At 39.1% G+C, this 72,089-nt stretch overlaps 1 protein-coding gene across 1 annotated transcript; it reads right to left on the reverse strand.

The window, feature by feature from the left end:
* Positions 1-5,514: 5,514 nt before the first annotated feature.
* Positions 5,515-59,713, reverse strand: LOC139740976 (tachykinin-like peptides receptor 99D). The gene is made up of 6 exons (XM_071651561.1): positions 58,875-59,713; positions 51,837-51,844; positions 46,691-46,704; positions 35,301-35,451; positions 29,153-29,352; positions 5,515-5,743 (listed from the first exon to the last, which is right to left on the reverse strand). The coding sequence occupies exons 1-6, from the start codon at positions 59,476-59,478 to the stop codon at positions 5,515-5,517; spliced, it is 1,206 nt and encodes a 401-aa protein (XP_071507662.1). The 5' UTR covers positions 59,479-59,713.
* Positions 59,714-72,089: the final 12,376 nt, after the last annotated feature.

A 72,089-nucleotide genomic window follows, 5' to 3' on the forward strand; every position in this document is an offset into this window, starting at 1 on the left:
CCCCTTTTAGAAACCTACCCACGGAGAAGGCTTATGGTGTGTGTCTGTTAAAACGGTACCCCTCGCTGCGGCTGCTCTCTCCTGCTGTTTTATAGTCCGAGGCAAGGGATTCTGTTCTCCGGACGACGAAGGTCTGTTAAAACAGGGCTTTACTTAGACTGTTTATTTGTTGCCGTCACTAAGGAGTCTTTGCGCTTAAGATGAGTTCAACGGACTTAACGCTATACTTTCTGTTTCTGAAACCCTAAAAGATATTCCTCATTGTCGTCACGTCGGTCAGAGTTCCGTTAGTTTCAGGTCGTCAACTTAATATCATCTATTATAGATCATCGGTTGAATTGTCCACGCATTTAGTAAGGCAACGACTGAATGGAGCAATTTGACCAGGAGACGTTTGACGCTCATCGATTGTCATTTCTAGAATCATCAATGGATTAGCAAATCAGAGGCCAGTTTCATAAAGATTGATCGTAAGATTGATCTTGCAATTGATGGGATTCAAAAAGGTTACGCCCGATCTGCTATCAAATCTGTGCTTTAAATCGAGTGTAACTATCTTCTTGAAATAAACTTACGATCAGTATTAATTTTACGCTCGAATCGCTAAGTTACGTTCAATAAATCGAGCGTAAGATCAATCGTAACTCTATATGAAACAGGCCCCACTTATAGGTACTTATGGTTTTGTCTCGTCTGATACTAATAAGCTAGTGAAACCTCTTTGTCTGTTTTTGTATGATTAGATGATTGACAAAGTAATTTTTGAACAGAAGGAATGTTGCACATTCATTTTCATGTAGATTTTCTCAGAATTGAATTTAAATTCCAATTTCACTGCATTTCACAACGATAGTTTCATGATTTCTATTATGGCTGAGTGACTCTTTCAAAAGTTGTCGTTCATAACCTTCACAGCCAACTGTGTCGTTGTCCTTCTTAAAAAAGAAGAAGAAATAAGGTCCTAAAATTTATTAGTTTCATATCAAGTCCAATATCCCCCAAATCTCAACGTCTTTACATTGGTAAGCTCTAACTGATTAAGGACAGATTACCATACTTATTACGTAAAATGGATGGAAACAATTTTTTTGTGCTTCTGTCTGCTACAATAATAAAGATTAAACGACATGTGGTCTATCGTAGAAACTATTTTTTTATGGATTTTGTTATTACTTTGCCAAGACCAAACTACTGCCTGGGACGCAAAGGCGTCAGGAGAAGACAATATGCGAAATGTTGAACGATTTTCAGAACGACTCCCTTTTCACAATTTCCCGTGTGCCGAGTCACTGGTCCTTACTCATCTTCATACAGGAGAAAAAATGGGGTCTGCGGAAGTCGGTTTGCCTTGTTGTCCTGATTAGCTGGAGGGTCTTCGAGTTCGGGTGACGCGCGAAGGCCGAGAGAATTGATATGCCACCCTAAACCTTTGATCATCTGGCCATTGTCATACAATGCAAAAGTCAGGTGGGGAGTTTAACCCATCGCCTACGGTAACAGGACAGGGTTTCGTGCAGTCTGGAGGTATGTCAGAATCTTGTAGGGAAGGGGTTAACATCTTTTAACCTACTCATCCGCCTGTTTCTCCGTCTCCCGGCCCCGTCGTTAATCTCTCCGACGATCATTCTGTGAAAGCCTTTTCATTTCTTCTAATTAGCCTTCGCGCCATTAGAACTATTGTCCATACGAGCGGCTTAATTGGCCCTAGATGGGCGCGACAAGGGCAAGACGCCACCATCGTCGCATGCGCGATGTCGAGCAGACGGAATTCTTGTCAGGATAACCTGTCTCCTTCTTCTCTACCACAGGTTAGTGACTTTTCAACAGAGAAATACTGTACAAATCGATCTCCGCATCCTCCAACCTCTTCAAGCGCATAGACATGTTGTGTTGCATCACTATGACGTAACAATCACGACGATACGAGCGAGGTCTTCGCACTCGTCACGAAAGCATCGAAAACAAAAAAAATCTGTCTCAGTGCTCAAGTATTCCTCATGTGTTGTGAAGAAAACTTGTTATCCAGTCGCCTTTCCCAGAAAATTCCCTATGCAGTCGAGGTGAGGTCAAGTAAGTCCGTGATTGGTCGTTGGAGGGTCATTATGACTACACCGGAAATGGATAAGTAAGACAATTGTTTAATCCACATGAAGTCAGTCTGCGAGTTTCGTTTCCTCAGGTAAAGCAGATTCATTAGTCTGATGGATAAAAAAAAAAAATTACCACTACAATGTGTCATTTCTATCTAAAAGTTTGCCGTCTGATTAGCCGGGGAGACATCGGTATTCAAACCCTGTAATTTCTGAACGCAGCATTGTTTTGTTCCATGACTCATTAATGAATCAAAATCATGAGATTATGGATTCAAAAAATCCTTAGTCGTCTATATTCAGTAAACGCTAAACCGGAGATGAAAGTTTTGTTGCTGTTTTTTTTTTTAAATTTGTCTTTCCTTTCTTCAACATTGCATCACGTTCATGTCGCACTCGCCTTTTGGTGAAGAGTCTAAACTCGACTAAAACGACGTTGTTTTGTGTTTCCTGTAGGTACTAATCCATACTTTTTTTTCTATAGGAATGTGTGGAGAAAGTTCAAATAGCTGACAAGAGCCCTCTTACGTGTACTCCCCAATAAGTGAAGCTCATAACAATTATCGGTCACTGAAGCTCCAATACAGAGACATCGGCGAACATCGTCACCATGGCAACCGCCGCCTTTCGGTTGCAAGCGACGCGACGGTCGTGAATACAGGTATATAGATGAGTCGATGACAAAAGGACCAACATTCCCGCCGTATATATATATATATATATTTTAATCTCTCTTTAGTCACGGAAAAGAGCGGCAGGTTTGGCATTTGACGGTTTCCACGCCATATCCAAGGACGAACCAGTTAGTTACAATAAGAGGTAGAGCGTAGGAGTAGTTGTCAATTTGTTATTGACGGCTCGATTTTAACGCATGGTGGCGTGTCTCGACGAGGTCATACCTGGTATTCCGAATGTTTTTATCTTTGTATTATCCGGCGATGAGAACGGACGCAGCTAGATAGCACAGGTAGTAGCCATTGATATCAGCGCCTCACTCTACAGCTTACAGATGATGGCAGCTGCACACAGGCATCACTCGATCCAAGTGGATTTGTATCGTGTAAACTATGATCGATATCAATCGAGTCGATAAATCATGATTCCGACAAGTGAAACACGCCATGCACCATGCACACCTCTTTCATAAGCGTTTAATTTGAATTCAATACGACGCCAGACGTGGTGAAACAAGCTAACAATGAAGTGATTTATCACACACCGGCATGGTTGCATTTATGCGATTCCCTTTTGCATCTCATGCACCTGCCTTCCTTTATAAAAATTGTTATCATAGCCTTCTAATTCTAATATTCAATCATCATAGCTAACTCATGCTTTTGATGCATATTCTTATAATCAATTTTGCGAAGATGTGATAGAAAAAAAGTCGCATCGATTCTACCTTTTGTCTTTGGTGTCGATCTTTGTCTTGTCTATCATATATATATATATATATATATATATATATATATATATATATATATATATATATATATATATATATATATATTGATAGAAAGAGAGATTGGTTGAGTAATATACCGTACATCAGTAATAAATAAATTGAAGAGGTGAGCAAAGAACCAGAGTACACACATACGCATGGGTGCAGATGACAACGTGACATGTCATAAATTAACATCGTATCAGGTATACACGTGAAACAGTATGAATATTACAGGTGGGCCAAAAAAGAGCATGCCTCTTTTCCGATGATTAACACAGAGTAAGCTAGAAAATAATGATTTTACTGAAAGACAAACCACGGTAACTAACATTACTTCTTCTTTTTTTTTGTCAAAACGGCAACAACAAACAGTACCAACAATTTCATCAGGAAATAACTTACACCACACGATTCGCCCCTCACAGACCGTCGGCAAAGTGAGGTTACCGTATGAATTTTACAAGCATGTTATAAAATGTCGACATAACCCATACATGGAACGTCAGCTTCTAAAAACAGCATTACCAATATTCCATCATTTTCTTTGCGACAGGAACTAGAGGATGGTAATATGCTGACAAGAAGAGAAGACTCAGAAAGTCTAGTCTTACTCCTCTACCTCCATGACGAGAATTCATAAACTCTAATTTCAGCAGTACGAAAAGCTGCATTTTTTTCCTTGCCTTTACCAGTCCTCTTGTTTTCCTTTCTGTCCTTCTTTGTCTTTATCTAGTTGGCATAAAAATCTTGCATTTTTACTTTTCAAAAGCTTGAAAAGTTGCCCGTGTAAGACAAATAACAGAGGAGTTCATGTTAGAAAAAATTGTTTTTTGTTTTTATTTATAACATCTCTTTCAAGTTTCGTTACTAATAAAACATTACAAAAATGGTCGGTCACTCAGAGGATTGAATTGTGACAATCATTTAGGAACAAGTCAATGTTTTATGATGAACAGATTTTAAGTCGTATCTTATTTGAAGTTCCACCCGTAAGTACAATACGTTCTAACGCAACAAGCCGTAGTATACTCGTTTCAATGTGTGTGTGTGGGAGGGGGGGAGGGAGGGGTGAAGAGCAGCGGTTACCTAAAGGTATCTGTAAAGTGAGCCGTTAAGAAGGGTTTAAAGTTTGTGAAAATGGAATAATGAAAAGTGTAGACGTCGATGTCCATTACGATATCCAACGTTAGTTTTGATGTCAAGTCTTTAAATCAGGCACATTTGCTATGGCATGGTGTACACAAAATGTGCCAATTCTTTGATCAACGTGGACAGGTTATTCACGTGTTAATTGCGGACTATAGAACTGATCAATGTATCTTTGGACTGATCGTAGTTTGAAATGTTGAAGATGTTCAAGAGATGAAGTACAAACCATGCACTAAAAAGATCGTTCTATGTTCAACAATAATACACTCTTCCGCCAGTGCTTGAGGATCTGAAGGTAAAATTGGGTGTGAATCTATTTATTCTTCCCAACTCCTACTCCGACTACCTCGGTTGGCACTGGTATTATTTATCTCACCAACGCATTCCGTCATAAGCTTGGATTCAAGAGGATGTTAAGAAAGAACCTGACAAAGAGAGACTTTCAAATACCTCTGCCCAAAGATAGGCATTACCGCCTATCTATTGTGTATCGGCCTAAACGAGAACGTGTTCATCTTGCCACCAAAGCGTAATTTGTCCTTCGATCCTGCAACGAAAACAGCATCAGACTTTTCTTTTTCTATCATTAGTTCCCACGAGAGCACTTCCAGGGTCCATTCAATTTTCCGAACAGACGGAAATGTGGGGAAAAAAAGAGATGAAGAACCATCTTTAGACTGCTTTGATGATACAAAGCATGCATCGAACGCTTCTGAGGGAGCCCTTTCACCAATACACATACTGTTCTTATCTTTCCTTTCCTCATTCCTCGCTCTCTCTCTCTCTCTCATTCTCCTTTCTAAACTTCTTTGACATGTCCTTTGAACTTTACATCGTGTCTTCTGCCGAGTCGCTGGCGGAGGTGATCCCGACGGAAGGCATGCGGTAGGAAACGGAGCGATGGTCCTTGCCGTTGACGACGCGCTGGCTGCACATGTAGTTGGTCGTGTTGGTGGCGTTGGAGCTGGCCGGGACGTTGGACCCGTGCTGCTGCGCGTAGCCGTTGATGCGGATCGGGAGGAGGCAGAGGAATACGCGCTTGAACCCGTAGCGAAATCTGACGTGCATGAAATGCAGGAGAGTGAGGAGGAGGAAGGGGGAGGAGGAGGAGAAGGAGGAGGAGGAAGAGGAGGAGGAGGAGGAGGGGGAAGAGAAGGAGGAGGAGGAGGAGGAGGAGGAGGAAGAGGAGGAGGAGGAGGAAGAGGAGGAGGAGGAGGAGGAGGGAGAGGAGGAGGAGGAAGAGGAGGAGGAAGAGGAGGAGGAGGAGAAAGGAGGAGGAGGAAGGGGAGAAAAAAGACAGAGCAAGAGAAAGAGAAGGAAAAGGGAAGATAAAAGCAGACGAAGGAGAAAAAGATGAAGAAAAAGAAGGGATGGAGAGGAAAAGAGGATGGCAGAAAAAGTGAAAGAAGAATAGAGCAGAGAAGAAAATGAAGAAGGAGAAGAAATGAACAAGGACGAAGAGAGCGAGAGCAGGAGGTATAAGATAGAAATTTAAGGTAAATGGGGAAGAATTAATTAGAGACGGACATGGTAGGGTGGGGAAGAAAGATGAGAGAGAATTCAGTTTAATGACTGGAATCGTGAAATTCATCATCATTGTAATAGACCCAAATTACTCCAGGAGACGTCGGCTTTGGCATGACCTTCAAGTTCTATGTGAATAGAATCGCCAACTCGATGTCGAAAGTTGCGTTTCAACACAACTGCATGTACTGCTCATTCTTTCCTAACAGATATGATGTAACAAGTGCTCAGAGGATGCTGCATGCGATGAGAAATATGACAAAATATCACTGAACATTGTGCAGAATAACCCACAAACACAACGAGAAAAGTGGTAAAGGAAGAGGAGCGACCGGAATATAAATGTGGTACGTAAGGCATTGGATAGCAGAGATCATCTAGTTTTATACAAGATTGCGTAGTCAATCATTTACAGATCTTATATACATATCCTATAAATGTATACGCAAGCGTGAAAATTTTTGTATATATATATATATATATATATATATATATATATACATATATATGTATGTATGTATATATATAATTTATGTATATGATCCTCTCCAAATTCCCCCCTCAGTTTCTCTTTTCTTTTTTTTCTCTCTCCGTCCAATCATATGCTTCAGCCTATTCTTCGGCATACAGAACGTGAATAATACATTTTTCTTTTTGTAAAAATGTTATATTGTTTGTGAATATAAATGCATAACTTTTATCAACTGGACGTCCCAGTCAAGTTTTGAACAGCTTATGACCATCCACTCACGAATGTTCATGATAAAATTATATAAATGATAATTCAATGGACAGACCATTAAGTATGTAGATCATGGCTGCACTTATGTGAATAAATCAAATATAGTTTATATATATATATATTATTTACATAAGCATATATAAACATATATTACACAAACATAACTTCAGGAGAGGGGAAGAGAGGAGGGGGAAAGAGATGTAAGTTAATAGATACGTAATCTAAGCAGACGAAATGTGAGAATGCAGAGTCGTTCATCAGGCGTGCTGGATCATACGTAATTGAATTTAATGACAGACTGTAACAGAATATGGCAACTCGATACCGCCCAGCGCCACGTTCGCCTTCGAGACACCGGCGAGAAAGTTGTCATAACTCCGATTCCGTTCTCCCTGCACGTCGCGCGAACCTTGTATCGCTGGCGGCGCAAAACATTCATCTCACCCCGGCCCCGCCCCGACAAGTCACTGTCAGTGAAGAGGAACAACAGATTATGAATATCAAATTTTGCATCACGAGAGACAGGGCGGTTTGCGAGTCTGTCAAAAGCGATATCATGTTGTGTAAGAAAGTGTGAATGGAAGAGCCACTGAAGAGAGAGGGTACAGAGAGAGATAGAAAGAGAGGAAGGGCAGAGGGGGAAGGAGTGAGGGACTGATATTCTAACTATAATAGTAATACAGCGCAATCCCGTTATAACGGACATGGTTATAACGAAATTCCGGTTACGAAGAAGTAAAATTTCGGGCCGCAACATTATCTACTCTATGGCCCGAATTCACGAAGGTGGTACAAATCAAACCATGGCTTAAATCATGGACAAAAACCATGGAGTGCCAAGAATCGCACGGAATATTTCGTCACGAAATTGGTCATTTCGTCGACAAAATGACTGTTTCGTCAACGAAATTATCATTTCGTGGACGAAATGTTCATTTAGTTACAAAATGTTGTCATTTCATTACCAAATAATCATTTTATCGACGAAATGACTGATTTCGTAACGAAATATTCCATGCGACACCTGGCGCTCCATGGTTTTTGTCCATGGTTTAAACCATGGTTTCATTTGTACCACCTTCGTGATTTCGGGTCTATGTGTTTTTGTTGTTCATTTGTTCGGTTATAACGAACTTTCGATATAACGAAAGAGAACTGCCGGTCCCGAGGACTTCGTTATAACGGGAGTCCACTGTAGTGTATAGTGAAGAAAGCTAAATGGAAGCCTTGTGGGAGAAGATATTGCTCATGGCGATACTACCACATAGTTGGTCTTCACTTACTTTATCTTATCTGATATTACGTTTAAAAATTAACCCAAAAGCCCGACTGACTAAGGCGTGGATCTTCATAGTCTCACAGAATACCAACTTGCGAACCAAAGAGCATGTATTCATCACAAAATCATGATCACTTTTTGACGAGCTTCCGCTTAGCTCTGTCTAACTAGCCACCGTGGCAAACTGGAGGAATCCGAGTTGCCATGGTAGCAGCATGACAACATCTGAAGAACTGAAGATATTTCAGTTGTTGCTATGGAGACGGCAACTATTGTGATTTGTGACATATTACGTACGATATTATGCTCGTTCGATGACATGGACATCGATACTTGTGAAGGCTCTGATCATAATGCTTTTTGCTCTTTTGAGTCGACATCGGCAACAACAACAACAACAAAAAAGCTAGCTGGGTTGATGCCTTTTGATAAGGGATTCAAGCAAACTCCTATTGTAAATAGAGCCACTTATCATCAAAGTATTTCAGGTTTGACTGAAAAGGTAGAATTTCCCATCACCCCTTCTCCCCCCCCCCCCCTTCCCCCCATCTCCTCTCTCTTTCACCATCTTTCATCAACTCCTCCTCCTATTTGGGATGTGCATGCATCATCCTTTCATGAAAAACGGGTTGAAATGACACATCCAAGATGAAATTCATACCATCTATATTTTATGAAGCTCAATTCAGAAGAGGTGATGAGCTAAATTTGGCAAAGGCGAGCTAGTATCCTTTTCATATTTCAGCCGATTGACAGCGTGTGCATTTGAAGTGTTCTTTATGTAACAGTAACAAGTACACACGCATCATCATAAAATAACGCCAGGCCAAAGCTCGCTTGCAGACATACTGTAAACTACAACCACCCGCCTTTGATATGATGACTGAGACAGATACGAAATTTCGATTTTGCTATATATAATATATATATATATACTAGTATAATATATATATATAAATATATATATATAAATATATAAATAAATAAATATATATATATATATATATATTATATATATATATACATATACATACATAAAGAGAGAGAGAGGGGAGGGAGAGAGACGTGTGGAATGTCAAACATGTGGATGTGAAACGTTTCTAAGGATTTATGATAATACACTGTATAAAAGAGCTATGCAGTATCAAGCTCTGTTGAAATTCGGCAAGAGTACCTGGAACAATGCTATTTTTATTCTTTTGTAAGGTCTTGGGGTTCAAAGCAACGCGTTGCTTTGAACAAGACCTTACAAAAGAGAAAAAATAGCATTGCTCCGGTTACTCTTGCCGATTCTAGAAAAGTGAAAACGGGATTATCAAATAGCAGTATCAGTGATGTGTGATTGCTATTGAATCAAGTACTGAGTTAGTCAAGAAACCGTTGCAACGGTTTCTTGACTGGTTATAGTTTGATATAAATCGAGGTGTGAGGTAGGGTGACCCACTGCCACCATATTTGTTTTTATTGGCAATTGAAATTTTGGCGGCGAAGGTTTTGAGAAAGGATGATGCAATTAAAGGAATTCAGTTTGATAATTTTGAAGTTCGGCAAGTTGTATATGCTGATTTGTCAGTATTGTTAAAAATAACTCATCAATTCGTAGAATACAGGATTTTTGAACCATTTTGTTTTGGAAACTAAATAGTTTCACTGTGAATATTGAGAAAACAGAGAAAATGAGGATAGGGAAGAAACAAAGGGGTTTGGGAGGTTACCCATGGAAAATTCAATTACTGAAATGAATATTTAAGGAGTGTATTTTTCATTGGATATTAAGATCAGAGAAGAATGAGATTATAAAGAGATATTTAATAGAATAAAAGACTTCTAGGAGATAAAGAGATTTAGCTGCAATGGCAAAAGTGCATTTGCTAAAAACATAGACACGTACTTTGTCTAAATTGAATTATATACCTTCGTCTTTAGTGGTTTTAGAGTGGGTAGTTTCAGAGATTAATAAGATTTGTTTTAAATTCATATGGAATGAGGAAGATCAAATTAAAAGGGTTATTTGTTATCAGGATTGTGGTGATAGTGGTCTCAGGATTACAGATTTTGGATTATTTGTAAAGACTTAAAGAATTATATGCGTAAAACTACTTTCATATGGTGGAAAGAAATAAGTTAGGGTTACATTTGATGAAATGGGGGAAAAAGTTGTTTTTGGAACAAGGGCCTGAGCGTTTTTCTTTTGATGTGTATATGGTTAAAACCGTTGTTAGTTTCCTGATGTGTAGTAATGTTTTTTATCATTTTTTGTATTATATACGGTATATGAGTAACTTGAATTAAGGTGTTCCATTACGACAGAAGGCAGTATCGGATGAGTGTTGTGTACGCGCACGTGTGTGTGTTTGTCTGTTTGTTTGTGCGTATAGGTATGTGTTGGTGTTTTGTGTTTGGGGAAGGGCGGGAGTGGGATTTGATTGTCTTATCGTTTCGTTTGATCATTACTACATTTTACTACTCACGAGGGGACTGCATTCTGCAAACTAGGCTTTTTAGCAGTCCCCTCCATTTCCGACTTTTTTTCTTTGCTACGATTCAATTACAGTTTGTCCATGCACTTCTTCATCTATAAAGTATGTTTTGTCTCATTGTAAACAAGTGACGTGCATTTAAATCTCATTTAAATATGCATAAGTCACATTGTGCTTTACTTTGTTTATATGCAAATGTCATACTGTATACTTTCGTCGGAAATGAAATAAAATGAAATTAAAATAAAATGAATGAATGATTAGTTATTCAGGTAATGATAGATATTGATTTGTTTCGATTGGGAAGGGGGTTGATAGGACTTTTATAAAAGATTTCATTATTCAGTTGTGTAATGTACTTTTTTGGCACAATACTTAAAGGTGGAATATGAGCTATATTTTACACATTCAAGAGAAAATATCGTTTCAGATGTCAACATGATTATTCGAATGGAATATGATGTATATATTCAAGCAGAATATAATGCACATTAGTGAAAGCATTGTTTTGTTGGTTGGACTTAATCGAGTTATCACCATTGTTGATGTTAAAGTTTAGTTGGTGGGATTTTAATTGGTTCATCGTTGATTGTTGGTGTTGAAGTGACAAATTATGCCAGTAAATACTTCGATATGTTGATTCTGTCTTCATCTGTACCTGTATGTCTTACTTTCAGTCCAGAACGGTTTGTTGTATTTATGTATGATTTGAGAATGAAGTCAATAAAGATCAAGGAAACATTTAAAAAAGTGAATCTGTATTGTGTGTGCGTGTGTGCTTGTGTGCGTGGTGTGTGTGTGTGTGTGTGTGTGTGTGTGTGTGTGTGTGTGTGTGTGTGTGTTTTGAAGAGCCTCTCTCAATGTATACATGAATTTCCGTTTCCTGGAACTGAGAAGCACTTGAACGCTTTCCGCAACTCTCGTATTATGCTTTGCGACAAAGTAGCCCCGTCTTGAGTAACGGTGTATGCATGTGTGATTGATGCAATAAAAGGGAGCTTCCAGCGAAAAGCGGACTAGTATTTCCCCCTGAAAGCGACTGTGAGGGTAGCGTGACTAAAATTCATTATCACGCCGCTTAAAGAGGGGTGTCCGTTACCAACCTTCTTCATGAATATTGTTGAACAAAGTTTGGTGATTCGTTTTTCTTTTCGTATTTCGTGTGTGTGTCTGTGTAATTGTTTAATGACGTTACACTGATTGAGTACAATGTTTTCATATACCCCTTGGCATTACAAAAAAAATGGTAGGAGACCGTGAAAAAATCTATCAAGAACAGACACAGGACCTTTATATATATGTATAGATATATAATAGGCTCGATACTATACTTGAAATCTTTTAAATAGGCTTCAGTGGCAGTAGAAAGTTGGGTGGTATAGGCTTGACGGTGCACCGCGTATTCTTTCTTGGGTATGCATGTGACCCTGAAAAGGGCCTACCCACTCTCAACGTTTCGGAAAGAATGTTCTTGTCGTTTTCAAGAAAAATTCTCTTAAAAACGACATTCATGATTTTTTTTTTTCAAAGTAACTAAATTACGCTATTTCATTTTATTCACATGTATGCGGGAAAAAGCCCAAAACCAGATAAAGTCAACAACTACATAAAAGAAAGCACTACTTTTCTCAGAAACTTCGCCGACATCAATTTTTTTTAAATATGGAAATATGCTCCAGGTGGACGTAAATCACTTAGAGCATTTGATTACATGCAGCCGGCATGGACTCACGCAAGCTTCTATGACATTTTTTTTTTCTTTACCGGATTATAATTTTATTGTGTTGAATTCACTTATTTTTTCCCTGCCAGGGAAGACTTTGCAAAGGGTCGTATCAATGTTAGTAATGATAAGTAGTAATTTGCATACACAGACACACACAGGCACACACACAGACACACACACACACACAGACACACACACACACACACACACACACACACACACACACACACACACTCACAGACACAGACACAGACACACACACATATATGATTATAGTTATATATGTATATCTTATATAATACTTGTATACAAAACACATTCAAAGTATATGTAAATACATATAGTATATATATGTATATGTTTCTACATACGTTATTGTATAAAGACATTATGAAATCACAAGGAGGTGACATATAAACATTACAGAGGGACTCGTAAAGAGAGCGATAGAAAGTCACCCATTTCTCTACCTTTCATTGGTATACGCAGCCGTGAGATAATGTGCGTATTAAAGCAATTCTCCTTGGTCTTACTTAAAGCGGATGGCTAGTAACTGATCAGTGGGAATCAGTGGGAATGCTGGGGGATGATTGTTCCAATCCTTGTGGGATTCATTTAAGAGTACATTATGTATCTATTGTTGTGTGAAAATTATTTGCTTCAGATTGGTCCCATATTCGAGTAATTTGCAGTTTAATGTTTCCAGGTTAGCATGCTTGTACAGTGGCGGGGCGATTAAACTGCCCATTACTTGAATATGAGATCATTCTGAAGCGAATAATTTTCACACAACAATAGATACATAATGTACTCTTAAATGAATCCCACAAGGATTGGAACAATCATCCCCCAGCATTCCCACTGATTCCCACTGATCAGTTACTAGTCATCCCCTTTAAGACCTAACGCCTATTGGCGCCACTTTTAGCATGGATTCGTATAGAGATACAGGTATAGGTAGTAGCATTTGATGATATGCAGAAAGTCATAATGTGATATTTGTCGTAGCAGCTGAATCATAACCGACGGTATTACTAACCCACAACACTGTATGTCTCGTCAAAGTATCAAAGAGAAAGGGGTATAATTATACACAGCTTGAGAAGCGCTCCTTTCGTCATGGGAGGTCAATATTAGCAGATCATATAATCGGTTGAATATGTTTTCAAGACCTTAGCCGCAATCATGAAGCACGGTCTGCATGCGTGGAAAAAAAAAAGGAAGACGCTGCCGGGAAAGGAATATAAGGAACAGCCCTGTAAGACGATACGGACGTCGCCGGCTACGATGCTTGCATTCGTTGCGATGAGATAACAAGAGGAAATCAATCTGTTGACTTAACTGCGCCGATAAAGGGGATGGGCAAACCGCGCAAATTTTCTCTCGCCGTGCAAAGTGACCGGCGCGTCGTTCGTCGACGGAGTCTGCGCTGTCTTCTGTTGAAGGAACATCCGCTGCTGCCCTATGGTCACGTGTTTTTACCATGTTGGCCACGAGGGATGGACAGTAGGAAACAGTGGCGGGAAATCGCGTGCGTTGAAGGCGGGTCTATTTCATTAGTAGGCTACTCCGAGTTTGAACAAGATTGAAAATGCGATCAATGAGGTATTCCACGTGTATATTATATATATATATAATGTTATCATTATTTTTAAATCATATGCATATATCTACAAACTTAACTTGGATACTATTTCATATGATAATGATATATATGTATATATACATACATATATATATATATATATATATATATATATATATATATATACATATATATATATATACATATATATCTACAAACTTTACGCGGATACCATTACAAGGCTCGACGCCACATGCGATTACTTGCAGGGTACGACAGACAAAGAGGGGATATACGTATCTTATAAAGCATAGTCGACACTTCTGTAATAGGTTGTGTGTGCAGGGGCGGATCCAGGAATTCTGTAAAGGGGGGGGGCGTGACTAATATTTCTGGTGCCACTTCCGGGTTTCATTTCATTGTTTTTCTTTTTATTTCTTTTGTTTTTTACGAAAAATAAAGGGGGGCGTGCGCCAGTTGCGCCCCCCTCTGGATCCGCCACTGATGTGTGTGTGTGTGTGTGTGAGCGTGTGTTTTTGGGTGGTGTGTGTGTGCGTGTGTGTATGTGATTACATTTTACTGAGTTACAGAAGTTGTTGACAAGCAGGAGGAGTGACCTCGGTCAGAGCAAATATTCAAAGCAAAGCAAAGCATTACTGCTCGCGTATAAAGTGGCAACACCAGTTTTAATCAGTACAACGCAACGACTAGGTACTTCCACCAGATACCAAACCAGGTACTTCATATAGAGGCATGAGTAAACAACCCGACTGAGAAAGATTCAGACCTTCCTATCTGGATTATTCAATTTCTACCTGTGTGCAGGTAATTGTCCATATTGAACGACATTGGAGAAATAAAGTTTTTTTCTTTCTTCACCATAAAAAAAGAAGAGACTGTATAGTACTCCGACCATAGACATATACTGTTTCTATGGTGTTATTAGTAATGGTCCTTGCTACATATCCATGCCATTATGTATCCATTCTCTAAATGAACGCTTTTCAACTTTTTTGTGTGTTTTTTTTTAACCGAGGTCCAGTTACATAGAAAAAAAAGGCTCTACATCATAATACATCAAAGTATAAGATCACTATGAATACCATTGAGTTTCGTGGTTATAAACTCTCTTTGTCGAGATAAATATTTAGTTCAGATAATATTCCCACCCGTAATTCACATTAGTCAGTCAACGATGTAATTACACTGCACGATTCTGTGCGTCACGTAAAAGTCTAATACGTGGGTGATACCTGGCAATTTTTTTCCCTGCGCTGATATTTGCTTCGATTCTTGATTAGCAATCTCTACGCGGAGGCTAATCAATGTGTTCAGCTGGTGCGTAATTAGGCGCAATCGCCATGACAAAACGCAAAGGAAAGGGGAAAAAAATAAATCAGTCTTGCTCAATGTCATGACCTAGAAATGACATTTTTACGTCGAACAAAAACAGTTTCCGTTTCCTGCCGTAATATTTTTTCGTCGCCGAGGGAATCGAGCGCCGAAGCACGAAAATCGACATGACGATGGAGTTTTTCAGCAGCTCTCGGTCAATGTCAACATGTATAGAGCGCCTTTCCTCCAGCGGGAGCCACGGGTGGGTAAATGTTACCATGGATTTTCGCTGACATTACAAGTGGGTGCGCGGTCGCCATGACCAGCCTTTTAACGAAGACTTCTATTTCACTGTCTGCGTGATGACTTTGTGTGTTTCTACCAAAAATATCTCATTTCTCCACTGTTTTGTTTTGTTTTTACGACATCGTGTGCGTGGCCAATTTCATCACTAGCATACAGTAGCTTAAGTTGAATCTATAAAGTAGTGTGCATACATACGCATTCTCGTTGACCTAATCAAAACAGTCTCTACTTCTTGTTTTTGAAAAAAGGCTCTCAAATTATCACGTATCATGTTTCTAAAAGGGGGGAAAGATGTTTACTGCTTTCCTATCTCCCGAGGGTGCATCGATGCGTTTAATTCTGAAAACAGAATACAATTATTCTAAGAATTAGCTTGTTTCACTCTTCATTTTGGTTACAACAATATCCCCAATCGATGAACTTCAAACGGTACGTTGTTATTCTGGTGCTTGTATCAGAAGAAAAAAAATGTGGCAGAAATCACCCAACGGTCAGACATTTTAAATGCACTCCGTCGCGAAAGTAAAATGATGTGCATCTTTTGTTATTTACAGAAACCATGAAAAAAAAAAAGAAGAAGTCAAATATTACAGGTTGACATTATTTGATGTGAAATTGGCATTGCCCAAATTGATGTCAGTAAAGTACTTCCACTCAAGAAAAAAAAAGAAAGAACAAAGCTCTTGTGAAATGATGCAGAATTCTCAATTTATTTCTTTTTATTCTTATCCTATCAAATCTTCACATATTAATCGACCAACATTTTACCTCAAGTAGTCCTTGTTGTATAGACGACATTAACCTGAGTTTATTACCACGTCGACAGGCAATGTTTAATAAATTTGTGTTTCTGTGTGTGTGTGTGTGTGTGTGTGCGCGCGCGTGTGTGTGTGTGTGCGTGTGTGTGTGTGTGTGTGTGTGTGTTTGTACAGAAGTTTACACAAAGTTTCTTCCTTTGGTCTCTGCTGATTGCAGTTTATGTTGTCACTATCTTAGACCTATACACCCTCCAAGGTAATTTCGTGGTACTATGGCGCCTATTGCACACAGACTGGTCATGTATATACCTTCTTGATAAGAGTGTCTTTGTCTTCCTGCCCTACTATTTGTAATCTGTTATATCTAATGTTGAATGCAGAGGGCAAAGAAAAAAAAACCCACACACACTCAAAAACCCACATAAACTAGACACAAGCAAACAAACACATGAGATGAATACAAAACAGAACCCGAAGAAAACAAAACAAATCCAGGCAAATCTAACGACGGGGGAATCATCCATATTTCATGACATGAAAACAGCCTTTCTACTGATCTGATAACGGTCCTTGCCTTTCTCTACGCTCTGTTTTGCCCCACAGATATTTGCTCCGCTGGGTTTGGAGGACACGTCTGTATTGCTCGCAATAATAGGATAATGAAAGCCCGGCTTTTTGGCGGAATCAACCCGTATCCCGGCGTATTCCGACTCGTTATTGGGGAGACCAGAAAAGTAGGTCAGTTCGGGATCAAATATTCTGTTTACACCTTCGTCTTTGAGAGATTAAAGAGAAACATTCTTTCAATGTAGAGAGAGAAAAAAAGAGAGAGGCTGGCATTGGGAACTCCTGCCTTGCACGGGTGAAATATTTCAGTGAAAAAGACGTGGGCAATTTTCTTTATCAGCTTCGGTTGCACGAGTGTAGAATCCCTGCATGGATCTCGGAGGAGCACAGTGTTTTTATTGTTACGTCTTTTATGCGATGCACAGCGTCAGATATCACTGATCCTCCATTTTGCTTTCTCTCTGAAATCACTGGTGCGGATAATACAGATCATTTTAGTCCAACTGTACCAGGACACAATTGGGAAAATATGTAAGAAAAAAAAATTGATCGTCTGTTGAAAGCTTTTTGCCAAAAACTCGTAATCTTATGCTGGAAGTCTGTATGAACAATAATGATGACAGTAATAATGATAATAATGTTAATGAAGATGATGATGACGATAATAATAATAATGATGATAATGATAATGATGATGTAACAAGATTGCCTTCTTTATCCAGGGTAACCTCTTCAGCGTTGTCACTCCTCTAACAGAGGGCCCTACCATTATTAAAACCCAGCGTCGCCTGGTACCCATTTATATACATGGGTCGAGAGGAACGTTTTGGGTAAAACGTCTCGTTCAAGGACGGAGACACCTTACGGAATTCGAACTCATGTCCTCCGCCTGAAGTAAATAATTTTGTCCACTATGCCACAATGTCCCCACTTGCATAGTTATTACAGACTAAGTTCACTGAGAAATTTTAATCAAGCAGACAACCTCATTTGCACGTTGAAATTGCTATTTTTGAAATGACTTACTCCTTTCTTTCGTACATATAAAAAATATCGACAACACAATTTTGTTTTCTTGACACCCTTTACATAGAAGGAGTATTGATATCAAACAACTGGACGAAATGCGAGATCCTGAGGAGGAGACTACAACACCATGGCTTTGCAGAGAAGGCTAAACACACACACAAACACACACAGACACACACACATAATATCTGTGCAGCAGCAAAATGATGTCACGCTAGTTGATAAAATGAACACCCTAAAATACTATGAGAAATCGAAGGAATATCTATTGAAAAAAATGAACATATATACATATATGTATATATATATATATATATATATATATACATTCATATCCAGCCTGGGTAAAATATAATAAGATGTGGCTGATCCGTCTAAAAATACACCTCATTTAGAAGCTGGTCACTTCTTTCCAATTTATGAAGACTATATTCGTATTTATTTTTCAGCGTAAACTCAGAAAGCACCTGCAAATTCTAGTAGTGAAATCTTAGTTATCCTTTAAGAAGATCTTAGTTATCCTTTAAGAACCTCTGAGCGAAGTTAAAGCTGAATCCCCTCGCAAATCTCAAAACTGCAGCGAAACAAGTTGGTTGATTCAGATATGAAGCACAGAAAGTGTGTTTTCTTGTATTTTCAGATTTTGTTTGTTTGTTTGTTTGTTTTTTATGACACTCTGCATGGGGAATTATTTATTGGTTTGAGACCAACAATGTGGGGGCGTCTGATTTCCGCTACTAGTACGTTAGATTTTTGCGTACAGCTGTTGATAGGAAACAAACAGGTGGCAAGTTTCCTCCTGATGATGTAGCTCTCGTTGGGTTTACAATAACTGCAGTATCAATTATTCTATCTCTCTCTCTCTCTTTTAACTGAACATTTGAACATCGAATTCGCTAGATAGCATCCTTTTATAAATGAAAAAAAAATGAAATTTTAAACGTTGTAAAATCTACAATTTCCCCCTTATGTAAGCGTGAAGAAGTAAAAAACCAATCATATGTTTTACATCGTCTTTGATTTTGATGCTATATTCACTCCCTAAGAATAGGTTTATCGCACAGATTTTTAATATCTGTAGTCCAGCACTACCTGTCTTTAAACTGATACCATAATAAAGTGTTCAAAATAATGTTGGAAAAAATGATATAAACAAACATACACGCACAAACATACACACACATTTTTCAGGTTTTGTTAGATTCCATTTCAAGTTTGCGTATGAGTATTTTTTTTTGAGGGACAGAAATTGTAATGATTAATTAGTTTGTAGCATGAAAAGCCTACCAGCAAACTAAATGATAATAAATCTTACTTGTAATAATTACTGGTAAATTGATTACAAATTTCAACCTATGTCTGGTGTATATTATGAAAGTTACCATGACAACAGCTAAAAAATGTCCTGAGCGAAACGATCGTGACAATCTTGATATTAACAATTCCAAATGATTAGTGTGTCTAGTGTCGTCTTCTCCTTGCACCTGTCCTTTTTATATTGTCCTCTCTATTTTTTTTTCAGTTTCCATCTCTTGCCTCACTTGCTACGACGCATCGTCCAGACACGATGACCAGTATCGATAGAGGGATACGACATTGAACATCCATATTGCACACTGTGCTAGCATATTATCATTATCATCATTGTTTACATATCATTTGAATTAGATGAAGAGACACGTAAAATTATAAATCATTTAGAAAAATCATGAAATTTGAAAACAAGCAAAAGCACTTTGCCCCCTTCAGCGTAGATTAATGATCGCACCATATTTCAGGACCGTCTTGGCTAGAAGACATGTCTTTTTATAAAAGTAACTAGTTACTGTTCCGTAGCATATTGTGCCCAGGCAACACCCCCCCCCCCCCTCCCCTCTGAGCTAATCATGACCTCGAATACAATCGAGGTCGATTGGAGGTATGGAATACGGTAGAGAGAAACTCATATGAAACCTCCGTTTACCGAGACCAATTTTCTAGAGCATGCCCACGTTTGTAGGAAAAGAATATAGTGGTGCAAAAATGAAACGGGGAGGGGGGGGGGGGGGGGGGCAAACAAACGAGGGATCAACATGATCGTACTTTACGTGGTGGTAACTTAAAAGTAGGACATAGTCCTGTCATTTACCTTTCTTCCGCGAAAGAAAACATTCTCTCGTGTGCAGCTCGCCAACCTTTTACTCGAGAAAGACCCCCCCCCCCCCCCCCTTTACCGGCTGCACAGTTCTGCATGACGGCGCACAGTGCCCGGTTCCGACATTGATTCTTCGAAATCAATTACCCTAGGCCAGCGGGCCCGTATACCACGCGAAGTGAAGTCATAAGAGGGAGGGGCCATCTTCACATCATCGAAAAAAAAAAATGGTATCTCCGCCCCCCCCCCCCCCTCTCTCTCTTCCTCCATTACTATTTCTGACACCGTTTTCCTCTCATGCCCTTCCTTTTGAACTCTTTCTCTTTCATTTGGCTCTTTCTCTATCTAATATTATTTTTCTACCACTGCCACGTGACTGCCTTGTTATACCCCCTCTCTTGTATCACATAATAAAGAGAATCCTGTTCTGCCTGTAGCCATCTATTTCCCTCTGCGAGGATGAATATACAAATATGTATGTATGTAGTTATTTATTTATTATATATATATATATATATATATATATATATATATATATATACACGTATATATATGTACAAATATATATATATATATATATATATATATATGTATATATATATTATATGTATATATATATTGTATACATATATATATATATATATACATATACATGTATATATACATATGTATATATATATTATATATTATATGTATATATATGTATATATATGTATGTTTGTAGTTATTTATTATATATATATATATATGCATACAAAATGTCTGTGTATGTAAGTTAAAGATAGAAATGTACGTATGTGTGAACACACACTAGCACATGCACACATACACACACACACACACCATTCTTCCATCTCTGATATTGAGATAGTTCCTTCATCTATTCTTCTGTCCATGTGGTGCAGACATTGCCCTGTAGAAAATAATGATTTCAGCCACTCGAGATAACGTGTGTAACGTCACAAAGGCACAGCTTCCTGCGTGGAGTCCATGTCCATTGAACAAGGACGTTGACATCAGTTTTCGAATTCCACCTGCAGAGAGCTATGAAAAAGGCGTATCTTCCGTGAGTTACATCCTATCTGCCATATTGTAGGCATTCCACAAGATCCGTAAAGATAAGGAATGAGTGAAGACAGGCAGTCATTGATCACTGTCCGTTAACCTTTTCACGTTGACTATAAGATATGATTAAAAAACATAAATGTCCTTTATGTAATTTTCTCATTGTTCATTGTCCGTCTGGAACGTTTTACAATGCAATGCCCTTTAAATAGATCTTTAGAAATCTGCTGATGAGAGATGAAGGACCGCTAATGAATTAACGCGATTGTCCATTTGTGCTCTCCGCGGTGATTTGTGGGAGATAGATATTTCCACCCACCCCGTAACTTGTCGTTTAAGGCCCTGTCACACCTTTCCGGGTAAGCTACGCAGGCTTGTTGCGAGTAGGGATTTTCTATAGCACGCCTGCGGGCGAACAAGGATGTTGGCGAGTTCCGTACTTGTGTCTTTGACTGCTAGACGCCTGCTATTTACTTGCTACTTGCGTGTATTCCGTGTGATCTGCGTGAGAGCTTTGCAACCGATCCATTTTCAGCTACGAGCGACATATGGGGACTGGGGACTGCGACTGCTACTAGTGTTCTGTGTGTGTCTCTGCGGGCAAACCCCGCGACTCACCCGAAACGAGTTTTGAGCGTGCTCAAAGCCTTGTCACACCGTGTCTTGGAAAGCCCTGCGAGTTGACTTGCGAGAAAAAAAAAAATGCTACCCGGACCTCTCAGCAGTTGGTCCGCACCTAAAAGCACCTAGCGCGTATCTCGCCCGTAGTTGCCCGGAGGTGCGCATGCAAGTCTGATTTACCCGCAGCCAAGTTTTGAGCGTGACCAAAACTTTTTCCGGATGAGTCGCGGGGATTGTCCGCAGAGGTCCACGCAAAACGCCAGTAGGAGGCCCTTAGCGGCAGCACCTCGCAGGCAACTCCACGCAGGTACTTCGCAGTTCCCGTATGCGGCCAAGATAATGACATTCTCTGGGACTTCTGCCATTCCTTCAGAGGAATTTCTTCACCGAGTTGTCAGCCCTCACTCCCCACCCATGCGCCTGACACACAGGTCACATGGAAGTAGAACGTAAGTAGCACGGTCCAGAAGGTAAGACGCAAGCGAAACTTGTCCAAATCCTTGTCCGTTTGCAAATATTGTCCTGCGTGCTGGAAAATCCCCACACCAAACAAGCCCGCCTAGCTTTCTCGGAAAGGTGTGAACTAAACTTGGTTGCGGGTGAATAGGACTTGCGTGAGCAACGCCGGGTAACTACGGGTGAGATACGTGCTAGGTACCACCATATGCGGGTCATTTGCGGGAACCTCCGGGTAGTAAAAATTGTTCTTCGCAAGTCGCGCGCAATGCTTGCCCGGAAAGGTGTGACACGGCCTCTAAGAAGTGTTAGTCATCTCATCATGGGGGCGTTTCAAGAGTTGATGATAGCTGGTTTCAACACAAACAACTATAATTATCAAAATCGTTTCATTGTAAAAGAAAGAGGCAGATTTTTACATGGTGCCTGCAATTGCTAAATAATTGATTTTTTTTTCTTCTAATCGACGTCGCGTGTTCTTGCTCGTCGCAAAAGCAACACCCCCACTCACAATATACTTAAAACAAGGAGGTAATACGATACCTCCTTGCTTAAGATAATCTCTCCATCTCTTTATCAAGTGATTCCATACGTAAGTGAATAACAGAGGTATTAATTTGCTGAAACCAAGGAAGTTTCCCATGTGATACCTTCTTGCTTAACTAACAAATTACATCGTGCTGAATGCCTTGCAGGGACAGCCGGGGGGGGGGGTATTAGAAAAACAAACTTTCTTTCGCCGAATAGGAACTAGAATGATGTCTGCTGTGACCAAATGCCGCGCTTAGGCTATTTAGGACATATAAGTAAAAACAAGTGATATGGTTACGCGCCGTATAATGCTTAACCTTCGATTCGCCACTGCCTCGGGTTCACTGTCGCGAGATTTCGTGCCATGTGGGAATTCAACTGACAGCCGAATCTTTCAAAGCGGTGGAAATTTAGCCATGTCATTTTTTCTCTACTCGCGTGTGTTTAGAAACACAAAACACACACACAAAATGAGCACAAACAAAACCGTGATTTATTCATCTCTCAAAATGCCTTTTACGAAGACAACAAATTGATTGGAGTGAAGGTTATTGCAGTCCACTCAACAACTTTGGCGTCATGCACAGGAAGGCGGACTGAAAAAAGGGGAAAGAACAAGAAAAAAAAAGACGTTTTATTAAATGTATGGAAGGAGAGCTACTGGAAACGTGAAAGGAACATCTCCATCTCTTTTTTTGTTCATTTGTTCATTAAAATATCTTTCATTCTTTTCATCTAATGAGTTGCTTGTTTTTGTTGTTTGTCGTTTTGCTTTCACTTGTGTGTGTGTGTGTTGCTTTAGCCTTAGGGGGGCTTTTCGTTTTTACGAAACTCTATCAGACTTTTGCGTGTTTGATGGAAGTGTGGATTTTATTCTCTCCGCTTTACTGGCCCTGTTTTTCTGAGGCAAAAGTCCTACATATATAATATGGAGAATAAACAAATGAAACTATCACTTTGTCCGATCTGCGCTTATGCTTTCAATACTTGTAAAAAACAGCGTTTCGTTTCGGGCGGGAAATTTTGAAACGTCGTTGGCGGGCATATCAATATCGATCTTTTACTGGCATTGTAGTTTTGCGTCAAACTGCATATGATTTAAAAAGAATACAACGAACAGTGTAATCTTAAATTTAATTATATTTCTAAGTTGCCTCATGGGTGAAAAAGTACATCCTTATATACATCATCAGAAATTTGCTGAAAATAACGCCAGATGCGAATATCAATTGAAATAATTTCATAAAAGACATGTTACTTGTTATATTTTGTTATCATATTCGTTTTAGCAGTTGCTTATGATTATGCATAAAAAAACAATAGTGATAGCTACTGTCACCAGCTAGAGGTACCCAGAGCAAATACAGAAAATCTAATTATCACTTACGTCATGCAGATGTATCTTAGTTTACTCGGTGTTGTTTGAGGGGCAGAGGTGATGTTCCGTCATTGTACTTCAAAGAGGACATCGAGGGATTGGAAATGTACGTTACCATGGCAACTAAATTGACGCATGTAACGCAGTAATGAAGGTACAACACTTACGGTTACTAATACACTATCATACAGAGGAATTCAGTACGGCTTTGACGCTGTTAAAGTGCGTTTGATTGTACCATTACCATGCATATGTGTCGTTGTTGTTTTATTGTTTCTTCAAAATAATGTTCATTAATATTTTGCTGTTTTTTTTTAATGGATAAACATGTAAGGGTTGGTGTGCATATTTTCATCATTCTTTACTCTTTCGTACCCAAGAGAAGGACACTAATTAACCACCGGCTGCGTTTCGCAGTGGATCACATATTACTATATTAAAACACAATGCAACACAATTTGAATATACATGCTACATTAAAGACATGACAGACAGACAGACTTGTATATATATATATATATATATATATATATATATATATATATATATATATATATAAATATATATACAAGGAGAATGGAAGAGAGAATGCAGTAGCGGAAAGGGATTTGCATAACTCACTACATGTTGTGCCTGTCCTTGTACAGATGTTTTATGGTTGTTTTGCAAATTGTTCTTTTTTATAATATTATGATTTAGAATGAGCACTTCATATCCGAAGCGTGTGTATTAACACATGGTTGATTTAATTTCACTCTAGGGTAAAAATGCTACAGAAAGGAGTTTGATTGGGCCTTTAATACAAAAGAAAAAAAACCGTAAAAAGAAAGTCCTGGGAGATGCGAATGCATATAAAAAGAAATGGTCGGCTCACGTTTGAAAGCAGTCTTCTTGAAACATCCAAGAAAGGAGTGGGGGGGGGGGGGGTGGGTGTCAAATTGATCAGAAGATATGTCCACCGGATTACTGCAGCTAATGTTTTTATTCAACAAAAATCTTTTATTTTTATACTCAACACCGTGAATCCAGCTGGTTGTTGTAGAATTGATGTAGATTACAGACTCACCACGAGACTCACCACGAGAGGGTTCTCTTACGTTTGTGATGTCTCCGAGTTGTTGATTTATCAAATTTTATGAAAATATATCTAGGATTCAACGTTGCCAGTCCATATATTGCAACGACTTTTCCGTTCATTTTCATCTAGACCGGGTTCTAGGTGGAACGCATCTATGGCCACTAATGCTGCATGTGCACCTTTTATATAATAAAAATAATATATTACATATCCTCCGCCTCTATGCGCTTGTCAGAACTTATCAATATTATTATGAGCTCTGTTATTTCATGTCAACATCTAACAACCCTACGGGATGACAACTTTGTATTTTATGATATAAGTGCCAAAAAAAGAATATGCATTTCCATCACCCGCAGGTTGTAGAAACCGGATACACTTCCTGCGTCGGCGGCTACCTGCCAACGTACCTGCTTGGCATCTGCTCTTACAAAGTTAGTAAAAAAAAACAACAACAGCAAACAAACATGCATAACATGGGAGACATCCATCTATGTGACGCGAAGAGCAATAGAGGCCGAGTGACAACCGCCCCAGCTTGCGACCCTTGGGCGTATCAACGTCCGGCCAGCGTGTAGCAGCACCCCGAGGCTATTGCTGAGAGTGACGATGCGATTTCATCAGTGGTTGTGAGGATGCGAGGATTGATATTGCTTATGCTCACACAACAAACAGGTAAACATACACCCGATGCACACAAACACACACACACACACACACACACACACTCACACACACACACACACACACATACACATACAAACTACACATAATTATATATGATTTATAAAACATAATAAATACATGCATTTTGCGTGCGTCATGACTCCATTAAAACACGCACATACGCACAAACTTACATAATTATGTATTTACATGTATGTGCGTGTGCCATGAATCAATTAAAAAGCATAATGAAATAGTGAATGGATGAAATAAAGTAAAGAAAATATGACAAAAATGAAAAGATTCAATTTATCAACGACTTGATTAGCACTTGAAATGAATCTACTCAGAACTTGGACTATACATTAGGACCCACTTAGATCATGGTACGGTAGGCACTTTGATTTTGATGACGTAAAAGACTTGATACTCGATACAGCTGGGGACTATCATGAAGATAGCAAACGTCTTCTCTTGATATTAATGTCTTCGTTGTGCTGTCATGGTATCTAGTTTCGGTTATTTGCAGCAAACAAGGCAGCTATATTCCTTAAGATGAGTGTTGTACTAAAAAAATTGGCCAACTCTGGTCGTTTGGATGAGCGTGTCGGATCGCCGTATACATGGCGGAGCACAAACCCAGAAGAATGGTCTCACAGCACGAACGCATGTGCAGATAACGATGGTCTTTCAGCAGCATATATACTGATATTCAACATCAAAGTCTATAAAAAAATATACTTGGCATGTTCAGTTTCGTCATCTACCAACAACAACCTCTAAGATTGAGATTATTGTGAGTGAGATCAAGGCTTTGCTGAATTTGTCCAAATTACTCTGTCATCTTCCTTCCCCTGTTAGGTAATAAATCGAATTCTTCGGACAGTTGACACTTGCTCTTCTTTTTTTTCCCCCACAATTTTCTGCCACGTTTTGCACCTATGGCAGTCCTGCTCTCACATCCAATTCGCATACCAAAGTGAAAAAGATGTAGAAGATGTCTCCAATCGAACGCAATTAGATTGCCCCCGACATGAAAAGGTTGAGCATTTGTCCGGGCATGAAATATGACGAGTGTAAAAGGGGAGGAGAAGGTGTTCACTTTGATAGCTGACAGTCCGGACGAGTAGTGTCAGTAATAGCTTTTGGTATTCTGCTTTTTGCTCAAATTGATTTGCCTCGAGCTTGAATTACTTGCTCGCGGCGAACATGCATGAATTGTTCGCGCCAATTTTTTCTTCTGCAGTACATGTAACTTTGCATTTTGTTTTTGAAATGCAACAAGTACGTTGCATGGCCAAGTGCCATGTTGGTGCATTGATTCAGTTTGGAAATGTTATTCTGGCCGTTGTGAACCGGTAAAGTAGCCATTGATATTCAAACGCTTCACGCATCCTGTCAATCATAATCGAACTTGCCGCTACATTATGGAACATACGTCGTAAACACAATAAAAGCATTTTGCTCATGCAGACTCACTCCATCCCCTCATTCTCTCCAACACACAGACTCAAAGACATACACACACACATACACACATACACGCACACGCACTACACACACACACACACATGAATGGACACAATAGGTAAAGTGAGTATATCAAGTGCCCTTGAGGTGTATATCATGTGCACGGGCTTATAGTATTTCAACAGTTGCGTCGGTTGCAGTACAGGTGTGCATGAAAACAACTTGGCATGTCTTAACATTAAGATTGTCTTTTTAAACAACACCGACAACAAAGAACACAAGAAGCTGGCTGTTCATGCAATATTCCTGTAAGCCAATGCTGTTGTAGAATTAAACTAGAAATGTCGCTATGGCGACTGGTATGCCTCCGCCATAATGCATGATTCTCCTAATAGGTCTAGATAGTCCATGTGGACAATGTGTGATTACATTTTCACAAAACTGGCAAAATATTGAAATGACAAGTTTGTCAGAAATGTGTTAAATGTTCACCTTCCTTGAACTTGGTTTAATTGGATGAATAGGAGAGCATGTATTTGGGGATTTAAGGACTTTAACTTGACTTTGACCCATTCATACATTTATGCATTGAGTAATTTTCATGGTACCGGTATGGAGAAAAAGTGCAATTTCTGTACTGAATAGTAAATTGTTACCATGTTCATCTGGCCTTAGACCCTAAAATTCATAAGATAATCACTTTCAGGTAGAACATGCATAGATATGCAGTAGGTTTCACGATAAATTGAGCCACTTCCGAGATATGGAGGAAAAAGTTAGTTCAGCACTTTCACTTGATCTTTGACCTTTTGACCTTTGAGGCAATAAAAAAAGAAAAAGAAAAAAAAACTCTCCAGAGAATTTCTATTAGGTTACACATGGATACACCAAGTGTAAAAAAAAAATACTAATCCTGCTGGCATTGCATGAACATGAGGGAAATAGTAAAATTTTGAAGTGTTGCACTTGACCTTTGACCCCTGACCTTTGACCCCATGAACCCTACATTCTCTAGATAATCACTGCCAGTCAGTACATGTATATATACTATGTTCCATGAAGATACCTTGAACAATTTTCCAATTTACAGAGAAAAAAAAGAAGTTTTAATACTTTTACTCGACCTTTTGACCTTTGACCTTTGACCTCATGACCCAAACTTTCACCAGAGAATCTAAATTGGGTAATACATGTATACACTAAGTTTCAAGAAAATATCTGCTGGCATTGCATAGATATGGTGGAAATAGTGAAATTTTATGTATTTGACCTTGACCTTTTGACCTTTGACCTTGAGCACATGCACCCAAAAGTTGATAGGCACAACTTCACCCCCTAATACACATACATGCCAAGTTTCATCAGGATACCTCAACAGCTTTTGATAGTTACCTTGTCCACAAAATTCATTACGGACGGACGGAAAGACGGACGGACGGACGGAAGGACGGACGGACGGACGGACGGACGGACGGACGGACGGACGGACGGAAGGAAGGACGGACGGACGGACGGACAACCCGAAAACATAATGCCTCCGGCACCACTTCGTGGCGGAGGCATAAAAAAAATGAAACAGAGAAAAACTGATAACAAGGAGAGAATGCGACAGAGAAAATGGAGATAGAGAGATAGATAGATGAATAAATAGAGGGAGAAACAGAGCGGGAAAAGGAGAGGGAGAAGGAGTGAGAGGAAAGCGACAGCTCCTAATGGAAAGGGTGGACCTCACTCACCTGTCGTTGAGCCAGCAGTAGATGAAAGGGTTGTACATCGAGCTGCTCATCGCCACCAGCCACAGTGCGATGTAGATGTGGCGTGCCCCCTTGACCTTCGCCACTGACTGCACGTTGAGATAGGGTAGAAAGTGGTAGGAGTGAAGCGGCAGCCAGCAGATGGCGAACACGGCCACAACGATCACGATCATCTTTACGATCTGTCGATATGACAATCGGTATGAGAAAAAAAAAAACCGACAAAGTTTGAGTGACGATTGATGGGTGAAAAGTGAAAACATTCATGATATTTATGATCGTGTGTCTAAGCTTTTCCTGAGATGAGTTGAATTGAGATGAGTTTAGTTGAGATGAGATGATTTTGAGTTGAGTTGGGTCTGAATTGAGTAAAGTTGAGTAAGGCTGAGTAAAGCTGATCTGAGTGGAACTGAGTGGAGTAGAGGCTGGCATGTTCTATGTCAACATTTCGATATCAAGATGTGTTATAAAAGACAATTCGTAGGTGAAACATTCATGACATTCCTGATCGTGTGTCTAAGCTTTTCGTCGACTTGAGTTTAGGTGAGATGAGTTTAATTGAGATGAGATAATTTTGAGCTGAGTTGAGTTGAGATGGGTCTGAATTGAGTAATGCTGAGTAAAGCTGTGTAAAGCTGAGTTGAGTGGAACTGAAAGAAGTATAGGTTGGCATGTTTTATGTCAACATTTCGATATCAAGATATACCGTAAAATACATTTTGTACGTGAAACATTCATGATATTCCTGATCATGTGTCTAAGCTTTTCGTTGAGTTGAGTTTAGGTGAGATGAGTTTAATTGAGATGAGATGATTTTGAGTTGAGTTGGGTCTGAATTGAGTAAAGCTGAGTAAGGCTGAGTAAAACTGAGTTGAGTGGAACTTAGTGGAGTATAGTTTGGCATGTTTTATGTCAACATTTTGATATCAAAATAATTTTATACCGTAAAAGACAATTTGTGCGTGAAGCATTCATGATATTCCTGATTGCGTTTCTAAGCTTTTCGTTGAGCTAAGTTTAGTAGAGATGAGATGATTCTGAGTTGAGTTGAGTTGAGGTAAGATGGGACTGAATTGAGTAAAGCTGAGTAAAGCTGAGTTGAGTGGAACTGAGTAGAGTATAGTTTGGTATGTTTTATGTCAACATTTCGATATCAAGATAATTTTATGCTGTAAAAGACATTTTGTACGTGAAGCATTCATGATATTCCTGTTCGTGTGTCTAAGCTTTTCGTTGAGTTGAGTTTAGGTGAGCTGAGCTTAGTTGAGATGAGATGATTCTGAGTTTTGTTGAGTTGAGATGGGTCTGAATTGAGTAAAGCTGGGTAAAGCTGAATAAAGCTGAGTTGAGTGGAACTGAGTGGAGTAGAGGTTGGCCTGTTTTATGTCAACAGTTCAATATCAAGATATATGGTAAAAGACATTTTGTATGTGAAACATTCATGATATTCCTGATCGTGTGTCTAAGCTTTTCGTTGAGTTAAGTTTAGGTGAGATGAGTTTAGCTGGGATGAGATGATTCTGAGTTGAGATGAGCCTGAAATGAGTAAAGCTGAGCAAAGCTGAGCTGAGTGGAACTGAGTGGAACTGAGTGGAGTATAGGTTGGCATGTTTTATGTTAACATTTCGATACCAATATATACCTTAAAATACATTTTGTAAAATGAAACATTCATGATTCTGTATTCACGATCGTGATTCCATTAAAGCTTTTGAGTTGAGTTTAGGTGAGGTGAGGTGAGATGAGTTTAGTTGAGATGAGATGATTTTAAGTTGAGCTAGGTTGAGATGGGTCTGTGGTAACCACTATGGGATGATCGAACGTATAACTGACGATATATTTGGCGTTACGACGTATATCCGAATTTTGTATAAGTAGGCAGGTCTTATTCGCAAATAACCGGATTACCAATTTAATCAAATTTTTGCGTCGAGTTGTACAGTTTTTAGTGCAACTGATTGACTAATTGCCCTACATCTAGGTAAATAAGCAATTAATCAGTTTTTTAGTAGTAGCCATGATAATAAATCATGGGCATAATAAGACGCCTGTCTTAAACTGAACATTACGTCGATGTAGGGCAATTTGATAATCAGTTGCAATAAAAAATAACTCGACGCAAGAATTCATTAATTTGAATTCTCTCTTCTGCTGACGTATATTTCCGCATTTAAAGAGCAAAATACAGACGATATTTACAATGCTATCTCTAAAACTCACAATTAAGACATGTTTTCTGATGACTGAATTGCGCATCAGGTTGTCAGATTGACACCCACCAACACCCCTACCCCCTAGCGGGAAGACACACCGTCCATCAACTCACCTTGTCCAAACAACCCTCTGATTACATAATTTACACGCTTTCTTTCTCATCAAGTGCCGGGCGTGCGTCATTAGAGTGGATCCTATTCAATCTTTAATCAGAACGTGGGCAGACCATTAAGTGCTAAAAGCGACCAGCGCGACAAGTCTATATCTAATGTTCATATGCTGAAGGTCATTCACTTGGAACGTATATTGCATATACGACCGAAGCTCCTGCGTTAGATACTAAAGTCTAGCTGTGAAACAAAGTCAGAGTGAGACGACACAGTTCATTGCATTTATGAGGTTTTGTTTTTAGTTTGCTTCCAATGATTCGCAGATTCAGCTTTGTAAAATGGAGAGCGAAGCCCGACTGCAGAGCAGACGGTGTGATGAGATGCCGAACTACCGCGAGTTCACGAGAATCAATCCTTACACGTAAGTCGATAGTATGAACCACTTATCGAAGGGACTAAAAACAACACTACTTTTCCAATTCAGCAGATCTCGTGTTATACTCCGTTCTTGAGTAGGCCCTATATTTGTGATGAACGTAGTCAAACAAGAAATTATGATCTTTGGCAATGTATACTTACAGGGACTGTACAGTACTGGTTGAGATGGGGATTCATTTTTTGAACATTCCTAAGTGAGATAATGAAAAGCCTCTTATGAAATATGAAAGAGCATGTAATTCTAAGAAGGATTCAACGTTTATTTGATGAAAATTGGTTTTCAAATGGCTGAGATATTCAAAAAAGTGCTAATAATAAAAGGCGACATGCCACAACTTTATTAGGATCTCTTTGTTTCGCCTTGTTTTTGGATATCTCAGCCATTTCAAAACCGATTTTCATCAAATACACTTTTGATACTCCTTAGAATTGCATGCTCTTTGACATCTTATAGAGTGGTTTCTGAATATCTCACAAAACGTTAAAAGCTAAATCCTCACCGCGACCAGAACTGTACACACACTTTAAGTTATTCTCGGGTGAAAATTTGCACAGACATGAATATTGACACGTGCACATGCAAATACCAATATTGTAAACAGCAGTACGTTGAAAAGTGATGTGAATGACAAGAATTTATCAAACAGAAATTATTAACCTGACATAAGACCACCATTACTCAAAAACTGTGACTGTCATGACAACTGATGAACGCTCTGCACCCTACAAACAATCCTCCCCCATCCCAGAACTCCGCTTCTGAGATTCTTTAAGGTAATATCTCTTGCATGTGAAATGACCGAAATTGCCGGTGTCCATATCGACCGCCGCTTCAAAGTACCCCCTTCAATCCGGGGTACTCCACTCCCGACAAAGACCCTGGTGGCACTCAAACCCTGCTCTCTACTCCCAGACCTTAAAAGCTCCTCAATCATTGAATTTCCCCCTTTTTTTTCTCCCTGTTTCTCTCATTCTCGGTGTCCAGACGGTATCGGGAAAAATTCCTTTGCATTTCAGGGCGCTTCGATATGGAGTTCTAAGTTTCCAAGTGTTCATGCAACGAAACCTGGCCCTCTTAACGTTTCCCTTCACTCCCCCCTTCTCTCTCTCCCTCCTTGTTTATCTCCCGTTTACTTTCATTTGTGGTTTTTTCTGTCACTCCCCCTCTTTCTTCCTCTTTAGGCGATACGGATGCTCTCTCTCTCTCTCCCTTTCTTTCTCTCTTTTCATCTCATTCTCTCTCTCTCTCTCTCTCTCTCTCTCTCTCCCTGTCTCTCTCTCTGTCTCTCCCTTTTCTGGTGTCTTGGTGGCATGACAAAAAATTATTTCCTCTGAACTCTGATACAGGTAATTGGTGTGTCCCATAAAAAAGAAGAAAGCAATGAAACGGACTGGTTGCCGGTTGACGGCCGTCATAACATAGTGTCGGTTGGGCATAAGCATGATAAGTATATGTTTAGATTTTACTTATATTACTATGTTCGAATATATTCGAACATATATTGTATTCTACCTCAAACGCATTTCATTTTTTTTTCTGGCTATATACATCAGGAGATATGACGCACATGTAACATACGTGGAGATTTCGTCTTCCAGACAGCCGTTCATGATATACTGGTAGATTGCCTCCGACGCACAGAATTCACACGTAGGCCTATACATTTTTTTTTTTTTTTTTTTGCTATACACAAGTCATGCTTGTAGAAAAAAAAGTATATCAAGGAGAAATTGGTTTGTACAAGGTTTTGATTCTTTCGGGATAACAATCCTTATCTTATCTTTACTATAAAAATCTATATACTCAATAAGTGGGTGTGTTTGTACGTGTGTGCATTTGTGTGTGTGTGTGTGTGTGCGTGTGTGTGTGTGTGTGTGTGTGTGTGTGTGTGTGTGTGCGTGTATTTGTCATGAGCCGACTTTGACGAAACACATGCATAGCTCGGTAATTGTTGGACCACGTATCCAGGGTGCGGCGAACGAAGGTCGCTCCAAACTAACCAAGATGTAGCGACAACAAGTCGTTTGACGTAGGTCCGGTACATAATGAATATGATTATCTGTGGAAAGTATTCAGTGTAATGAGCGCAATTAGATTTGAATGCTAAAGACATTTAGTCGACACAACGTTTCCCCTGCGCGATAATGAAAGCGGCTCGTTATGTTCCCAATGTCTGTTTGTATGAGACATGATTCAGCTCATCTTCAACGTATAGAGGACAGATACAGCCAAACAGACATATAGCCGGAAAGGGACATTGTCATGTATCTTCCTCATTACGTGTGAATTACAGTTATACTCTGCGTTCTTCATTAATATGAATTATTAATGACACTACTTTTCCTAAAGTATTTTTTTTTTGTGGGCTGCCTATTGCACTTTATCTTTAGGCAGGAAGTGTTGTTCTATCGAGCTTTCAGCTTTTTGAAAAAGTGCGACAGTGATCGAGTCTGTGATGAGCGAAACCTCTGGGATTAATGCAAATTCATTAACGTACCCGATGGACTTGTGCCCTTGTACCACCCGGATTAGCCGAACAAGAGACACTGCTTTCCTCTAGTGTTACACCAACAAGACACATATCCATCCGTATTATGCACACACACACACTCGCGCATTCGTTGTAAAACGTCGTAACTGCGTCATTTTCCGTAGCGGCATCAGAGGGACAAGTTGAGATGGCTTTTTTCTTGTAATCGGCGTGTTTTCCGAATATCAACACACACACACACACACACACACACACACACACACACACACACACACACACACACACACACACACACACACACACACACACACACACAGAGACGAACACACTCACACAGACACATTAAGTTTATTTTCTTTACCGTCATTAAACCCCATCAAACCCGCAATTAGACACAGACTACTCAATTACATTTATTGAACACGTCGAGACGAAAATCAATGATTTGGGGTCGTGACACTTCACGAGTTACAGGCAGTGATGGTCGCCTGAACTAGTAATGGATGATGATGTAGGTATACTAAAATCCCATGATATCCTTGGTGTTTACATGGAGATTGGACAGACAAGTAATGATCCCCCTAAACTACCAAATAACAATCAAACTTGAATGAATTTAACCGTACGATAGCACAGTTGCGTTTAATGAAATGAAAATGAAACTAAAATGAAATAAAATTTGAATTAGATTGAATTCTCCTTTTTTACACACTTAACTTCGACTTGGCTGGTACATTCTACATCAAAATAGCAGCAGCAGCAACAGCAACAACAACAACAGCAACAATAACAATGACAATGATAACAACAACAACAACAACAACAAATCATTCTTTCTCCCTTTAACGAAACCATGAGATACAGCGTCCGTTATACCTTTCTCTTTGCGGTGATCTGCCGGGCACGGTTGGGTATGTTCTCACCCAGCAGTCCGTTCCCCCACAACTTGGTGCTGATGATGGTGTAGCAGACGGCCATTATGGCCAAGGGCACGCAGTAGGTCACCACAAAGTTGGCGGCCGTGTAACTGTTAGTGAACATACACATACATAGACAGGGGAAGAAAAGAAGAAAGCCAACATTAATAAAACATATCATATTGGGGGAAACAAAGGAAAAAATACATTCAATCCTCGTAGTTCTCATTAAAAGTTGTGTCTTTTGCAGATTTGACAGACTTTCCTCTTCGGGTGTAGACTTTTAACACCTTTGTTTAGCTTAGGCCTTAAATCGTGGTTTTGATAGATCAGCTTTCTAATCTATGACTCTTTTTTTCGTTTCACGATTTGAGATGCATCCCTGTGGAATGGCATGTCGATTAAAATGATTTCTCCTGAGATTTATTCAGTCCATGTTGGTATTGTCGGTCTCTTTATGAATCCGATTTCGTATGGAATTCAGCAAAGCATTCTTGGGATGACAAAGGCAGAGATGGATGAGTGGCCGTTTGATGCTGGGGGGCGGCTAAGGATCTCGGGACGTTACCGGGAAGTTAAACTGCGCCCGTTTAATTTCGAGATGGGCATCGATAAAACACAAGATGTACGAGACCGCGCGCGCCAAGGATGACGATGTGTACGGAGAACATCATCTTGTATATCACACGGGATGATAGGTTGAGGACTGGGATGGGGGAGAAAAAAAAAAAGGTTTGGGGAAATCCAATCAGTCTTCCTTCGACATCAGTTGGTCGGTGGGGTCACTGGCTGATCGAGTGATATAGCGACCTGTATGGAGACGTCTCGTCACTCACTCGGGGGATTGTGTTTAAGGCCAACAAGAGAACGCGCTCTCTTACTATCGGGTGAAGCGATACGTACAGGAGGAACTCGGTTCTATTATCCTCCCGTCCTCTCTGTTTCGTTGCGGTACAGACATGCTCATATATTCAAGTACGCACGCACGCACATATACCACACACACAACATACTAACATATATTCCTATCTCTCTCTCTCTCCCTCTTTTATTCTCTCACCCTCTATTGTATACATGTACGATGTATCACAATAAATGAACCCCGTGACTGGAAGAAATATGTCTCCAACATCCATTCCCAGATATCAACAATTGCAGTCGTTTTAACAAACGTGAAATGTATGTTACCTTCCAGCATATTTATAAGACAAGAAGTTTACGTCATTTCATTTACATGTATTGCATTTATTGCAATGGCATTTCCGAGAAACGCATACAGAGTACGTGAACAGAGTATACAATGCTCAAGAAAAGGGCTTTTCTATAGGCGCAATCAGTGTGACAGCCAATTTATTTACCCGAGTTCATCGCTCTTTGTCCAATTGTTATTAAGTGTTCTTCCGATCTTTCATCTTTAGAAACTTAATGTTTTGTATTTATGTTTGAATTCCATGAAACCATGTTGTCTGAGGTATTAAACGTTTATGTTCCAAACAAATTCCTCATTTCAGTCCTATATCAGTCGTTGTAATTTACAAAGAAAAAAAAGAAAAACAACTGATTCAACTTTGAGATTGCAATCTGTTCGTGTCACTGGTGTCAATGAACGGAATTCTATCGACACGTGATCTCTAATCTACCATCACCATCTCAAGATTGGAAGCTCTAGACAAACAGACTTTGTTTAAATAAAAAAAAAAATGGTGTCCATGACTGGCTAGACTTTCGTTCTTCTTTTTGTCTTTGTTTACCTCCTGTCTCGTTCTTCGTGCGTTTGTTGTTTGTGTGTGAGCGTTCTTTCAACTAGCATATGTATATGCATACTCAATTTTGATTGGAGGTTTTTGTACGTATTTTGGTGAAATACACTGACATGTTTATAATTGTCGAAGATGCATGTTTCCTATTCTTCAAGTATGAAGGCTTAATCAACAAGCACTTGAAGCTTCTTGATGGTCTGACTATTGAAATTATTTGTTCCTCTGTCAGAGATTTATGCTGTTTATACTGTTCTACATAAATGAATGAAACAAATGAATTGAAATGAAAGACACACACACACACACACACACACACACACATACATACACACGTGTGTACGTATATGTGTACATATATATATATATATATATATATATATATATATATATACATATATATATATATATATATTTATGTATACTAATGTAATTGCGACAGCAGTTGGATAGCGAAAGGAAGATATTGATGTATTCATTCACTTATGAAAGTAATGCTTATACTATAGCAGAGGAGCACAAACAAGCCGGCAAGTTAGTGGTGGGTGGGGGTGGGGTGTGGCGGGAGGAGATTAGATAATAATGTTGAGAGGGAAAACATTCGAGCGCGTGGGATCAAATTACCGCTCATGGCATTTACGCACAAATAATAGGTGTTGACATGAATCATGTCCTCTACCGCATTATTCAACGCTGCAAATAACCGCGGCCGGATTTGCAAGCAGACAGGAAAAGCACTGAATCTTTGTTTGACGTTTTCTTCATGAACATGAGGAGGGTCTCTTGTCTCTACCCGACCAGGGGCAATTATCTGTCAGGCACTGATGACTAGAGAGGCTGGGGAAGTATAGTGGGGTTCGGGAGAAGGGGAGGGGGTGGGGTTCTGGTGGAGGGGCACCGTATGTTCCATTCATGCGCCTTGATCACTGTTGATGTGAAACGCCAAAGTCATCAGCATGTTGCATGTTCGCGCCGCAATTTTCATCAACTCGAAAGGCCTCGCGTCTGTCTTTGCTTTATAACGATATTGCACGGAGGACGAGAAAAAACAAACAAACAAAAAAGCTCCACACATCCCGCTGAAATCCAGATCGATGTTGCTATAACTACATGGGTTGAGGGCTGTCTTATTGAGTCCAATCGAGCTCCACGGGCCTGTAGACAAATTACGGACGTCCCCACAGCAAACAAGTATCAGGTAGATGCCTCGAAATTCAACACAAGTGTAATAAAATGACGATGGCGAAAAAAAAAAGTTTATGAAATCATGTTAAATGGTCAGTAGCCATTCTATAATCAAGCCTTCCTCTTCTTCTTTTTTTTTCTTCTTCTTCTTGTCCTCTTCCTCCTCTTCTTCCTCCTCTACTCCTCCCTTATTTTCTTTAAATCTTACTAAACCATTTGAAGTACAGCGGGGAGAAAGTGGAAAACTAGACTGAATACTCCTTTCATCGATTTTTTTTGCCTGCTTGATGACATTGAATTCTTTTGTCTAGTGTTTGTTCATGTGAGAAACTATGTTAGCCGTTCGAGTTACTTTTGTGAACGGCCCTCCTGTAAGCAACCCATTGTACATCACAAGCTGAATTGGGAATCAATGATATCTTTACGGAGACAAAAAAAGAGGAAGGTGGGGAGAAAGCGAATACACACGTGTGGAGGCATGCAGCACACATTAAAAAAACAACAACAACAACTGCCGACCAAAGACATCGCGCCGCTCAAATTGAATTTGAATTTTCACCTAGTAGAACGAAGGACAAGGATGGAGGCACGTTGCTCGGTGACGGTAAATGTGTTTATAGAATGTGTTGGAAATATCATTCTTCGTGGGGCTTTTGTCCTGCATTTTCGTGGAAGTGTAATCTAGTTTTCTTTCAATTTTGCGATGGAGTGGGTAACATCAAAAGCGACTGTCAGGCTGATATTACCCGCCTTATCATGTCACTGCATCCGTCAGCAAATCACTGGCACTCCATCTATTATCCACTCTAACACCATTAAAATATCATGGTACATTAAAGAAAAAGGTATGACTCTGAATCTCAATTTGAATACCAGAGTAATTCCTGTGTGCGTGGCATGACGTGTTTCCACACACCATGGGTTAAGTGTGTTTATCCTATATCACAAAATTGAGGATGGTAGTAGGTTAATATTTCCAGAAACTGCACTTCGCCCACGTTGATTTTGTCTTTTAGATTTCTGTATAAGCTATAGGTAGTATCAGGTAGACCTATCATATATCTACAGTCTTTATCTGCCATTACAAAATGAAATAAGGTTCGGTATTCCGAAAGTTCGTTATTCCGAAGTTTTATTAATCCCAAAACGAAATAAGGTTCTTAATTCCAAAGGTTCGTCAGTAAGCAACCTCCTTTCATTTTCAGATTAATGAACCTTATTTCTTTTCGGATCAAAGAACCTTCAGAATACTAGTACCTCCACAAATATTCGGATTAGGAAACTTATCGTATTTCATTCGCTGATTACCGAACATAGAGGCATAAGGAAATATGTGTGTGTTTCGGAATAGGGAACCTTCGGAATAATGAACTTTATCATTTTTATTTTCGGATTAACAAACCTTCGGAAGAGCGAACATCACCCTCCTTTCTAACTACAATATTTCCTTTTTGTGCCGCAATAACAATTGTAGGACCGTTCGTTTCCTAGAAAGACAGAACCGCCTCCCCTTCAAGGCTTGTACTATACAAGGACATACATTCTTATCCCACCAGGCAATCTGATAAATTTCATTTACAAAATCCTAAAACGGTGATGGCTCTGAAATCTATCAGAGACACTGGACCAGATATTTGGAACTCCCTTCTGAAATACGAATTTTAAAGTCTATGTACTCTTTTAAGAAAGCTGTAAAGACAATGCTGCTCTATGGATATCAGTGATCTTATAATGTCATTGTAATTGTATTGTACATGAAATTCCCTCGTGGAAATATCGCCGTTCGGAATTCATTGCGTAATGTTATGTAACCGACCATGTCCTGTAACTGTTCACCTGTACCTCGGTGAGAAAATACTTTGCCATGCTTACTTATATCCCCATCTCACTAGACGGCGATTCCGCTACGATCATCAAAAATCGACAAAGCGCGGCGGATCGTGGCTTGATCGCTTTAAATCTTCTCCATCGTATCTTGAGCGGTTCAGTAGCGCGAAGGATCGCCACCATCGCCATGGTCGGCGACCTCGCTTTTGAACATGTCCGTGGTTTTAGAGCGTATCACCATCGCCTCATGAGCGCATTAAAAGCGCCACATTCGTAGCTTTGACAAAATAGCATCGCGCAAAGCGTAACTCAAGCGCATCAAAAGCGGCTCCCATCGCCCATGAAAATTACCACTCTTACAGTATTACGTAACAGGAACCAACCATGAACGATAGAAAGTGATGCACAGACCAGGAAGGTGGACATGGAGAAAAACGCATAACATTCATTTTTCCACGCACACTCGGTACGAATCTACTCTGTTTATTAAATTGTTTGTTTGTCGTTTATCATTGCAAGACAATGAAAGTAGTTAAGTTGTAATCTTTTCAAATATATCTGCATAAACTGTCTCATCGTAGGATACGATTTGTAGTTTGCTCGTAAGCCGGTTCTTTAATATTATACACCCTTTAACCTTTTAATTGAATGGATGACTTAACTAATAGTGCAATTTCATATCAGGTTCTAACTGGTGTGTTCTAGAATGCTAAGATGTAAGGGTAGAACCATATTCTGCATATCCATGTTAATTTGACACTGACATCTGCCTAAAGAAATTCAATCATGAAACACATTTTATACCCCGATCCCTTGAGATCGTAGCATGAGCCCGGCGTAAACGTATCACTGTCGCTCCGATCGTATCACTGTTGTAGCGAGGTCTTGATAAGCGTACGAATATCGCAACACAGTCGGTTCGATCGCAGAAGCAGCGCGTCTCGTCGGCCTGGAAACGCGGCAACAACGTGGCAGATCATCGTGGCGCTATCGCCTACAGCGCAGGTTGAGCGTGGAGAAACCGTAGTGTAATCGCCTCGGAGGCCAAAAATGGAGACGGACGGCGATCGCGCCACGATTTGTTAAATCGTCACAGCTCGCCTTCCTAGTGAGATGGGGGCCCAACTAATCAGTGATCCAGGTGATCTAACTTTGTGTAAAGCTTTAGCGAAAGCAGACAGACCTCTTCCTTTTATCCTTTCTCCTTTCTTCTTTCCTATCTCTATGCAAGTCATCACTCCCTCCTATTTTCCTATACGTTATGTATTATGTACGAGGGTTGCATGCACATTAAGCAATGCTTAAGCTGTAGCCCTTCTGTATTATTCATTGCATCACTGATATGTTTTGTTGTACATTGTAAAGGCAATGAAGAAACTCTATTGCTGTATATCCTTAAGGTAATGAAGAAACTTATTTTGTTAACAATTAACGTTTCTGTATATGGGTGCTGTTCGTTATTACGAAGGTTCGCTATTCCGGTGGTTCGTTAATCCGAAACACACAAATTCGCTATACCTAGTGGTTCGTTAATCCGAACATTTGTGGCGTTATTCCGAAGGTTCGTTATTCCGAAGATTTGTTGATCCGAAAATAAAATTCGGAATAACGAACCTTCCGAATAACGAATCTTCGGACTGAAGAGCCTTCGGAATAACGAATCTTCGGAATAACGAGCTGTAACCAACCACATATATGTATGGCACCAACAATGTATATAGGGCCTAATACATGTGTATGTATCTGCATGAGCAATGATATAATGCAGGAACCAAAAAATCAAATCAAATCAAATCAAATCAAATCAAATATGCAAATTAAAACAAAAATATTCTATTACCAGTGCATTCTTTAAAGTGAAATATCATTCGAGGAGCTTTGTGTGTGTGTGTGTGTGTGTGTGTGTGTGTGATAAAATTTCTGCCAGTAACGCGGCCGTAAATTCATTTCAAAGCATCACATTAATAATTATTTCAGCATATTACGTAAGAACTTGTTAACATGAAAGGCCTACCATTCAAGCCTTGTATATGGTTTCCCCGGCAACGGAGAACGAAACACAGCAAATGCCATGTTGACAATTGGATTTCCCAGAAGTACTCGAGGTATTGAGTGTGGGCAAGAATAGTGCAAAAATCATCATGTTGTCATCAAATTGGCACTTCTGAATTTTCATTGCATATCCTATAATAGTAGAAGATTAGATGGAAGTGGCTGAATTCATAACCTCTGCACGGAATCAAGAAAGAGAATAAAAATGATATTGCCAATTCAAAGATCAATAAATATAGTGATTTCGAGGCTTTTGACATTTGTATAATCGAAATAAACGATCAAGAATGCTAACAATGAAATCGAAAGAAAGAACATTATTTTATTGTACCTTATAAAACACTGAAAATGAATACTGAAACTTATGACAAAGGGATTTACAACACTTCGCCTCTGTTTCGACATTTCCACAAAGTTTAATCACAGAGTAGATTTTATTTATTGGTTGATTGATTGCTTTTTGCTTATTTATCTATTCATTCATTTCTAGTCTTTTATCAGGGTAGCCCATTCACCAGTAAGTAGTGGTCTTCCATGGGGTCCTGAATAATATTGATAAATACAATGTACATTGAATAACAAAACGTATTGGACATCGGAAAACATGGATATACAGTACTTTGCAAAGTAACATAAAACATATTATATCAATATGCCACAACACAAGTTCACCAGAGTGTCAAAATATCAATTAAATCGCTATCATGTGCAAGAATATATTACAAAATAAATTTGTCTGTTTTACTTACAAATAAACTTTTCTCAAAAAATCTTTGAATGTAATTAATTTTTTAATTAGATTATGTAAGAAGCAGATTTGCTCGATTTATCTAGCTTACTCCATTCAAGTAAAGAAAAGTATGATTGGGCTATGACAATCGGAGCGAAATCTTGGCACACGTAGACTTCCACTGTTTATTTGCCTTGCGTGATATTCATGTACATCATTAGGTTTAGATTCGAATAAATATATCACAGCATCAGCATAGCTTTCGGGATGATAGATAGGCCCAGGTAAAAACGATGACCATGTCACATCCATCTCATAAAATGAATTCCTAGTCGTATCCGGCGATTGCAATCTGTGCTGACGTCCTCATGCTTACACGCGGTCTACAGTAAAAAGCATGGCGATATTAACTGCTGGGGGACATGACATTTTTTTTTCTCCTCATACTATTATGTGTGTGTGTGTGTGTACTATTATGTGTGTGTGGGTGGGTGTGTGTGTGTATGTGTGTGTGTGTGTATGTGTAAAGGAGCACTGTGGGATTCCACCTTAATAGAAACGGATGAGAGGGTCTGTTAGCGTGACTTCTTGACGCGTCTAGCTTGAGCGATAGGCATACTTATCAGACTTGAGGCCACATTTCCATTACATTTAATAGACTGCCATCCCCTCCTTTATTCCTTGGTGACTGACTAGACGTACTGTATAGCTGTGGAGCGCCCGCCTTTGATAGCAGAACAACGCCACATTGATTGACGAAAGCACACACATTTTGGTAACCACGTTTACGACGTTCGGTCAGGAGAATGCATGGATGGTGGGGGGGGGGGGGGGGTAAGGGAAAGATGGGGTGGGGAAGGAGTATATTAAAGTGAGGGAAGGGGATGAGGCCAGGTTGCGTGTAGTGTGTATGGGGAGGGGGTAGGGGAGAGAAATGAGATTGATTTACGTTCGTATTGGAGGAGGATTGATCGGTGGTGCGTGTGTATTTAAGCCAATTTTGATCTCCAGGGGAACATTCATCCTAATTCATTCGGGAAAAAGAACCGTGACGTAGACAAAAGAAACCTAACCTGACAACAATGAGAAGAACAGCTACAACAACAAAAGCAAAAACCCGAAAAAAAAGGGGGAAGCAAACCCCTTGACAACGATGTATGATCACTTTGTGGAAAGCAACACGAGGTTTGCACGTCCGTGTAGAAACAGTTGCACAAACATAATCAGATCATGCGCTGAATTCTGAATCTATATCATAACGCCTGACAAGCCAATGATGTATGTAATTGCCTCCAGGAGAAAAAAAAAAACTTACAGCAGTATAAGTGCTTGAATAAAATAAAAATCTGGGAATATGATTCCGCGCAGCTTATGCCAAGCACAGACACGCCATAACAAACATACTCTTCAAAGATTTCTGTAAAGGTGGATCACAACATACGTTATATCTAACCATGGTAGATTCATTCCATTATTTGCTTCTTTTATATCCTTTTGCGGATGTATGTTTGAATCAGTGTATCTTTACGTATGTTCCTAACAATGGTGATTTGCACCACGTAATTAATGTACTAAGCTTGCATTTATGACGCTATAGTGACGGTGATTACGACGGGGGAAACGTTGAGCTGTAAAAGGAAATCTCGTGTGATAAGTCGGAGAAGGAATTATTGCACAGCATGCAAGAAGAGTCTCATAGATCTGTCAAATGGTTTCCGGTTGTGCTAAAATAGGTCGGGGTCGTGGAAGGATGAGACGATATTGAAATGTATATGATTCATACGCAAGACTAAAAATCTACCGCCTGTCTCCCACTTCGACTGCCGTACGCCATGATTCTTGAGTGTCTGCTTGTCTTTTAATACCTGTTGCTTTTTTTTTTCTCATACATTCACCCCGAGATGAAAGATGATGCACTTCAATGCATCTCATGAGAACGAACTTTAACAGCAGGCCTCTTCTTCCCTAACGCCCGTGGCATGTGTCCCTTCGTTCCCTAACAATGGAAGAGGACTAATCGCCCCTGACTGAAGTACGAGTTCTGCCTCGATAGCAGGATGTGCACTGGCGCTCTTGATTTTGTGGGCTGCCCGTCTTTAGACAGGTCAAACTATTATTCCTTATTCTCTTCCCCTCACTACCAAATAATCAACCACCACATCTCTCCACTCCTCTCTATCACTGTCTATCCCTCTTTATCTCTCTCTCATACACTCACTGTCTATTTCCCTATCTATCTATCTATCTATCTATCTATCTTTCTTTCTTTCTTTCTTTCTTTCTTTCTTTCTTTCTTTCTAACTTTCTATCTTATCAATGTATCTATCTTTCTATCTATCTTTCTATCTATCTATGTATCTATCTATCTACCTCTAATTCCATCCTTTATCCCTCTATCTATATATATATTCTTCATGATATTCCCTTCATCCCTTTCATTATATTCATTTTTATTACTAGCTTGCACTCTCAGAAGGATTTAGTGTTTTAATTGGAGAATTTGAATTTGAACATATGCCTTGTGCTGATGATTCTATACTTGACTTCTGTGAAACAAAATCAGTCTATAAATGCAATTTAAATGTCAGTAATGAGAAAAGTTGAGCAGGTTAAATGTGAACAGATCAAAAACTAATTTAGTTTGGAGGGTTGAGGACAGCAAAAATTAAAAGAATCAATATTTGGAGATTATGTTAATCAAATTAACATTTCTGAGTTTCATATTTCAAAGGAAGGTTAAAATCAAGGAAGAATTAAACCTTTGACATCTTTCGGACATGGTTAAAGACTCGTAGGATGTGGAAAAAAAAGGATTCAACTAAAATGAAAAAGGTGCACAGATAAAAAACATTATTTTCTGGCAAAACTAAATTATATGTCACCTCTGCCACAAGACAGGGCCCCAGGTATACTTTGATACGACTTTCGCTTCCTCTTCTCTTTCTCTCTCTCTCTCTCTCTCTCTTTGTCTTAATGATTTAAATCATGATTACAGAGAAAGAAAAACTTCTTTAAACCTGCCATCATAATTCCTTTCGACAAAGCACCTCGTAGGATAATTTGTGGGTATGTTTCTGTCTATTTTCCTTTCCGTATTCATCAATCATCCTTATTTTCCATCTTGCGTAATGTGCTACAACTATAAAAAAATGAAAATCAACACAACATTTTCTGGTGTGCGTATATTCTGAGCTTTAAGCATGATAGTCAAGCCACACATCTTTGGAAAACAAAATCTTAAAGGGATGGTACAGTATTGGTGGAGATGAAAATTGGGCTTTAACTTTTTTTTGCGAGATACCAAGAAAACACTAATTATGAAACAGAGCATACCATTTTAGAGGAATTCAAATTCAAAGGGCTTGGAATAGCTGAAACATCCAAAAACAAATTAAAACAAAACAATCGTAATAAAAGGTGGGTCCCACACTTTACTAGAATTGCTCTGTTTTCGATATCTCGGCCAATTCAAAACCAATTTTCTAACATTGAATCCCTCTTGGAATTACATGCCTCTTTCATATTTCATAAGAGGTTTCTCACTATCTTACCAAAACTGTACGATCCCTTTAAGATATTCATTTAGAGAATTCTGCAAAAGATGTGATCATGACTGATTATCTGTGTTCAAAACTCCGTTTTCGTAAAGTATAGACACAGGCATATACATGTATAAGCATCCTGAATTTTATGATTACTATTTCGTATACATGGAGTCATCAAAAAAAAATTATCATTTATGAGAATTTCGATGTCATCTTGTCAGACATCAATTGATGTAACATCCCATTTTTCAACGTGAAATTCATTCGCTTCCGTTTTACAACACACACACTTCTAACAGTCTTCGAGAGTCTAATGAGATGAGCATTTTTCGACATATTTCAACAAATTCGCATGCTCTCTTTAAAAAGAAAACCATGCGGATAAAATATATGACTCTGTGAGTAGCATATAATTGTACTCACAGAAAACAATTTTCATTTGTGTATGTGTGTGTGTGTTTGTGTCTGATTTCCAGTCATTTGGTTGTTTCTTCACTTGCTTTTAGAATACTTCCATCACATTCTAGCTACGATATACCGGCTTTACATCGTCCCCGTTGACAGGTGTTTTACAATTGCTTCTGACCTTTCAGCCACCGCATTTTTAACGCATATTATTTCAAAAATATTGCAACATTGAAATGCTACACGTCTGAACCACGCAGCTGTATAATTGCTCATCTTTTTCACACTTTCAAACTACTCGACCTAACCGAATACTCTTCATCAGTTTGTCGAATGTTTCATTGGTTAGTTTTCCGCTTTGTTTCCTTAGTATCAAGTATCAATGATTAATCGAAACAAGTGGCATGCTTCTCGAGTGAGTAGCGCGGCACATTTTTCATCCACTTCACCATCGCAGTCGTACAGAGAATATAGATGGCGCGCCTTGTAGATTCAGCTGTTCACGGAGAAAGAAAGAAAAGAAAAAAATATTTGTTGGTCAATGACAGTTTGCATGGCTGAATTCGAGGAGATCGGAATGGCACGCACATTAAACGTTTGACCAATATCATATTGATTAAACATTATAGCAATCAATAGGTACGACACCTGGATCATTTAGTTTGCTCTGTTAATATTTCTTTTTCTCTTTTTTTTTTCTCTCGCTGCTGGCGTAAGGAGATTGTGTTTTTTTGTTTTATTTTTTTCCCCGAGTGGTCCGGATTGAAAGGAGATGTGTTATGGGAATAAAGAGTCGTCTTCCAAGAACCCTCAATGCCTCCTCCCTTTCTCTCTCCCTCTTTCTCTCTCTCTCTTTCTCTATTTGCCTCTCTGCTCTTCTTGCTCTATTTCTTTCTCTCTTTATCTCTATTGTTCTTTCTGCCTGTCTCCCTCCCCAGTTTTGAATATACGCGTCTTTCTGGCTTTCTCTCGTCTGCACGTAAATCTCTTGCTCTGTTTTTTTTCTCCTTTGTGTATTTCTTTCTTTCTTTCTTTCTTTCCACCTGTCTGTCTCTGTCTGTCTGTCTGTCTGTGTGTCTGTCTCTCTGTTGTGTTTTGTTTTTCTCTGTTTACCGCGCATTGGTATTGATAAGGAGAAGGAGAAAGGGAAAAGGGCACGGAAAGAAATGCAGGGCCGATAATTGAAGTGATTCTTGTTTTTAATGCGGCCGTGCGAGGGAATTGATCCTCGCTAGAAAACAGGAAACGCAACCGCTTTCAACCATGTGGTAGGGAACAGATGTAGGGAACGCTGGACCAATGGCGAACAGGAGGTGAAGGCGACATTTTCGAGATGGTCATCCAATCCAGGTGGGCTCACCACGGTGAACTCTTTGTGGATACAGATGTTTTTTTCTCCTTTTTTTATTGACCTTTAGATACTGGCATGGTCAGTCGTGTTCGTTTCTTTATACATTGATTATCTCTGAGACTTTTTTTCTTAAGCATATTGCACAATTTGAAGCATTCAATGACGTGTCTTTTGTTTCTAGCACAGATTTAACAATTTAATTCTTACATTAATATTCGCAGTCCTGGTGATAAATGGTCATCATTCGAATGTGGACATGTTGTTTGTTTATTCTTGCCTCGTCACCCTTTCAATGTTTTATTGGTATAAAGACAAGGCAATAGGTTTCCATGGCATTCATGTAGTTGTGTAGAAAATGATGGGGCAATGATCCTCACAGATAGTGGATAGCGATTTGGCATTTTGAATTTCATACCTGCAAGAGTCTTATTCTCTGCTCTGTAAAATAACAAGTTTTTTGTTGTCCGAATCCTACTGACCTACTGATTCATTTTTCCGATATGTCTATTGAAAATTGTATTTCAACAGTTGCGATCTTATTCACTAGAAATACAATGGGTGACACTTCATAAAAATGGCTCGGTCACGAATACCATTAAGAACTGCTACGAACGCCGTACGAACGACTTTTTAGACAATTTCGCAAGATCTTCTTAAGAAAGCTGTACGAAACCAGCGTTCGTAGACCGTTCGTAGACCGTTCGTAAGTTCGTAGCCCGGTCGATGGTCTTGTCCAAGATTTTTTTTTTTAATTTCGTACTAAACCCTCTCTTCGTTTGGCGGCTGTAACTCCAGAATTCGTACGAACAGGTCATTCGTACGAACGCATCGTTCGTACGAACCTTTGTGACCGTAGCTTATTGTAGCACATCTTCTCCCCTTTGCATCAATAAATTCATTCTTTCATTCAATGAGCCTTGTCTGCCTTTGACTGTTTTATCATGACAATATCGGAATTCATAGTCGGGGTGTTTGTTCCAAGTTCATCGTGTCACTCCCGACAACCAGGGATAGCCTGGTGGCAATATCGCTGTCCAGAAAGTAGTAAATTACAGACTCGAATCCTACTAGCTCCTTTTCCGACATGCTTGTTAAAAATTGTATATCATCAGTTGTGATCTTATTCACTAGAAATGCAGAGGGTCACACTTCATTAAAAAATATTTCATCGCACCCCTGAATGTTCTCGATAAACAGTTGCAGATCATATCAATATTGTAGATCAGCAGTTGCGATCTTATTCACTAATATAAAGAGGGTGACACTTGATAAAAAATATCTTATTGCACCCCTGAATGTTCCCGATAAACAGTCGCACTGCACAAGGTCGGTATTGCTCAACGCACAGTGCCACCGAAGTGAGGGGGCAGCTCGAACAGAAAGAAAACAGTCTATCCAAGAAATGACCATTCTTACAATCATTATTGTATAGTTATCATTATAATCATATTGGTACTGTTCTTCATGTCATTATCATTATAACAAGCATTATCATTGCTGTTGTAATTATCATCATTATTATCATCATTGTTATCACTACTGCTATTATCATCACATAAAAATTGTTCTATGTCATTGTATGTGTCGGCTGGACTGGAACACAGCTGACGTAGAAAATGAACGACGATTTGAACTACGTCCGTTTCTCGACGAAAAACAATGCGAAAACAAAATAGGTCTTTTTTGTTGTTGTTGTTTCTCGAAAGATTATATTTCAAGAGGGGCCAGACTAACGCTTATCCCATGCACACCACATCCTATGACATGTGATATTCAAATCCCAATGAAAAGGAAATAAAAAACTAAAGGGAGTGAAAGAAGCATCGAGCGATTTTTGATTAATCAAAGCGTAGTGCTGAGTGATGAAGCTCATATTATCCCTTCTCCCGTGTCCCTCCGAAAGCCTAATTCACATACCCGGCTCTTCTTCATCCTTTGCCATAGCTCAACCCGAGAAGACACGACTATATTGTACCGAAACATATCAGTACATCACTATGGTTGCTCTGGGCAGCGATAGAGTGATTTTTTTTTTTCGTGATTAAAAAACCCGGGCGTACCGCAAGAACCCAAAACCTTCCAGACGATTTTGATCCATATTTTCCGTTTTCCCCCTGACCTCAATCCTACAAGTTAATCGGCTGAATCTCTCCCCTTCTATATCCTCCGGGGTTCGTTTTTTCCTTTTGTTTTTCCTGTAGTCACTGTTCCACGTCAAAATAGATGAAAAATGGTGAAATAATGTTCATCAATATTCGATGAGGTATGCACCTTCAAAACTGGACTACCCATCGGACAGACTTTTTCATTTTCTTGTTTGTGGTGCGTGAAAGCAACAGGCAAGAGAAATCGTGAAAGTGATGGAGCTAATACCCGTAGAGAGAAATGACAAACTCGGCGATAACATTAAAGATGAGAACAGGGTAGCCAGAGGAAAAATATATAATCAGTCACAAGTAGGATAATGTGAATTCAGTCATATATATATATATATATATATATGTGTGTGTGTGTGTGTGTGTGTGTGTGTGCGTGAATTCAGTCATATATATATATATATATATATATATATATATGTATAAACACTGAAAATATATAATCAGGAAGATCAGTGGATGAATATATTGCCATGATAGATAGATGCCTATAATCATACAGTTGAACATGAGTATTGTGACACGAAATAACGGATAACAGAAACTGGAAACACAATTAGAGAAATGTACAGTATAATCATATATATATATATATATATATATATATATATATATATATGTAATATATGAATACACAAACACATATAAATATATACATACATATATACATACATATTTAGAGAGACAGACAGATAGACAGAGAGAGAAGAAGAGGGGGAGAGTGATAGAGGCGTATATATCGTTCGTTTGTAGCTCCATGGTTAGAGACACAATCGTCTCTGCGAGAGTAAACTGCGAAGTTCTAGTCAACGCAGGCAAATTCACGAACAGTCCATCTTCCTATTACGAATATCAAACCAAGAATGTAACTGATACTTTGGGTTAGGGTTATGGCAATATAACTTTGCTGTACAAACTGGAACATCTAATGCTCTGCACTTATGCCAGTTCTTCTTGAATGATGTAATATCTCGGTCATGTACTCCACAGCAGAAGAAGAAGGTTTTGATCCACGGATGTTGCTGGGAACGAATTTCAATTGAGTGTATATACACCAAGGTCGAAGACGTATAAGGGATAACGACTTATTCCTTGAATCAGGCGATAGATGCAAAAACACAATATTTGCAAACGACTGGAATCTTCAATGTTGCTTCGCATAAAAGTACAGAATTCAGAAGAACCAACTCCTGCGACACAAAGTTAGCATTTGTAATATATGAGGGGGTCATATCAATCTTTTCGAAGCTTTTCTTTCTCGGATATCTTTTTGAAATAATTGTACTTGACAAGGAACCAAGTTTGCTCCTTTATGGCCAGAAGCCTTCAGCAGTAAACGCCTTATTTTCCAGTGGTCCTTCCAATCTTCCTTAAGAGCGCATGCATCCTGATAGTAAGAAAAGGCCACTAACCGGGCGTCGACCGCTTGAATCTAACTTTGTGACCACTGTGTGGGCTTAAAGTCTTCGGAGTTTTCCTTTCCGAACGTTCAGTACTTTTGGTGAGCATATATCTCAACCACTTGGGAACGAAATGCGTTCGATAACTGTTGAAAGCTCAGCCTACTGTTCAATATCAGCACCCTCGCAACGTCCTCTATACTGCTCTTGAATATTTTCATGTGCGGTTTACCCACCTGAAAAAAGTCGATTTGGTGTTTAGTGACCAAAAGATTTTTTCGTCTGCGAACAGGGGTGCCGCAACACTTACAGTATTCTCTTAGGGTTTTCTATCTCTTTCTTTCTGTTTGTCCCACTTTCTTCCAATATCACAATCCACCCGGTTATAAATCATAATCATCTATCTATCTATCTATCTATCTATCTATCCATCTATCTTTGGCATATGTAGTTTGATATTCTCCATTTATGATTATAGCTGTCCTTTCCACCATTTCGTATCAAAGGTTTATCTGAACCTATTTTCTACCTACCTGACATCTTCCTGGCATATGCAGTCACTTTCGATTATTCATAATATGCCTAACCACCTCCGTATCTATTTCCAACAATCGAAAGTTCTACGTCCATTAGCTTACATCTACCTCCCCTTTATTGCTTGTCCGTTCTTATACAACATATACATATATAAATATAATACAATATTGTATATATATATATACATATATACATATATATATATATATATATATATATATATATATATATATATATATACATATATACATGTATAATGTTTACACGCTATTTCCAGCCATAAGGGGAAATGCGGATTAAATGATAGTTTTTGATAAATTTTACTGAACAGTGGCAACAGTGAAGAGGGTACCCTGGATAGAGAAGGTCGTATTAATATTATTGTCAAAACAGATAAGTTAGATACATTTTGTTTTGTTTCAGAAACAGAATAATAAGGCAGAAAAGGCGATGATTTTGATTAAACACTAATTCGATAAAAACTGCTTCTATCCATCGCGCCACTGTGACACTCCAAGCGTGTACTATCATGAAGGAATGCAAAAATGCGAGAGGACGGCGCTAACGAACGTCATTGCATTGACGTTTAAAGAGGAAGGCGGTATATAATCATCAAACCTACGAGTAGGTTTATCTAGGACCGTGGCTATTGATGACAAACTGAACGATCCTAGACACCTCAATTAACCCGGCAGCTTGGATGACGCCCTAAAGGTCTTTCCTCTTCCTAAGAGCCGGAAATCGGGTGTCTATTTTCCTTTTCCTCTTTGAAGGTGAAAACAGTTAGTGTTTTCTTTTCTTTGTATAAAGGCAAAGAAACGAACGAGGTGATTACTTACGCCCATGTGTATGCGTGGATCATGTATAGTATGTCTATATATAGCTATCTGTCTACATAAATACATCTATCTATCTATTATCTATCTATCTGTATACACAATTTGTATATGTAGCCGACACGTAGTATGTTGTATGTATCTATTATCTATCTATCTGTATACACAATTTTTATGTAGCCTGCACGTCGTATGTATGTATGTATGCATGTGTGAATATGTGTGTGTGTGTGTGTGTGTGTGTGTGTGTGTGTGTGTGTGTGTGTGACATTGTGTGTGTGAATGTGATGACAGTGTGGTAGTCCTATACGTAAAAGGCTTGCTCGTGCCAAGCCTTTTAAACAAGTGTCAGTGTTATCACAACAAATAAATGAATAAATGATGAAATTACAATCCAATGTTCAAAAAAGTCAACTATTCATGCTCTCATGCATTTGCGATTGGCTCTTACGGCTTTCCATATTAAAATGCAACCGAGCGGCCAGGTTGATTTATGACTACGATCACATTTTTCAGAGCAACTATCATAACTGTGACACAAACCGGGACACATTGAGATCAAAACATCAGTTGTATGAAGTACATGATGATAAATCGCTTCGTATCCATAACAGGAGAGACTGAGACTAACCCAAGAGAATAATCATTGCGGCACCCCGGCTTCGGTTTCGGTTTCAGTTTCGGTTTCAGTTTGTTTTATTTTTGCAAAAGGAAAAGAACCTTTGTCACGTAACACCAAATCGACTATTTTCAGGTGCGTAAACCGCACATGAAAATATTCAAGAAAGAGAAAGAAAAAAGTTAGAGACTCACGGCTCATGAGTCATACAGCCCATGAGTTCGACACTAGGTAAAAACAGCCCACGAGTTCGACACTAGGTAAAAACAGCCCACGAGTTCGACAGATATACACGGGGCTTAATGTGTCGATCTCGTGGGTCTTGTTAGCTTAGTGTCGAACTCACGGGCTGTATGACTCGTGAGCTGTATAACTCATGGGCCGTATGACACGTGGACCCGAAAAACCGAGGTAAGGACAAAGACAGATACAGAGACTTAGAGAGTTAAAGATAGAAACAAGGACAGGGACGTAGAAACGGACACACACACGGAGACAAACACCAGAGACCAGCACACAACATGATGTAATTCAGAGCATTGGTGCAGATTGATCAAATGTTTGCTCATGACCATCATACTTATGTTCACATTCTTTTTTTTTTTAGTTCTATTGAGAAGCCTGAATGTAGTTTAAAGAGCTCACCTTTCAAACACATTTGTTTGCATATCTTATAAGTCCACTTTTGGGATGGAGCATTCCCTCTCTGTGTCAAATAGTTTTCTTTATAATGACATGAACTGCGTATATCTGCGTAATGACATGAACTTTCGTATATCTATGTATGACATGTAATATGTTATGCTGTAATTGTATTTTTGTTGGAAATGAAATAAATGAAATGAAATGAAAATGAAATGAAAATTATGTCATTGTGCCCATCTAGAGTACAGGTTTCACCATAATTCTGAGACAGATGCGCGTCCTTTTGGGGACCTTGTTCTTAATTTCGTCTCCACGGTAAAATGCCATGTCGACGAGCGATACATCTATTAATCTTGATTGGATATGCTTTCATGACTACGGAAGAGAAACAAAGGTATAATATTGTAATTTTATCATCGCATTCCTCTTTTTAACTGGCCTGTCGTCAAAACCTTTCAGTCGTTTTGAAATGTGCTGTCTACAAAATGACCATTAAAGAGAACACACACACACACACACACACACACTATATATATATATATATATATATATATATATATATATATATGCATGCAGGCTTGAAGGACCTTGGTCTTAATTTCGTCTCCACGGTAAAATGCCATGTCGACGAGCGATACATCTATTAATCTTGATTGGATATGCTTTCATGACTACGGAAGAGAAACAAAGGTATAATATTGTAATTTTATCATCGCATTCCTCTTTTTACCTGGCCTGTCGTCAAAACCTTTCAGTCGTTTGAAATGACCATTATAGAGACACACACACACATACACACATATATATATATACATATATATATAGATAGATAGATAGATATATAGATATATAGATATGCATGCAGGCTTGAATAACTGATACATTTTTTTAACAACCATAAATTTAATGTGTCTAGTCGTCATCTTTTCTATATAAGTTATCGTTGTTCTCATTGTAATCATCATGATAATTAGATATGTCATCATTATCTTACTGGTACGAACTCTCAGCACCAACGTGTCATGGTACAAATTATTCATCATAGCCGATAAAAGTGACTGCATGCACCCTAACGCCTCATATATCCATTCCGATTGAAACTCATTTTCCTTGCTTCAGAGTTTTCACTACATATGGTATTGTCCCTGTCACGTGCCTGTTGAATTAGACTTTGAATCAAGATGTATTTAGCAGTATGAAACTAGAGAGACAATAAAATCCGCATATTTTGCTGGGTCTGCTCCGTGAATACTTTCATCTTATATTCTTATCGCATGATTTGAGTTTTAAACTGATAATTATGGACAAAAAAAAAAAACTGATCCGATACCATCAGAAGATTGCTTGAAACTGAAATTGACCGAAAAGAGGGCCACCACCAATTCTGATGATACGTACTTTTTCTTTTCGTACATACAGACAAACTCAGCTAGCTGAAGAAAAGCTGACAACTGTGTGTACAAATATATACATATATATATATATATATATATATATATATATATATATATATATCAAAATTATTAAACTTTTAAATCAATAGCCATTTAGGAAAGCAGTTCAGCAGAGGTATTTCTACATTTATTGACAAACCCTTCTGTAAAAAAAAAGAGAGTGATCTGTTAAGTCATGTCAGTTCTTTAAGTATTAACTGAACTGATTTTGCAATTAAAAGGAGGGCTGAAGATAGCCACTTTTCCTGGATTTGATTTTCACCTGAGTGAAAAACAAAACAAAACAAAACAATAACATAAAAACACACAAAAAATAGAATATGTCTGAGGGAGTCAAAGAATGCATGATTAAAAAAAAATATCAAATGTTAGAAAAGCATTGAATACTGAAAAAAAAGACAACCAAACACAAAAAACACACTACTTTTGGACTTGATCGAATCATTATCCTAACGCATGAGGAACAAAAGGGATTTTTTTTTTTAATTGGACGAACCAAACAAGAAAATTTCGTGCAATGGGCGATATCGTTCATTATAGTTTCCTTTTTTACACAAGGCCTTGCGTTCCGGTTTGATATCAAGCCTAATAAATGATGGCTAAGGTAAATGAAGCGTGTCAAATGAGATAATCTGCCCGGAGGATTCACGCCCACTTTTTCTCTCTTTTTTTTCTTCTTTCTTTACTGCACGGTGATGCAGATCTAAACACACCGTGAGAGTGGATGTCTCACTGATCATGCTATAAAGCTATTCATGCGAGAGGAATGGACGCGCCTTTTTGCACAGTGCCCTACGGGTAGAGCTTATTTACACAATATCACACACATTTATTTTGTCGTTCTTTTCTTTTCTTTTCTTTTCCTTTCCTTCGCAGGTAGGATCCACTGGGAGCGTGGAGACCACGCAACACCTCCTTCTCAACGAAGTAACTATTCCGCTCTCTGGAACTCCCGCGCGATCTTCCGACCCCTTTAAGGGGTAATCACTGCTTATCCCACGATTTTTGATCGCGAGAGCAGCGCACATATACCTGCAGGACAGAAAGCGTTTTAGAAAATTTGACGCTGCGTTGAAGCGCACTGCGAGGGTACATACAGCAGAAGCCTTTGAAGCTCAGTTGTTGTTGTTGGGAATTGGCGGGATCGGCTTTGATTGTTTTGTTTTGTTTTGTTTTGTTTTGGGGCAAAAGTTTTCCCTAAGAGCACTGTTCTATCCTTATTCCTCTAAACAGGGTCTTTTCCCTTTCTGCTTTTCTTCAGCTAAAAACAAGCTGTTATGTTTGGGGTTTTTGTTGTGCTTTTGTGTTCTTGTGTGTGGGTGTACGTGTGTGTGTGTGTGTGTGTGTGTGTGCGCGCGCACGTAGTCCCCTATCTATTTTCTTTTATGCGAATGTTTCAAAAAGAGCACTATTTACATAAAGGAATGTAAATACGAAGAGACTTATGGCGATTAGGGCCCAATTGATTTTGATTGACTCATTTATCTATATTTTGGTACTAGATTTGCCATTAGAAGCTGTTCTAGCTTCAAGAACGAAAAACTTCGTGGACAGTTTAATTCAATAGCCAAAACAAAGAGAAAAAAATCATCCCAGTGTATCATTTACAATCATCATAGAGTAATAACAGCATTACATACCAAATTATACTTAAATTTATTAAAATTTACTAAATACACTAAAATTTCAATTTCGTTATTTCCTCCCGGGAAAACAAGATGATATTTTGATGACCGAATTTTTAAAGGGAGATGGAGAAGAATTGTTTGTCAGAGAAGCAAAGAGTTAAAAGCGATTTATGAATACGCTCATAGTTTATTATCAGATCAAGTATACCAGGGCATACTCTTGAGCAAAGTACTCAAATAATTACTATCACTGGTACTGACACTTGAAAAATTGTACATGAACTTTGTCCAAAACTGCCTTCTCTCTCTTTCGCTCTCTCGTCACCTTTATCATTTGGAAGTTTTAGATGCTTAAGGGTTTATTACGCATTTTATGGTATGCTTAGATCTCTAAAAGAAATTCTTGCAAACCAATGTGCATCTAGCATTTCATAACTTAAAACACTAGATAACTTAAAACACTAGTACCGATATACACCAACAAATCATCACATCGCCCCATTAATGTCCTTGTAATCGTCACTATGACGCCATCACACCAGCGACGGCTTAGAAACGAGAAATTAACGAACATCGAACACAACATCAACAATGGGCGATGTGATTGCATCTTTCATTATGAATTTAAACGCACGTTCAGTCCTAGATAACTTCCATTTTACTGGTAAATTACGATTTTGGCCAGGTAGCGCTGAGAGACGCGTAACCTTTTAAGATTTTACCGCTGATCTTCAAATTTCGCTTTTCCTTGTTGGCGATGGCAGACTGACGATAACTATCTTCACTTCATGCCTAAATTTATAGCTCAGAGCCGAGAGAAATGTCATGATGTTCTGAATTTAACGAGCAATCTTTTCAGACGGTAATAAGACTTCAAGAGTCTTCTACTTGTACCTTCATGCCTTTTTTTTCTTCCTGTCAACACATTTATTCAATATCTTTTTTTTTTCATTTTTTCCTTCAAGAATGAATTAAGTAGATTCGGACACATTGTGTTGTTTAATTTTACGTCATTAACTGGCGATAAGGGATGAATATTAGATGTGACAAGATGAAATTTTCATATCCAAATTAAATATTACTTATGACAATGTGCATAATTATTGTTTTATTGTTGCACACGGCCAAAATTTAAAAACAAAACACACACACACCCACACCCACACACACACACACTCTCACGCACAAATACATAGACACGTAGTTTATGACCCCCAGAGCTTCTCGCTCAGTCACAATAATGTAATATTGACCATCACAGTAAGCACTGTGATTGTTTATGTGCTCGGGTTATGCCAAACTTAGTAGTTTTATTCAACTAAATTAGAAAACAAAAGGGGCCAAGCTGGTTTTTACCCTACATACAATGTATACTCACGCGAGATCGTAGGTTCCGAAAGGTCGACCGTCGGGAGGCCAAACGATGTGGCACTGGATGCGTTCGACGCCGTCCACGTAGACGAACTTGTAGAGTCCACCAAACAGGAACAGCGGGCTCGTCCACGCGCCGGCTACGATCCAAATCGATATCACGGAACCGATTATAACACGCTTTGGCAGGCGTGGCAGGAGCGGGTGCACAATGGCGCGAAATCGGTCCACCGTGACGGCCATAAGGGAGAGAATGCTGGCCACCGCCGAGAGATTGGCCAGGAATTTGGCCATCTTGCAGCCCACGCGGCCAAACGGCCAATTGTCCGTCACAATGTACGTGAACATCAAGGGCATATCGATGGTAGCGATCATGGTGTCGGCTATCGCCAGGTTCAGGAGGAAGTAGTTTGTCACCGTCCTCATTCGCGGATTCGTCAGAACGATCCAGATGACGATGATGTTGCCGAAGGCGGCGACCACCATGACGATCGTCGCCAAGATGCTCCAGCAAATGACGGACTCAACGCTGACCAGGCTCTTCGCGCTGTAATTGAAGTTGTAGACGTAAATGTAGGGAAAGGTAGATTCCGGAGCCGTATACACGCTCGCATTCTGAGACTCTAATCCGGTTTCCATGGTGCCTTCTTGAAACGCTTCCCAAAAAAGTGACTACTTTCCTCCAATCTAAAAAGCCAAGTACTCTAGCTCAATTGCACACATAACTTAGAACTGGATTTTAACGTCTGCGCCAACAAAATATTGGTACTCTCCTTAGACTACTATAAGTGTTGATCTACCGCCAATTAGTCAAAAAAAAAATTAATTGGCATTTTGGTTTGAATATGAATGTATTCTGTAATCATTGCGATTAGTCGTCATTTTGTGGAGCTATTTGTCGGCTTAAAACCCACTAAAAGGAAAGAAAGAAGAACATGATGCAAGTAATCCAAGTTCGTCCAATGAAACAAGCACGATAGCATCGACTTGAGCCTTTCCGCAGTCCTAAAAGTTAGAAAAAGATAAACACCCCAAAAATATCCGAATTTGAAGTGCGTTGTACCATTCTCACTTAAAGTTCAGTAAAAGTCCATCAGGTGTCTTGGTCCAAAACATGAGGATGTATAACCGGAAAACCTCCTACAGAAATACAACTTATTCAGTGGTGCAATCCGAATCCGAATAAATGAAACGCCGCAGTACATCACTCGGAGCAGCAAAGATTGCGTTTGGAATCGGAAGAGCGAGTGGAGACGTTCGCCCAAACTCCGTGAGGCGTAGACACTGCCAGTCAACTCAGCGCTCGTAGCGCGCGAGACGATTCTTCCTCTTCTTCTTCCTTTTTTTTTATAAGTTCAAGTTTCGGGCTCCGTTGTCGAGGAGTAGATGCGCAGACGGACTCTGCGCACGGGGATGTCACATCGGGGAGGGAAGGAGAGGCGGCGGAGGAGAAGCGACACCGGAGTCATTAACTGAATCAGGATTTGAGGCGTGAAAGAGGAGCAAAATGTTGTTTCATGGGAACTCTCTCTTGTCTGTCTGTCTGTCTGTCTGTTCGTCTGTCTCTCTCTTTCTCTCTCTCTCCCTCCCTGCGATGTTCGCACTGCCTGTGGGGACGTGAAGTCTTCGATCTTTCGCTAATGCGTGGTATTCTTACCTCCCGTGTGGATGCTTCACCTGCGGAACGTAACGAAGACACGGTTAAGCCTCACAAATACGCTCAATACTGTTTGTCTAGTGCATATTAGTATTGTGACTATCGACATATTCTCGTTTACCACCTATCGTATGCAAATGAAAGAGTGCAATTAAACTTTTAAAAGCATTCACTATCATAAATGTCTATGATTATATTTTTCACTGATAAAAGGAACAAGAAATGAAATGATTAAAGAATGACTATTCAGATCATTAAAAATACACCACACACATACGTGAATGTAGTAGCTATATCTGTCTGTCCATCTATGCCAACACAAACACACACAAAAACACACTCACACACACACACAAACACACACACACACACACACACACACACACACACACACATATATATATATATATATATATATATATATATATATAAACGAAACTGTCGCGAGAATTAGCGAGGACACAATGCTCTTTGGGTAAGAAGTGTGCGTATAATTATTAGTTTAATTAGTTTTTACACTGCGTCGTAAATTGCCATACGAAGTTGGTATCTACCATTGGTAATAATGAAAGTTGCTGAGGTGAGCAGCGTGTTTGGAGAAGTGTAATGAAGAAACCAGAGAGCATTAAATAAGAGCCAGTGGTAGTGAAGAAAACAAACAACTCGAAGTCCTCGTGTGAGAATCGGCAGGGATTGGATTATGAGACCTATAAGGAAGCTTTCGGCATCTGCAGGGAAAAAATACGGTAAAAAAGCACGGAGGCAGCACTCATAACCAGTTTGGGGATGCGTAACATTTTTGTATACTCTCTAAAGGGTTGTTTAAAGGCAAGACCGTCAGTTTGGCCTATCAAGGTGGGTAATTGATCGCCATAGTACCCCCGAGAAAAGTAGCTCCTGTTTGCACTCTCGAAAAATTGGAACGCGCCACCGGACGAGGAACTGGGCCTCGATTTGTACATGTCATCTATAGGAAGGACGACAGACAGATGCAGTGCGCGTACGTGCTTGAATATGCACGTGTGTTGACGAATGGTGCACCAGGTGTGTTGACCCGCACCACGGGGTAGTTGTGTTCTCATAGCGGTGTTCACATGGTGGCCGGCAATACGACTTGCTATACAAATATAACTATATCTGAAATCGTGACCCCAGATTTCGAGGACAGAATTTCCATGGTGCAATCTCACTGATTCTTAAAAGCGTGTGAAAATTCGTACAGTTGTATTTACAATTAATGGTATAATCACCGTAGGATCTCACAAAACTTGAAAAGGTAGCGCAGTATAGTCCCAGATGTGGGTTGATTATATTCCGCAACGGAGGTACACACACAGGGTCATTAGGGACACATGAACATCACCTGATGATATTGACATGCTCTTTGCCGCTGTAAATGAACAAAACTTGTTTGCTTCTCGCAAAATTGTATTGATATTTTCCCCTCACCATTCAGATATTGCTTATTTTCTTGTGGAACACCCCCTATCCGCGTTATTCCGCGGGTCGGGGTGTATGTACGGATGTATGAATGAATGAATGAATGAATGAATGACTACCGATATACTTATCTCTGTATGTGGATTTCACGACGTAATTGCCCGTCCATGTCATGTTTGTCGCAGTGCCTTTCCTTTGATCATTCCTCATGTATCATATCACACTGAACTCGTTCTTGTTAAAAATCGAATTGCAGATTTTGCTCGATCCTGAAGTGATCTCAATCAAATATTTACTTTATGGATTCAAGCTAGGATGTTGCAGTCATGATTCTAGTACATAGTACCGTCTACACTGGCGGCTTTTTTCTGTCATAGCCCGACTGTGTGTTGGCATTTAGTGTTTGCATATTCATGGTCCCCCATATGAGACATGATTTCTAAAAGTAAGTTACAGTGATTTACAACGTACGTTTAGTTTTTTCTTTTTTAATTAAAAGTATAATAAGCCCTATGTGGTGTGGAATAGTAATGAGTTTAATGATGATAATATGATGCTATGAGTAGTATTCATGTACAATCGCCAGTAGTTGAAGTAGCTGTTGTTGCTGCTGTGTAGCAGTAGTAGTAGTAGTAGCAGTAAAAGAGTAGTAATTGTAATAAAAATAAAGATTATTTTAACCCTATAAAGCCCAAGCTATTTTGACCCCTTCCAGGCCCAAAGGGAGGGGGGGGGGCACATTGTGCCCCTATATATCTTCTTCATTATGATGTATGACCATCATATTTGGCACATATGTAGAGCAACTTATACTCTACATGACCCAATATTTGAAATTTCTCAAGGTCATCCACTAAGGGCGCTATTTATCAAAATATAAAGAAATACATAGGAAATACGCTAAAGCACTGTGTTTTCTTTTTATTTCTTTATCCCAAGTATATATGTTTTTATCTTATATTAATGATTTTCACATTTACTACAAAGGAAAAGCAAGTCAACCTTCACTATTTGTTATGGTTGAAATATATCAAGGTCAACATGTGGGGGCACTATTCATTATAATACAAAAAGATATAAATGAAACCTATGATGTATTGCTTGGAATGGGTACATATATTGGTATCACATTTTATATTTCCAAAATATTGAATTCTGAGCTTGCAGATTGATAATAAGATAAACAAATGATATTACAGACAAAGCTTGTGTGAAAATAACACAAAATAAAAAGGTAGTCTTTGAAAAATGCTGTATTTTCGATTATTTCTATTATATCAGTTGTTTGATGCCTATGTCATATAAAACTAAAGGAAATAATAAGACTACCATTTCAGGGTAATTTACAATCCTAAGTACTTCACATTTTGGTCATTCAGCAAATTACAGCCAAGAAAACCCCCATTTCATCCATTATTATATTGTTCATTGAAATTGGAGCAGAAAATCATGCAAAATCTGACTAACATAGTTGTCAGTTTACGGTTGCCATGGCAACCAGCAATATCGGATATATCTAAATTTTATATAAAAATGTTTGCAATAAGATTTTAGGAAAAGTCAGCAAATTTGGTTGAAATCGGGTAAAGGGTGTTGGAGTGGCGACCGAAAATATGGTAGGGGGCACAATGTGCCCCCCCCCCCTTGGACTTTATAGGGTTAAAAGCGATGTTACTTTCAACCACCCGAGTTGGTCTCTTCAGTATCAACATCTCTTTCTTTAGGGGCCCTTTAAAATACCCGGGCAAGATTCAAACCATGGACAGACACTATCTGTCTTAAAGTCATTGTCTAGTCCCCTGTATTAAAAAATGACCTTCGGAGTTGGAAGCTGTCACACAGGCACAAAGCCATTCAAATATGTCGAACTGAGATGTATAAACTGCTCCCACACGCGCGCGCGCACATGAATAGCACAGTGTATTGATTGTTATCCATGTCCTCGCAGGCAGACGAGCAAAGTAACTCATCCACGCTCATGAGTTTGTTACATATCCCCTCAATATGGAAAAGACAATTTTCCTTTTATAATTCCACTTTATAACTAGCCCACTTCATCCTTTGCGTGTTGATAATTATGTCTACGATGACTTGTTCAACCAAACTATAACTACTTGAAGCCTGATTACCGACGAAGGTACACAAAGTACTTCGCATGCTATATAGGACGACATGATTTCGAGTGCTGTCAATCATCAATGTACTCGCGTCTTATCCAACAATAGTATGTTATTCTATATGTGACGCTTTTACGTATATAAGGCTGGTGATACTCTCTTTCATGCCTTCATATTCGGAGATTTGTTTTCGTGGTAAACCTCCACTTTAGATGATTGTCTTACTCTGGATTGATCGAAAGCTTTTGAAGCCATTTTTCTTTAATTTCATAAAGTTTCCTACTCATTTTACTATTTAAAAAGGACATGAAAACATTCAGTGCACTCCCGTTGTAACGAAGTCCTCAGGACGGCGTTTTCCTTTCGTTGAATCGAAATTTCGTTATAGCCGAACAGTAAAGTACATAAAGATATATATCAAGGTGATAATTTAGGGACCTGAATTTTTACACCATTGTAACAAGAATTAGTTATCACCGTTTTGATTACAAAGGCAGTGCACTGTACATGATGTTATTTTATTTTTCTTTGTTTTTTTTTTTTGTTTTTACTAGCAATCTGATATCGTGCCTTGTGTTTTGCTCTTGCATGGGTTTTGGACGTTACGGACATTATGGACGTAAAGGGCCGTGAGTTGGCTCAGTCGGTAGCGCGTCTGCCTCCGACCCAAGCGACCCGGGTTCGATACCCGAGTCTGGATTGAGCAATGTTGTGTGTAATCATACCGTCCCCTCTAGTAGAGAGGCAAAACACTCTGTCCCTCGGATAAGACATAAAATGGAGGTCCCGTGTATGAGAGAGTCACAACTCATGCACGTAAAAGTTCCCGCTTCATTCATTCATCGCAAAGAGCAGGGTGATAACCCGGTGAAGTGGTCCCGCTTCACATCCAACTGGAACCCATGGAAGACCAGCTTAGTGTAGCTGAATATGGGCTATCCAGCCATCTTCTCAGATAGAAAACTGACAAGCAAACAAACATGACAATAAGGATTAGGATGACAACTACCATGACTATTGTATACTGATAAGAACAATAATTATGATAAAATGAGAGTTACAACGATAATAATTGTAATTGCACAGTCTAATTTAGCTGAGATGAGGGTTTTTTTTTTAATCTATGTGACTGCTCTACCAGAGGGGCCTGCCCATTGTTATTATCCAAGCACTGCCACGTACTCATTTTAATACAAAAATTGACATTGGGAGCAGCAGATCGTGTCCAATGAAAAAACGCCCCTGTTGGGATTCAAACTGAGGACGTTCTAGATGAAATCTAGAGACTAATCCCCTAAGTCGTGATGCACCCCTTGCCTCCCTCCCCCGCAAAAAACCCCCCAAAACAAACACCAAAACAACCTACCACCAACCAAACAAGCACACCCACACACCCACCCACACACAACATATGTATATACATATATATATATATATATATATATATATATATATATATATATATATATACATATATATATAATTATATATATATATATATATATATATATATATATATATATATATAACTTAATGACAGAGTTGGCCGATAGCCTGTGGACATGGTAAAAATGAATTCGACAAGAAACCTGTTATAAACAAATCAGGTGGTGTCCGAGGGATTTGCACTATTCGCCATTGCATACATTGCTGCCGGACATCCATTAGGTGGCGAAGGGGGATTTGTAACCCAGCTCTGTGACCTAAACCTACCGCGCTTTCTTCTTTCTTTTTTATATCTTTTTTCCTGAATCAAGGGGGCCATACATCCATGATGTTAAGTGCTCTACCAGGTTTACTTTTGTTTTTGTAGTTCTCAGGTTAAAAAATAAGAAAAAAAATGCACATTCCTTTCTCCAAATCTGTTTTGGTAAGCGGGAATATGTAAACATTGACTTAGCTTGCCTAAAGTGGTATTTTCACCCACCACCAAAACATATTTGAGCGATCATGCGTTTGTGGTCAGGAAATGTGCATAACGCAAATACACACACACACACACACACACACACACACACACACACACACACACACACACACACACACACATATATATATATATTTACACAAAAAAGAGTTTACGTAAGGCCGGGAGAGTCTAATCCTCATGTGCAGCACTTAGAAACCAAACTCGGTGCCAACGGGGTTTGGATTACGTGTACAGCGAGCACCCAGTGGTGATGTTTCGTCACTGACGGACGCGGGTGAGATTTTCCGAACGCGACCGCAAGTCCCCATGCGGATTTCTTGCCTTTCCGATCGAGTGGACTTGTCCGTGTCGTGTGACACGAATCCGTCTTAGGTGTCGATTCCAGCGCCAAATGCTTGCGGGTCCGTAAATGCTATTTCCACAATGAGGCTCCGTGATAAATCGACTCCAAGAGGTCGCCAGGTAATTATTTGATCGTGGGCGTGTTAACGGGATGGTGTGTGCGCCGTTTGCCATCGGATTGGATCCCACTGCTAGTTACATCGTTGCCGAAAAAACGAGTGTTTAAAAAGAAAAAAAAGAGAGCGTGGGTTATTTTTTTCCTCAGAAGAAAACAATATAAACTAAAAATGCAAAACGACAAGATGCTATTAAAAAAAGAGGAGACACAAAGATGAGATACCAAAAATCTTATCAAATATGATGTCAATATGATGTCTGAAATCATATTCGTTAGATTGCGTCCGTACACACGTTTACTTCATTCGTAATTGTCGGGTAATGATATTTCTATGATGCAAGGAATTCGAGCGGTAATATCTCGGCCAGCAAAAGTGTCTTCATATAGACACAAGAGCTCGAAGGGATCAGCTGTGAGTTAGATTCCTACCCTATGTCGTGACTGATTGTTGGGGGAAAGAAATCAAAGGGCCACAAGAAGGATCTCATTTCCATAACCGATCGCAGAAATATGAATGTTTTCTTTGTACAGCAAGCTATGATGCAAGTACAGTAATTTCGACATGACGGATTAAGTGTTGAAACTGAGTACAGTGGGATATCAAAGATACTGATAATGAATATAATTATGCATAACTTCACAAACCAAAATGTGCGGCCCAGTGCAGGCTCGTCGGAGCCGCTACGGGTGGTACGGTATTGACCGCACCACTTATCACTTTCCAGGCTAAGAGAGAGAGAGAGAGAGAGAGAGGGGGGGGGGGAGTGAGAGAGAGAAGGATATATATATATATATATATATATATATATATATATATATATATATATACAGGGGAGAGAAGGAGATGAAGAGGGAGAGGGAAAGAGAAGAGAAAGGAAGAAAAAACCAGAGGAAAAAAAAAGAGAAGATGAGAGGGTGACAAAATTAATGTCCTGATCACAAGCTGATCGTAGGCTGGCTCATCAGCAGCTTAAAGGTTAAAGTCCACCTTTATATACATGTGGATTGAGTAAATGCAGTAATATTAGTCGACACATCAGTGAAAGATTGGGAAAAATCGGACAATCCTTTAGTTATCACTTTTAAAGTAGCCTATCTGCGCAGTTACTGCTGGATGAGAGGACTTCTCTCACATGCGTAGAACGATATTATGAAAATATAAAGACAATTTTTTGAAAAAATACACATTTCCTCAACTTGTCACTGATGTATGTTAAGGGTAATATAATTCCCAAAGTCTTCTGAAAGAGGCAAGTTAAGTGTTCGTTGATTATGAGAGAAAAGTGAAAATATGTTGAAATTTCTGTATACTTTCTTTGTATTGTTCTACACATGTGACATCACAATGACCACAAGCTGTCGTAGTCTTCTCATCCAGCAATGACTGAGCAGAAACTTCAAAAATTCATACTTTGGAATGGATTGTCCGATTTTCCTCAAACTCTCACTGATATGTTCTACTAATATTGCTGCATTCACTTGTCCTTTAATAGAAGAACGTGAAAATCGAAGTGACTTTGCATTTTTCCCATTATTATGATGCGCATCATGAACAGCATTATATGCATTTTTTTTTCATCCTGTAGCAAATCTTGAAAAAGGCATTCTCAAGAAAGTGATAAACTTAGCTAGTCACCTGACCGTGAAGCCTTGTAAGTAAGTCTGTGTAAATTTTCATACCCATTTTCGTGACCTCTTCACTCATGTTTTAAAAACAATTTGCTTTCAATTCCGACCTACTGTATATAGAACACTATCATTTGGACACCATTCTGCCCGCCTTGCTCTGGTATGTACATTTATTGAGCAACCAAAATCCATGTCTATGACATTTTGCGGGTCTATTGACCCATCCGTGTATCAAATGTGACTGTGCATCACAAAACCAACAATAAGTTGCACACCCCAATTTTACGTGAGGACTCAAAATAAGTGAACGTAAAGTAAGTCTTGAGTTTTTCATATTTTCTGAAAGAACAATTCTCCTGCATTAGTCTAAATTTGGGGATCATGAAATTAATGAGAAGTTGTGTTTTCAGCTGTTTTTCTAAAAATTTTTTTGTGTACAATATTGTGATTAGGTATGCATTTTCATTTCTTAAAAACCCTGTACACTCTCTTCACTTTTAACCCTAATAATCTTTAGAAAAAATGATGCCACTGCTTTGAAAATTGGTATCAGGTATGAATCGAGGGCATAAATACAGCATGTTCAATTTCATTTTAATCTAATAATCTCTTCATTGTTGTTTCTTTGAAGTTTTACATCCTGTTTTTGTCCCATTCATTGCACAGAGCGCGGCTTACAGATTGAGCGCTTGAATAGACCCTATACTTCAGAGCCTCTTTTCTCAGTATACACACTTTTCCAGAGTGTGTGCTTTCTTTCCAATTATTTAGATATGTTAGCAGAGTTCGTTTGAATTGAGTTGTACATCATTTTAAAGCTTAGAGTCTGTTCTTTCAGAGTCTGCCCTTAACTAAAAATTCATGTCTGGCGACTTTGTGTTGGATTTGTTATGCAGGGTCACAAATGAGGTGAAAACGGAGGGGGGCATATTTTACCAAACCCTCCCCCGCTTAGATCCCCTTCATAGATTTCGCATACTTTTGTGATACACCATATTGATATTACAAAAATGTGCAGGAGATCATTCATGTCATTTTAAATGATTTATAATTCCCTCGTGTAGGAGAGGGATACCCTCTCCCACACCCTCCCCCGCTTGGTCTCCCTCCGTTGACTTGGTACACTTTGAAGATTTACAAATTTCCGATATATTCCACAAAAATAATGCGCAAGGTCGTCTAATTTCAATTCTTTAATGCAAAAGCGCCCTCGTGTGGGAGGGGAATTACGCCCTTCCCCAGCTCGGCATCCCTCCATTAGTATACCCTTATAATAGGTCTACCTTGGGGGATTGACACATTTTGTGCATATTCAAACAAGTGTGCAGCATATCGTTGAACTTTGATTGTAGAAATGCAAAAGCTCCCTCCTCATTCCCATCACCGTTATAGCAAACCATATGAACGAATTAGATGTTTTCCTTTAATCTTTTTATTTTTTCCTATCAAGCAAAGCGTCCTAAACATCTTCTGGAGACTTTAATGCCGCGGAATTATGTCCAAGGTGAAACGATTGGACATGGAATAAACTTCCTAAGTCCTTTTAAATCCCACGATACGTAGGTATACATGCAGAGAATGGTGATGGTGCAGCTGTCAAGCCGTTAGATCCAGTAATGATCCCTGGCGGCTGTCGAGTGAAGTGTAAAGTGAATCATCGCGCCAAGAAGACCTTTTTCTTTTTTAAAGTCAGATTAAACATCTCCATTAACCCAGCAAGTCCCATCAGGAGAAGCCTCAATACATTCAAGTCTGCACTGAAGACTCATCTTTTCCGGCAACTTTGTGAATGATGTCTGACACTTTTTGGGAGCTGGGCGCCTTTGAATGTTTCTAACAGATAAATGGCGCCATACAAATGCTGTTTCATCATCATCATCATCATCATCATCTTGGCATCCAAAAAATATATTTCACTGCACAATAGTGTACGAGAATTAGATCGAACTGGGTGAGGTCAATGAATCTACGCAAAAATGATATAAAAAAAGAAGAATTCGACACACACGTGCCACTTTTAGAACGAAACATAAGTTACTCTTCACAAAGTGCTGCGAAATTCGAGATCAGTTATAAAGTGAGCAATCATAGGAGGCTTTTGAATATCTACAAGACATAGCAAGAATTTGTATAGGAACAACAAGTGCAAATTTTTTTACCCATCCTTATGAAGCACTGAGCAGGAATATCAACAATGTAGCAAAGATACAACACCAAATCACAGATGTGTTGTTTGTTGAACTTAATGGCATAAGAGCCTGAGAGTCCTAAAATATGACATTTATTGTTATATACTGTGTCTTTTGTGGGAGAGGGAGAGGGCGAAAAGCAACCATAGAGGGGAATTTCAGAGCGTAGGTGCTTCTTCTTGTGGTAATGACACTGATATTTCAGATTTATTATATTCCATGTTCATCCAAAACGATCGTTACTGGATAGGAAAACAAAATGTGAATAAGTCGCACTTTAATAGGCCTACCTCGTGGCTTTCTACCATTTAGCATCGCTCACATGATCTGTGAGGACAGGATTTTCTTGCGTATGGAGGTATTACAGTTCGCTGAAACAGAGGATAAATATTTTCAGAAGAGAATCGAACACGTTCAGGTGAAAATAAGAAAGCGTAATTTTGGTATTACATGTTCTTGTAAAAGATGTCGTTATGCATGGCTGGATGTCGCGCAATGTTAATGTTATGTCTTTTACAGACTTGATGGAAGGTTAAATTTATGAGTTCAATTTTGCAGAGAATAAAACGAATCATAGCTGTTTGAGCTTCAACAGGAATGAAGAAATATTGCGTGTGTGATGATGTCATGTGCCATCGTGCTGCAGTTACTTATTTGACAAATGACAGGATGTAGCCTCACGACTACGGCATGTCTTTACTCTACGATCATATCCCCTTCGTTTGGGACAATAACACATAATGCGCGTCGTTGCCGTCGGTAGCAGACGATGAGCTTAAAGGTCATTTCCACACGTTGTTCAAGTTTCCGTTCTTGAACATAATGGTGACTTCAGACGGAATTTTGCCAACACTGGATATAAGATACGAAAGTCATGGAATTATCAAGGTTCACACGTTTTAATGTGATTATTTTGTCGCAATCATGAATGTAGATGGGATATCATTCGGTGGGATATCATCAGGTCACAACTATCTAATTAGTTTGAACAGGCACACACAAAGTGTAAATTAATCATGCTAAGGTCTATAGTCAGCAACTACAGCCACATCATTTTTGGAAATGTTATTTTGAAATTACAGTCATTCGATGAGAATGAACTACATATTGAAAGAAAAAATAATTACTAAGAAAGGAGCTAAAATTCTACAAATTTCCCTCACTAGAGAAGCGAATTCGATGAAGCTCCTACCATCTGTTTCCGGATTCTACTCTTTTGTTCAAAGCCATTTTGAGCGTGGTGTGGAATCGTCCTTTAAGTAATAAGTTCTCATTTCAATAGCGGACTTTGGTGTCTTCACAACGTCTGACGACATGAATACCACTGTTGTCAGTTCTGCCGCCTTCAAATTCTTCCAGTTGCTACACCATTCAATCTAAAAGCTGATACATATAACTTCTCGTTGGTGGGCTGTTGCAAATGTTCGAACTGCCTTTCCTTACTTGATTTAATGTATTCGTGCAGTTTACAACGGTGAATATAATATAAATCACCGGACACTGTATTTAACTGCGGCGGCTTCCTGTTTTTGCGCGCATGAAGGTGACTTCATAGGCAATGTATGCCGCAGACAAACAGCAAAGACGTTTCAGGTCAACAGTTAGTTACCCAACCACATCGCCTAGACAGCCCGTCTGAAGTCTTCCGACGTGAGTGTAAACAGGAGCAAACCAGAATGCATAACAATGCCCTGGAATGTTATTCGGCTTTCCTTGCACTTTGTAAAGTGTTCTCTCCACGATCTCGACGGATCTTGATACTCTACCCTTCTTTTTTCGCGTACTGATCATAAAATTAGTTAACATCTACTGTAGATAGTAGACGGTG

This window comes from Diadema antillarum, unplaced genomic scaffold (genome assembly GCF_040938485.1).
Source record: "Diadema antillarum isolate AM-2024a unplaced genomic scaffold, OU_Dant_1.0 seq00000893_RagTag, whole genome shotgun sequence".
Taxonomy (NCBI): Eukaryota; Metazoa; Echinodermata; class Echinoidea; order Diadematoida; family Diadematidae; genus Diadema; species Diadema antillarum.

Excerpts from the sequence above, each read along its gene's own strand:
- LOC139740976 (XM_071651561.1), bottom strand. The coding sequence starts at position 59,478 with ATGGAAACCGGATTAGAGTCTCAGAATGCGAGCGTGTATACGGCTCCG. Across the intron at positions 29,353-35,300 it reads AGATCACCGCAAAGAGAAAG|ATCGTAAAGATGATCGTGAT; the intron begins GTATAACGGACG and ends TCATATCGACAG. Across the intron at positions 5,744-29,152 it reads TACTGCTGGCTCAACGACAG|ATTTCGCTACGGGTTCAAGC; the intron begins GTGAGTGAGGTC and ends CATGCACGTCAG.